Source organism: Triticum urartu, chromosome 6A (assembly GCF_056163025.1).
Source record: "Triticum urartu cultivar PI428250 chromosome 6A, HENAU_Tu73, whole genome shotgun sequence".
Lineage (NCBI taxonomy): Eukaryota > Viridiplantae > Streptophyta > Magnoliopsida > Poales > Poaceae > Triticum > Triticum urartu.
Genome location: NC_141878.1, coordinates 38,524,957 through 38,596,320, shown reverse-complemented (window position 1 = coordinate 38,596,320; position 71,364 = coordinate 38,524,957). Strand labels below are relative to the sequence as shown.

Genomic DNA, 71,364 nt, shown 5'->3' with positions numbered 1-71,364 from the left:
GTACATGCCTATCTCTCAGGAGTCAGCAACTACTCGAACAGCTGAGCCCTTCAACTTTGTTGGGACATATCCTCCGGCGAGGAACGCCAAGCAGCCTCCGGCGACACAATATCAAATGCTGGAGTGAAGGAGACAAACTCGACATGAACGCGAGCACATGAGTATTTACGGTGACGAACGCCCCGGCGACGAACGCCGCCCCTGGCCCTCGCACCCCCACTTCCATTACTCAGGTCAACTTATATAGGAGTACAAAGGAGATTATCCTCCAGCATGCATGGATAACCCAGCCACCGCTCTGGCCAATAAAGCCACGCACGCACGCACCACTAATTAACGCCTTGATTCTATCTCCTGAAATCCCTCCAGAATATATCAAGAGATAAGAGAAGGATGTTCCTATAAGCCTTCTCAGAGCTCAGCGATTCTGGGCCGTCGGATCGGTTCCCTTGATGCGTTTTCGTCCGTTGGATCGACATCTGGAAAAATCTGGGCCGTTGGATCTGGGATCGGCACTGCTGGAATGAATATTAATGGCAACAAAACGTAAATACCATGCCCTCACCAGGGCATTTTGGTCATTTCGCGTGGTGGGGGTATAAAAGGGTCGGCCGCTCCTGTGACGGAGACCTAGCCGCCTCCTCCCTCGCCCGCCCCGCCTCGCTCGCCGCCCTGCCCCGCCCCGCCGCCTCGCCCACCCCGCCCCGCCGTCGCGCTCGCCGTGGCCGTGGCCGATGACCACGACCCCGTCGTCCCGCCTCGCTCGTCCCGCTCGCAGTGGCCGATGCCCCGCGGCCTCGCCAGCCCCGCCCCGTCCGTCCCGCTCGCCGTGGCCGATGCCCTGCCGCCCCGTCCCGCCCCGCCGGTCCCGCGCCGTGGCCGATGACCGCGCCACCAGGGACCGCGGCCACGAGCTCGACGGGGGAGCAACGGGCTGCCCCGCCCGTCCCGCTCGCCGTGGCCTTCGCCGATGACCGCGGCCCCGCGCAGCACAGCGTCGAGCTCGTCTTGCTCCGCTGCGTCCTCTCCTCCTGCCGGATTCGCCGCTCACCGCCACCACCGCTCACCCGCGACCCTGCCTCGTGGTTAGGGTTTCGGGTGTTGGCTCCAACACCGGCGGCCATGGGGCTGCGCCTCCTCTCTGCCTCTGGTCGGTTCATCCCCTCCCCCTCCTTCCTCCTCCTCCTCCCCCTCTTCCTCTCTATCTCTTTCTAATCCCTCTCTTCTTTTGTAGCAGTAGAGGAGAGGAGAGGGGATTGAGCCTGCAGCTCCACATGTGCTTCAATTCGATTTGGAGTAGAGCAATTGATGTGCTCCTACAGCTGCTGTAGAAGATAGGATGGACGAGAGCACATCACACAATTCTCCACCTGTGATGAACACCGACCGACATCTCCGCTCTGTGGTCGACCATGGTGTTATGGCAAGTGGTGATCTGATGTCGTTGGTTTCGGTTTATCTTTGCTTAAGAAATGATCAATTTGGGTCTGAAGAATAGTTGTACTATTAGTGATAGACATGGAATGGGGGTCAATTTGGCCGGCATCTCTCTCTCTCTCTCCACTGCTGATCCCCTTTTTTGCAGCTCAGTATGCTAGGGAACGGATTCACAGTCACAATGGAGTACTGGGTGTGACATCCAGCTGCAGGTTGGTATTCTATCCCTCTGAGATGTAATCTTGTGTGCTGCAGTCTACCTTGAGGAGAGGGATTAGCAATTTTTGTTTTCTTCTTGTGGAGGAGATTCTCAGATTTAGTAGGTTCCAAAGAAGAGATTTTTCTTTGTCTTTCTTGATTTGTTTGTACCTTGCTGCCAAGGAAGGCCTTGGATCTAGCTAAATATTTACAGAGCACATGTTTGTTGCCTTGCTTGGCGTGTTGGCCGTATTCTGCTCTATGTCTGTGTATGCGTAGAGGTGCTAGCTAAGATACATCTGTATGCATATATGTGTGTGTTTTCTTTGCTTCGGCTGAAGATGTACTGATTTTGCCCCAAAAGAAGCCATGAATATTGCAATTTGCTTGATTCCCACTTGTGTTATTGTTAAGCATGGTTTCTTTTTTTTCAGGAGCCTATGTGATGTGTACCTATGTTGGTGACTTGCCTTTACAGAGATCCATTATGCCTTCCTCTTGATAAGCACGACAAGCTTTTACTTGTACCCTGAAACATGGAGCAGCTCGATGCGCTGGCCACGTGCGCCGAGGAGCCGGCTGCTAGCAAGGTGAGCCCCCTTTGCTTGGACCTGCCTATGCTAGATCTGTCCAAGATTTATGCGATTGGATCTGTCTTTGATATACGCCATGTGATTTGTAGTTGAATAATCCTTTTAGCCATGTCGATGCTTGCTATGTAGTCCACTGTGCATCAGATTGTTTAGATCCAATGAATAGCCGTTTTTACCCTGTCCATGCTTGCTATATGGTCTGCCATGTATCAGACTGTTTAGATTTTTTTGAGTGTCTGCTTGCCTTTGCTAATTGTAGTCAACCCATAGCACGGTTGATGTTTGTATGGCAAGAACGTGCCCTGCCTTCTTTAAACGCAGGTTTTCTGTTGTCTCATTCAGCTAGGCTTTTAGAGATTAAATGATAACATATATATTCATAGCAGGACGACAACTGTGCAAATCTGTTCTTTGGTAAATAGTCAGGAATATCTGATAACTGAGAACAATATACAAGGCGGCCAGGCCCGAGATCGCCTCCCTTTGCGTGCATATTGAAGAAGAGAACCACTTCTATCCCCACTGTTTGTACCATTGTTTGACCATAGTTTGACCATAGTTTGATCAGATTTGACCAAAATTCAAAAAAACTGAAATAATTATTTAATAACACTAATATTCTTGAATAATTATTTAGTAACACTAATACTTCTTAAATAAGTACTTTGACCATAGTTTGAGCAGATTTAATGAAAATTAAAAAAAACTGAAATTTGAGCATAACTTTTTTTCCTTTTGGAATTTGAGGATTCTACAAATTTGCAAAAAGGCCGTAGATGATTTTTCATATAAAAAACTTTTTAATCCGAGTTCATATGCAAAAGTTATGCCCATTTTACAAATTCCAGAGAGATTTTGTAAATAAAGTCGAAATTCATATTTGTAAATTTTCCCAAGAACTAGACCACATATCACATGGGAAACTTATTTTATTTTATTTTTTTGACATTTCCATCATTTTCTTTTGTTTTTTCTAAAACTGAAAAGGCGGTCCACGGGGGGGTGGGGGGAGAGTTTGAAAATGGGACCTTTAGTACCGGTTCGTGCCATGAACCGGTACTAATGCCTCAAAGCCCATTAGTCCCAGTTGGTGGCACCAACCGGGACTAAAGGTAACCGGGACTAAAGGTCTGACCTTTAGTACCGGTTGGTGCCACCAACCGGGACTAATGGGCATCGCACCCTTTAGTCCCGGTTCGTGGCACGAACCGGGACTAAAGGGCCCAGGTGAACCGGGATAAATGCACCCATTGGTCCCGGTTCTGGACTGAACCGGGACTGATGGGCTTACCCGGCCAGGACCAAAGCCCCCTTTTCTACTAGTGTGGTCGGACTGAGCGGAGGCATGGGATGGACGACGCCCGCAGCGGCCAGCATGCCAGATTGGTCCAAAGGCTTCCTTTTTTAGTTGCTCAACAATGAGGTTGTGGGAGATAAGGATGAATGAGAGAAGACCTTATCTGTAAATATGGAGAGAGGTGTGGATATCCTTTTGCAAAATTACCATAGTTTGCTTTCTATCCTTCCACTCAAGGCACATTGTCGGAAGGTGTGAAATAAATAAAGAAAAATACAAGAACCAGTCTAAGAGGGTGTTTGTTTCCAGGGACTTATTGGTCTAGGGACTTAAATAAGTCCCTATAAGTCCCATCTAAACCAAACAGAAGGGACTTATAGGGACTTAAAGTGGGCATTTGGGACTTATGAAATAAGACTCTCAAGGAGGGACTTATAGGGACTTATAGTTGTAATATGGTCTTATAGAGACTTATAAGTCCCAGGAACCAAAAAGATAGGGACTTTTTAGGGACTTGAGACTTATAAGTTGGGACTAAAAAAAATCCTAGGACTTACAAATAAGGCCTAAGACTTGAACTTTTGGTAGGCTAGAGATACCATTGTTCTCTTAACCATTCAATCACATGTTGGTTTCCAAGATGAAGAATGCTTCTAGTAAGTAGATAATGATGTGCGGTGGCTTGCAAAAATATATTGATTTTTCTTTCCCTTTAAATTTCGCCATTAGAAGTTGAAGACTTCCATACATCTGTGATCTTGGCTAGTGTAAGAGTTGAAGAACCATCCATACCTAGCGCATGTGTGGCTCTGTCTCTGAGCTCACCAACACGCTTCCTCATCGTCGTTGCTTCGTCCCCATCCATCACACGTCGGATCACGCTCACGATCTCTTCCTTGCAGACAAAGCCGTCGCCAGCAGGCCCGGCGGCGTTAACCCGGGCTGCCACCCCAGCGTGGACCTCCAGCATCGCGGCGTTCATCTTTTGCTCTGCGTAGAGCGGCCATGCGACCATCGGCACCCCATTGAGAATACTCTCGAGGCTCGAGTTCCATCCGCAGTGCGTGACGAAGCATCCTACGGCGGCGTGCGCGAGGATCGCCGTCTGCGGGGCCCATGACAGGAGAACACGCCCCACCCCCGACGTCCTCTCGACGAACCCCCTCGGCAGGAAGACGAGCTCGTCGCCGTCATCTTCTCCTTGCCCGGTCCCGAAGAAGGCGCCGTCCGCCGTGTCCTCGTGTGGCCTCTTTGCCCGGTCCCGAAGAAGGTGGATTGACGAAAGTTTCTAGCATGAAAAATCTCATGATCCCTTTGAGCCTGGGTGGCGGTCCATAAAAAAACAGGCAATCCTGGTCTGCCCAGGTGCCTAGACAGGCAATCCTAGAATAACCAGGTGCCTCAATCCACCCAGATGTGTGTTTAAGTTACCACCTTAAGTAAACCATTAATTAACAATCTCACATCTGTCATGAAATACTCTCAAAACCCAATCCACGTCTACGAGCATAGCATGTCACTATAAGCATAACGTAATAGTAACTCCCAAGGTTTGAATGCAGGGCAATAGGTTCCTACCTCATCAACTACTTCCCAATACCCAGAACTTAATTAGATCCTAATCATGCAATGTTTGAGGTTTGATCTAATGCAATAAAAACTGGGTATGAAAGAGGTATGATCAAAGTGTGAACTTGCCTGCAATGTTGATGAAGATGATTCGTACTCAAAAATCTTGATAGCTCTACTCGTCACACTCCGGTCAATCTATCGTAAGCAAGCAATAGTAACCACACATAAGCAATCACTCAAAAGATCAGAAAGAACGAAGAAGACGATTCGGAAAACATCAAACCAAGAAAATAACTCTTGCAACATAAAACAATTTCTAACAGTACCAAAATTATGTGAATTTGGCCTTATCAGACAGTTTAGGTCAAGAGCTTCGATTTGCAAAAAGAATCAACTCAAACGGAGCTACGAAACTAAATTTATGATCAAACGAAGTTTGAATTCAAATCTGATCTAATTCAAATTTTAAACTTTTCAAAAACATGTTTGAGTTGGATTACTGGATAGAGGGGATCATAACGAAGACGTGGGCGTTGGTTTCGTTGGATTTGGACTAACGAGTAAAAAGTTATAGTCCTTTGAAGTATAGGTACTATTCTGTAAATAAACTATTCACAAACGGGTCCCTAGCCGAAAATTAAAAGAAAAAGAAAAACTCTATCGAGCGAACGCTCGCTAAACAGATCTACAGAAAGAAAACGTTCACTAAAACTAACTAAACAGAAAACGTACGTTTAAGTAATAAACCAAAAAAAACAAACCTAGGGTTTTTTTCTTCTTCAGAAAACCGAACTAAAAGGAAACCGAGAAAACTGGGCGGCGGTTATACCGGTTCGATCGGTTTTTCGCCGAAAACCGGCGGCGACGGCGAACGGACTCCGGCGAGGTGCGGCGCGGCTCCGGCGTTGGGCGGCGACGGCAGCGGCGGGCGACGGCGCGGGGGACGGCTGCAGCTACGCAGTGCGGGGCGGAGTGCGGCGGTGAGCAGCAGGCGGCGGCGGCGAGGCGCGGCTGCGGAAGATCTCGCCGGCGGCGTCGGTTGTGGCGAGTCGAGGAGCGGCGGCGGCGAGGCGAGGGCGCGGCAGCGGCGGCACGAGGCGAGGAGGCGAGCGGCGGCGCGAGGCCTGGGGCCCGGCTATATATAGCCTCGGGGGGGGGGGGGGGCTCGGGACGAGTCCGGCGGCGGCACGGCTTCACCGGCGCCGTGTGGGACGAGGACTCCCGCGGGAGGCGGTTGCGGCTGGACTGGGCCGGCTGGCTGGGCTTCGGCCCAGTTGGCCCGGTCCGATGGAGAAAGTTTTTTTTAATAAAGATTTTTCGAAAGAACAAACTAAAAACAAAATAAACAGTATATATTATATAGGCATACAATATACCAAAATGTTCAGAAAAAGATTTTTCCTACAACGAGGACATTTTTCTAGCATTAAATAAAATACACACAAAATCAGATAATTCAAAGAGTGCTACTGATCTAATAAAATCCAACAAAATCATTTTAAAAAAAATACCAAAATGATTTTGAATTATTTTTTCTCCAATTTTCTATTGTAGGGAATCATGTTACCCTAATTTCCATATATTTTATTTTTGGAAAAGAATTATTTGAATAAAACTTAATTAACTCCAAATTGAAAATAAATTCAAAAAAACTTTGAATTTAATTCTTTGAACTCCCAACTCATATTTCATATAATTTGAAGAAGTCATTTTATCTTCGCTCGTGAAAATCATTGAGTTGCATAAAGTTGCAGAATTGGAAATATTTTCAACACCCCTGATCATTTAAATAAATGGAAGAAGTCATGTCATCTTCTCTCTAGGGTTTTGTGTTGAAAGAATTTGAATTCATGGAGATCAAAAAGCAAATATGAAAGTTTGGGAAAGTCCTTTTATTCCCTCTCTTTTAACTTTCAAAAAGTTTCGAATTCACTCACTTTCACACAATCAGTCAAACAATCAATCAAATCAATCTATTTATTATAACATTTCAAAATTTAGAATTTTAGGATGTTACAGCCCCACGATCCAGCTAGTGGACCTGGCCAATCTTGGTTAGTGACAGCTGGTACTGCGTTCACCGACGACGAGGACGCAAAGAGAACAAGTGGAAACATGGATGTCATGTCATATTGAAATGGAAGATGTGGACCTGAGGATGAGGTATTCATCATGTTTATTATGTTAGGGGCATGAGGATGAGGTTTTTAGTCATGCTCAATGGGTGAGGGCGTCTGGACTGTTTTCACCCGTTACAATGCACGGGCATTTTTGCTAGTCAAAAGAAAAGAAAATAACGCTTGGGGATAAAAAGAGGAACATCCGACGCGGCTTGCCTGCTCCCGCGCCTCTGCTCCCGTCCGTGCTCCTCCGAACGTTCCTTCTTTTATCCCGAAGCGTTATTTTCTTTTGAAGTAATAAAAAAAATCGGAAGTACCAGTCTTGTCCGGCGCTACCGGCGCTTCTTTATCTGGCGGCCGTCGCTGCTGCTCCCATCTTCCCCAGAGCAGCGGCGACCAATAGCGCTGGCGCGTCATTCTGTGTCGGAGGCTCAAGACGCCGGTGGTGCACGCGACGAGCCGACGATGATCTTGGCGGCTGCCAGGATCGGACGCATTATGAGCCTCTTGGTTGCTGCGCTTTCCGAGCCTCCGAGGGCTTCCCCCCGATGTCCATGTACTCGATTGGCTGCGCCTGATGCCATCCCATGGGAGCATGCCGGAAGCTATACTGCAAAGTTCAGAAACTACAGAGCCATTCTTCAAGTTCAGGTTCGTTCTCTTCACAACCATGTCCCTCATCAGTCACTAAAAGGAGGAGCGTCCGATGGGATGGCTCTGTAGTCGATGAGATGGGGGAGCACGGATGGGAGCAGAGGCGCGGGAGCAGGTAAGCCGTGTCCATCCTTCCTCACCCAGCTGTTGTTGCAGCCACCATCCCTGACGACAACGACTCTATTTGCCGTCGCTCGTTGGTCCCTCATCAGTCCCTCATCTCCCCTCCTTTCCTCGCCCACCCCCATCTCCCATCCCGTTTTTGGTTCCGTATCCTCCCGAGCTCGACGTGAGCGCGTTGGTGATGCGGAACTCCATGCCGGAATTGGCTGCGATGCAATGTCTCCTGCACAGGAACGGTGTATGGCGACACTAGATGGACTTGCGACACATGGAGGCAGCGTGATGAGGAAAGAGAGGAGGTTGGTTGCGGGATCTACACAGAGGTGGGGGTCGAGACCGTTTGTTTTGGTCATAGACGAGCTTTGTACGTACTAGTTGCTGGGGCGCGCCTCCTCTGCATGCCTGTGCGTACCAACCTAGCTATTGTAGTTGACAACGTGCTTGTAAGTACCTAGCTATCCTGGGCGTTGCCCTTTTCAATTGTTTTTTTCGTGGGTAGCACATGTGCACGCAACTATTTGCTGAACTTATATAACTTGCTGAACTTTGGAAAGCAGAGCAATCCAATAGCAGTGACAGTACCATCTTATTGATTGGGAAAATAAAATACAGCAGTAGAAATGCAATACTGGCAGTGCACATTCATAAAATACATTAGGTGAGAGCATCATACATATCGATAAGCTTATATGAACAGAGAAGTAGCAGTTTTGTAGCCTAAATGACTGATTACGAAGAAGAGAAGTGCTTCAAAAGCAAATGCACACTTAGCAGGTCAAGTCGACCTCGATGACCACCGTTTTTTTCACATCTGCTCCTGCTGCTACCTAGTCGTCAAGTCAACCTGAACGACCAGTGCATCGGCAAGCGTGTAGAGTGATGGTCCCTGACGGCATCGAGCTCGTGGAGGCTCAGACTGACGTTATAGCCCGCGCTGTGCGGAGGAAAGAACATGTAAATAAGTTAGATACTTGTTCATGGCTTGTAGATAGCTGCGAGAGTAAATGCTTCAAAGCACTCTTGTTCAGAAAGTGGATTCATTCTCTAATATAGGTAGACAGAGTACATATGAAGCTCCATATCTAAGTGGACAATTGTGTGACCATGACGGCAAAATGTATCTCGATAAGTTGGATGGTGAGGCTAGTACAATATAGGATTTCTCAGGTATGGCATTCATACAAGAATATTCAGAGTTCCAGTCAGGTCAGAGCTACACAGTGCACTGGGCTAGCTAAATTCAGAAACATGGCATCTTAGATGGTTCAATTGGTCAAAAGGTACAGATTTAAAATTAAGATTCAAGATCAAATTAGTTTTCATTTGTGGGACACTTTTCTCGTAATTTCAGCATAAAAGGTGAAATACTGTTCGACCCCATTTTTCAATAACCATCAGTACTGTTCCAAAATGAGGACATTTAAAAACTATTTTCTTTTCTTATCAGAAAGTCTGAAGTTACGTGTGGCTTACCGAGTCGAGCAAGATGTTGTAGGCCTTGTAGATCACTGGCGAGATAGCATCAAGAAAGTCCCTTAGCCGTGCCAATAGCAATCTTCATCCTTGTCGATTTTTATCCTTGTCATCCACGGAAGGGAGCAATTTATACCTGAAGGAAATATGACCTTTTAAGTCAGTTTCCTCTTCCACATTGACGAAGAGTTGTAACTTGCATGTACCAAGAAGCTAGTCGGATAATTAATTATGAAATCCAAAATATCTAGTATCCCATTTTACTAAATATCCAATATCTACATTCATATGATTTTAAAAATAGAAAGTGTTGACCCTTTGGAAGGGAGAGAACTCAACTATCCTCTTGACTTATAGAAAAGAAACTTCACATGACAAGAACATCTCATTGACAATGGATGAGATGACACTCATACGTGCTCGGATTTCTAAATTAACATTTTTTATCTTGTTGGTCTCAAGAACCACCAGATGTACTAATACCTGTAATGATCAATTGACAACAGAAAGCAGTAAAAAACTCACTTTTGAAGAGGTGTGTCTCAGGGCTCCCAATGCTCATGCACTTGTACACCAGCATCCTGTGTTCATCCTCGTAGCACTACTCAACCAATTTACCAGGTTCTTCTGCCTCAGTTGCCCAAGAAAGAAAACCTCAGCCTACAAGAACAAAACCATATAAGCTAACCATTCATCAGCCAGGCTTCGAAATGGATCTGGCAAGCACATGATCGTGCTGACGCGTGCAGAGCGCTCTGTTTCACACTCACCAGCCACTCTTTGTCACTACTGCAGTTAGCATATGCATAATGTATATGTACAGATCATTATAATCGAATATTATGGATGCCATAAATTCCTGAATTTCATCTGTTAAACAAGCAATATATGTGCCATCCATCAAGTTTTGCACAACAGCTAGTACCCTTCATTACCTCGTTTGTGGACTCTCTCTGAGTCACCCTATCAAGTTGCCCCCGCCTAGGCCCTAGTTTCTTTTCTGGTTTTCCTTTGCAACTACCCCTCTGGTTGGGAGTTCCCTCAGCAACCAACCAATGTAATTATGTAAAGCAAGATTTTATTTTATAAGGCAGTGGGAGCTTCTCTCAACTGTCATTCAAGGTTAAAAAATGGGCAAAGATATCTAACTATGTACACATTTGATTGTAACTTCATAGATTCTTAATGAGTTGGCAATCCCGACTCCTAAATTAAACTACAGTGCGAAACAGAAGAATGTTTCAAATTTATTCATAAGATAGAAAGGTAAGTGCATATAAGGAAATGTACCCCTGCTTTTGATAGCATCGTAATAAAACACGTGTGGATGAAACCATTAGTTCTTGAATCCCTGACCCAAATCCTCTAAATCAAAAAGGTCCACCATATGTTAAAATATTTAATACAAGTCTTAGAAGTCATTTTCGTAGAAAATTGCAACAGGCATTGAAGTGAATACAACGGGAGCACAAAAATACAGAACAATATTTACTTCATTTTAACCCACATTGAGGTGAATACAACCGGCGTTGAAGCGAATATTAACCATAATTTAGTAGACAAAACAGTGCAGTTCAACAAAGGAGGGTTAAACAAGCACTATCACTGTTGAAACCCATCATGTCATCCTTTCGTTTTTCAACTTTCAAGCATGGACTGCACAAATAAATCACTACTGTCCAAATTCAGCATTCATTGCACAAGCAAATTAAGGACATGGGGATAAAGGAGAAGATGTACCCTGTGCATGGTCATCTAAACCCTTAATGAAGTGCTAGCACGCATACCTAAAGAGCCAAGAAACCTGTGACCAACCGAAGTTGTGTCCGATGGCTCAGGTAGGAATCGACACCAAGATCAGTACGTGCAAAATAACACATAATTATACAGTATCAATCAGGACAAATACTGCAAAATCAAAGGTAACAACACAGAAGAATTGTATATATAATTGCAGGTGATGTGTATAGGATTCTTTGAGTGGCAAAGGTCTTGCTCATGTGGCAAATGTAATAACGGATGTGAGGCTTCCTTGTAGAGACGCCTCAAATCTGTGAGCTTCTTCCTATAGAGCCTCACTTTGTTCCCCATATGCATTGACCATCAGTAAAACGACGATGATACACCTAAACTTTACAAAGCTACAAAGAGATGGACATTAAGCATTGAGGACTGGACACAGTAGAATGTACGTCGTGGTAGTACCTGACCCTGTTCTCACATTCAGTGTGCACAATCTAATGCCAATAATAACCAAATCTAAATGAAAATGATGTGTAAGTTTTAGTAATGTGGCCCTCTATCTAGGATCACACTCATTTAACCCTGCCGCACCCCCTCCACGCAATGTAAGTACTCAGCCCCCCTCCCCCAATGTAACTTGGTTGACAAGACTTTAATAACTCTTTTAATACAAAGATTGTAGGAAAACTCTCCTACGGTCATTTACGGTTCAAAAAAAAGTTTTAGTAATGTGTGGTAGAACCCAACTGAGAGCAGTGGAGACAAGATCAAACTGTAGCTCACCATTACACAGAAGAAGAGGATAGTGCGTGCATTTTATTTAGCTTCAGATGCTGATTTTCCGTATTTTTCTGCTCTCAAAATAGGCACGTAAGATCTGAGCATCACAATGTTTCCCGCTAACTAAAAGGGCAGGTACATGATGAGAACAATTCACACCAATAAATTAGATGAAGCTCTGTGCCAGTTTCATTTGCAACATACATACGACCTATTTCTGGAACCATAATTAGTTCAAAACACTAAAAGGAACACTTATCAATTATTATCAAGCAAATGACTGGATAAGAAGTGAAAGGAAATTACCACTTTAAATTTGGCTTTCCATCACTATATTCATTCATCTTTTGCTGCTAGCCAAATCTGAATATATCCGATCAACAAAAGTAGACATGTAGTTAAATTCATAAAAAAAAGTAATTATTAGTTTCCAAAGGCACCAACAGGATACAAGAAAAAGACATGCCAAAACACTGCCAGTAAGCTATGAAGACTCCATCCAAAAGTACAGCTACGCCACTCAGCAAATGTAATCATGTTACAACAATTAGCTGCTTGCATAGGAAATAAGGATCATCTTGGAGTGGCCTCAAGGAGATATTAACTGCTTTCAACTTAGTAAATAATGTAAAACTAATCCATGTCGATGAAGCAACAAATAGGTACTGTTAGCTTTGTTACTTGACATGCAACTAACAAAAGTTAATTTTTCAGGCAGTGAAAAAATATTAACAGCAAAGAATGAATAAGAAAATTGTGTTATTGTGGTAATCAGCAGAGACCTAAAAAGTAGTTATCTAGCCAATTAGATAAAAGACATTGATTTGAGTATACCTGCACTCAGATCTTTCATAAACTATCGTTTGTTCTTGGTCTGCATCATATGAACCCAAAGTAAGTTTTCCCGTTTACTCTTGTCTTTTCAAGGAACATGGTTCTAGGAACATGACAAAGGAAGTGAATTGGTAAAATTTTCCCCAAAAACATTAGCCATGGAATGTACACAACAGGAGCATACCCGGCTGAATCTCAAGATGGTGTAGCCTAGCTGAATGGGGAGGTGATTCCTGACCTGTCTCCACTCACTGGTGAGGAAGGAAGCAAAAAATTAAAGAAGGGGAAGATAAAGAAAGTGGACAGCTAAAATCCAAGGAACAAATGCTCAGCAACCAACCAAAATACCCAAACAAAATTCCAAAGATGTAGCAGAGGCAAGAAGAAGCCAAAAGAGAAATAGGAGATGCAAAGAAGACAAAATCTAAGACAAAAAAATAGTGTGATCAGATCCACGGGTGTAGGCGCTCACCTCAACTAAAGCCACACTTGTAAACCTTGAAGTCTCACAAACCTGTAGAAACCAGGGACTGGCGGTGTGGACAGATGGGGAGGCTAATCAAACCGAGAGGAGGAGCTGATGAGAGTGAAGGGAATGAGAAAGGTCGGACATAGCTGGGACTGGAGGTGCAGCATCATGCAACCACCTGAAAACCATCAGATCTGATAAAGAACACATCTAGCTTGCAACAAAATCAGTGGAGGAAGGAAGGATTGGACCTTATCGGTGGAGATGATCTGGGTCTCGAGGTGTCCTGATAGCTGGAGAGAGAGAACTTGCCGGGCCACTCGCCGAGGAGCACGCCATCCGTTTTGGCGGTGGCGACTGAACCCTAGCCGGTCGCCTCTGTCGGCGGCGGAGGAAGGAGGTGGCGTCGCGAGGATGGAGGGACGGCGGCACCTTGCTCCAGCCGGAGGAGGGGAGTAGGCGGCGTGCACAAGAAGGAAGGGGATCAGACCACCGAGGGGAGGAGGAGACGTGCATGCGAAGGAGAAGGGGAGGATGAGGGCGTGGGGCTCGACACGGTGTTGACTGCATACGAGCATGAAACCTCGGGGAGGTGTTACCTGGGTTAGATAGATCCTGCGACAGTAAAATTCGACGTGGCATAGGCGAGCGAGCGCCCTTTGCGCGACTCGTAAAGGGTTCAACGCGGCGAGCAGCTGCCATGCACGAACATGGAGTTAACGCCCTTCCTAGTGCTCCATCCTACATGTGCTAAGCATGTCACATAAGCGAAAAATTAATATTTGTTTTTACATTTTTCACAATGGTCTTTTTATATCTTCAACCAACGTTATACATCATTGGTGATTTGGTGGGCCAAAGGCCATTTTAAAGCCCACCATAGAACCACTCTTCTTTAGTGTTCCCGAGACAGGAATTGTGGTGCATCCTCCACTCTCTCTTTCGCTTGTTTTTCGAAATCACTAATTAAGGAGCACTCTTTGTAAGGGTCACTCCCACCTCCCAGGTTGCGACAAGTGGCACACTGCATGTGCGTCACTTGTCACAACTTGGGAGTTTTTATCTTTTTCGTAGATTTGTTTATTCAAAATGTTTTATCTCTTAAACCGTATGTCCGAATCTCGAACCGCTTTCACCATTTGATTCCTCGCATCGAGATCTTCAAAATTAGATCCCTTGTTGATAGGTTTTGAAGAACTTTTTTCACAAAAAAAACCGGTGAAAAAAACCGAACCAGGAGCATGTTTTTTTCCTTTTCGAAAGAGGCACGACGGTGCCTCTCGCGGAAGCAAATCGATTGGGCTAATGCATTCTTGGAGAGCCTGGATTCACCACTACTATGTATGTAACGTTATTATGCGGATGCATAATTCTATGTTCGGATCACTAAGCCACCTCACATTGTCTATATTCTCAGGGAGTCCTTGTTTTTATTTCCTTTCTCTAGTAAAATTCTTCCTCTTTGAGTACTAGTACCTCTTAGATTTCTAGCTAGTATGCTGCTAGAACAATAACAACAGCAGCAACAGCACAACAATAACAACAACAGCAACAGCAGCCACCACCAATTAGCCTATCATGCATGCCCCTGTTTTGGTTCAATTTCTATCTTTGTATGTGCATGGTTCAACTTTAACTAAACTGAGCATTCATTTCCTTTTGGACGTTCAGTTTCTTCTATGAATGAATGAATACGCATCACCATTTTTTGCTTCAAGCAATATATAAATTATGGTAGTACCATTGGCTTGGCTGTGTATAGGTTACCAACATAGTTGAGTTATACTTTTTATTTATTTATACATATGTTTGTCTGTTTCTCATCCGTGAGAAATTTTTCTAAGCTTGCTCACTTGCCGAGCCATGCTTTACATCCGTTATGCATCTGCTAGTTGCTTCTCTTTCAGTGTGTATACACAACATTAACTCTTTAGAATCTGCATACTTTAACTCTTTAAAATGTGCATATATGTCACTTCTAGAGTTACTCTAGAATGAACAAGATAAACAAGTTAGATTCATTCTAGATAAAACATGTTACCCATGTTATGTAATGTTTATCTGGTGGGTTCTCACCTGGTTGATACCCATTTTTGCTTTGGTTCATGGATTCGTGGCTTCATGGCTTCATAGTATTATTTTTCTTTTGCAGGTGCAGATCCAACTGGAAAAGAATGGGTGAGGACTTCCTCTTCTTTGAGAAGCCCTCTCATGACGCTCCCGCGAGCGTCCGGGAGGATAACCTAGCACCGCCGCCTCTCCTCCCCTCCTCCTCTCTCCCTCCCTCGCCGCTGCCGAGGGGCACGAGTGGGCGAAGCCCGGTCGTCGCCGGCAGCGGCGGGGCCCCCTCATCTCCTCGCACGGGGATCTCGGCGCAGGCCGGATCTCGCATGCCGGGATGCGGCGCTCGATGCCGGGCGCGAAGGCGCAGCGGCGCTCCGGCGGGGGCCGACGACGGTGGCATGGCGGCTGCGTGATGGGCGGCAAGGCGATGGTGCAGGCCGGCAGGCGGGTTTCGGCAGTCGTTGCCTCCCAGCAGCACCACGGCGCCTCCTCTGGCGCTGCGGGTCGTGTGCGACCGGGTCCGGGGCGGCCCCTCTCGCAGTGGCTCTCTGGTGGGGGGGGGGAGCGTGACAGCGGTGGTGGTGGGCGCTCCCGTCCAGTCGGGCCCTTGCAGCTGGATGACGGAGCTTGGCGTGGGAAGACCTCCCTCATGGCCTCCCATGGCTGCGGCGGCGACAAATCTGCCATCTCATCCCTCTTCTTCGGCATCGGGTGGCGGTCGATGCTCTCCGGCGGGTCCGGACCTTCGGCTTCGGGGGCGAAACAGGTGGTTTCGGGGGGAGGTTGGTTGGGGGATGGGTTCGACATTGGCCATTGGCCGTTCCCCCACCTCCCCCTTCCCCCGGGCGGCGTCAGGTCGCGGTTCGTCTCGAAGCAGTGCCCACCGGCGATTCCAGGAGGCGGTTGGGGGCATGGATTTGGCCAAAGTCGTGTCCTTTGGGAGCTTTCGCGGTGGTCTGGTGGCAGGGCGGCGGTCCTGGCGGTGGGAGACGTGGTGGTCGTGGGCGGACTATGCAGCTCGGATGCGGGCGGGCATCTATGGCCGCTCGGGTGGCATAGCTGCGAATGGTTGTCGGACCGGGGAGGTGACGGAAGGGTTGAAGCACCGGAGTACATCACTTTCCCAGTCCGTGCACTGGCCGACGGTGACGGCGTCCGCGGACGACGTGTTCCTCCCTGTAGGCTCCGTCGCAGTGCTCCCTCTCCTTCCATCTAGCTCCGGGCGAAAGCTTGATCTTCGGATTGGACGGTGGAGATATTCCGTGGTCGTACCCTTCTTGGAGGCATCGTTTTGGAGTCCTCGGTCCGGCGTGGTCCGTCACACCTCTTCCCAGTTGATCGGTCATCCTGTGGGTGCGTGGTAGTCGTTGAGGTTGTGTGTCGGTGCTCGGTATCCTTGTATCTCGTCTTGGGTGTGTGTGGTGTACGTTTGTATCGGGGGCGTGGTTGTGGATGTTGGTTGCTTTATAATCTAAAGCGGGGGAAACCCTTTTTTGTAAAAGAACGGGTGAGCAGAAGGCTACTAGGAGGCGCAGCGGTCTACCCTATTCATCCCTTTCATTGTTCTTATTTTCTTTCTTTTCGGTTTAGAACATTGATGATCTGTGTGTGCGCTCTATCATAGCCTATAAAAATTTGTAAATCGATGATGATGTATGTAAACTTGTACGCTCCATGCCAACCTATATGCTCAAGTCTTGGCATCTTCAATTTTTACTGGTAATACAGACAACATTCTCCTCTATCGAATTTTTAAGATGTCCTAACAAAATGGCAGACAGGAGAATGCTGTTTCTGCATCGCCATAATTCATTTATTTTCATGGGAAATCACCATAATTCATTTATTTATTTTCATAGGAAATCACCATAATTTCATTACCACAGAAAACCTATCCAATTGAGCAAGATTGGTCCAAACTAGTCATTGCATAGTGGAGAAGCATTAGCATAATTAATAACCTTGCAGCCCCAAACTCTACTTCTATCTAATGTTTGTATAGTTCAAACCTAGCAAATTGTGGTGGTTGAAAACTGTGAGTAATCGCATGGCTTTGCAACAGCCAAAACACAATCGGCTGATAACACCTACTGATAAAAGCATAGAGGTATAAAACATGTCGACGTGTGCCATTCACATCAGAAAAAAATATGACAAGTACCTCACATGTGCGAATGACTCCTCTCCAGATGGTTATTATCCTTGCTATGGGGGTGGCAGGGCCAGGTGTAGGCGTGTAGAACTACAAGGTTTGAGAGGGGAGCTCAAGTCAAAAAATGCGCAAAGATATGCTGACATTACGATTATTGACTAATTTTCCTTGTTGTAGTTAAGCAAAGCAAATATAATATTTTCTTCCTCCTAAATTACAAAAATGGAGCAGCAAAATGCATATGAGAGCAAATACAAATCTTTGTACTCTATTTGCATGATTGATGTGAGTTGAGGTTTCATTGTTTATTGTTTTAAAATTATATCCAAAGTAAAACATCATCGTATGTTAAATCACCGTGAAGCATCTTTCAGTGGTACGGTGTACATTACAGACATCATTCTCTTCTACCAAATTATTAAGATGTCAAAAACAAAATGGCAGAGAGGAGAATGTTGTTATCCACATCACCAAAATTCATTTATTTATTTTCAAGGGAAATCACCATAAGTTCATGAACACACAAAACCTACCCAATTGAGCTAGATTGGTCCAAACTAGTCACTGCATAGTGGAGAAGCATTAGCATAATTAAAAACCTTGCAGCCCCAGAATTGTACTTCTATCTAATGTTTCCATAGTTTGAACCTAGCAAATTGTGCTGGTTGAAAATTGTGAGTAATTGCATGGCTTCGCAATAGACAAAACATAATCAGCTGACAACACCTACTGATAAAAGCATAGAAGTGTAAAACATGTCGACGCGTGCCATTCACATGAAAAATATTTTGACAAGTACCTCAGATCCGCTAACAACTTCTCTCCAGATTGTTATTATCCTTGCTGTGGGCGGTGGCAGGCCCAGGTGTGGATGTGTAGCACTACAAGGTCTGAGAGGGGAGCTAAAGTAAAAAATGTGCAAAGATATGCCGGCATTACGACAATTGACTAATTTTCCTTGTTGTAATTAAGGAAGTAAATATAATATTTTATTCCTCCAAAATTAAATAAATGGGACAGCAAACTGCATATGAGAACAATACAAATTTTTGTACACTATTGGCATTATTGCCATGAGTTGAGGTTTCATTGTGTATTATTTTAAACTTATATACAAAGTAAAACATCATCGTAAGTTAAATCACTGTAAAACATCTTTCACTGGTAGGTGTACATTAGAGACAACATTCTCTTCTACAAATTATTAAGATGTCATAAACAAAATGGCAGAGAGGAGAATGTTGTTTCCACATCACCATAATTCATTTATTTATTTTCATGGGAATCATCATATTTTCACGGGAAATCACCATCAATTGAGCTAGATTAGTCCAAACTAGTCCCTGCATACTGGAGAAACATTAGCAAATTGTGGTGTTGTAAATTGTGAGTAATTGCATGGCTTCGCAACAACCAAAACACAATCGGCTCATAACACCTACTAATAATAGCATAGAGGTATAAAACATGTCGACGTGTGCCATTCATATAAAAAATATGACAAGTACCTTAGATCTGCTAACAACTCCTTTCCATGGTTATTGTCCTTGCTGTGGACGGTGGTAGGCCCAAGTGTAGGCGTGTAGCACTACAAAGTCTGAGAGTGGAGCTAAAGTAAAAAATTGCACAAAGATATGCTAGCATTATGATTATTGACTAATTTTCCTTGTTGTAATTAAGCAAAGAAAATGAAATATTTAGTTCATACTAAATTACATAATTGGAACAACAAACTGCATTTGAGAACAAATACAAATGATTGTAAAGTATTGGCATGATTGGCATGAGTTGAGGTTTCATTGTGTATTGTTTAAACTTATATCCAAAGTAAAACATCATGGTAGGTGAAATCACTGTAAAACATCTTTCACTGGTACAGTGTACATTACAGACAACATTCTCCTCTACCAAATTATTAAGATGTCATAAAGAAAACGGCTGAGAGGAGAAAGTTGTTTCAACATCACCATAATGCATTTAGTTATTTTCATGGGAAATCACCATAATTTAATTAACACACAAAACCTATCCAATTGAGCTAGATTGGTCCAAACTACGCACTGCATAGTGGAGAAGCATTAGCGTAAATCATAACCTTGCAGCCCCAAACTCTACTTCTGTCTAATGTTTGTATAGTTCAAACCTAGCAAATTGTGCTGGTTGAAAACTGTGAGTAATTGCATGGCTTTGCAACAGCCAAAACACAATCGGCTGATAACACCTACTTTTTTTTGACCCAACACCGTAGAACAAAAAGTTCTACGGTAAATCAATTAAAATAAATAAGGTACAAAAATTTACAGATCATTGAGGGAAAAAAGAAAGAAGCTAGTAAGCTAACCAATGCCTGCTCGAGGAATGAAACCCATGTTTACATATTATGATCTATCCACTGGGCAAAACGAGATGCAAACTTTTGCTTGATCTTATGTCGAAGGAGCTTTAAGTCTTTTTTGAGGTGGTATCTCCAAGACTGAACCGAATGTGGAAGTGCTCTGAAAACTATATTGTTCCTCTGTATCCAAATATTCCAACAACCCAAAATGATGATTTCAACAGCAAATTGTTTTGGCAGGAGCTGAGAGGCCAAGGTGGTGTCCTCATAAACTGAAGTACCTCGTCTTCTATTTGGAATCAAAGACTTCCAACAATCTTGGGCAAAACTGCAATCCCATAATAAGTGCATGGCAGTCTCTTCTACTTGCTAGTTACAATTTGGGCAATGTGTATCATCAAGGTGCATGCCTTTTCTTAGAAGAAGGGCCCTGGTGTTGATTCTGTAGTGAGCCACCAGCCAGAAGAAAATTTTGTGCTTGAGTCTGCTGGAGCTATCCCAAATGAGGCTGAAAAAAGGATGTTCCTCATGCTTTTCCAGGAGCAAATTATAAATAAGGATTGCAGAAGGTCTGCCTGTAGCCCCAATGATGCTCCATTTATCATTAACATGTGGCTGTAAGATTGGAGCCAGCGTGGGAAGCTGATTGAACTCAGCAAATGCTTCAACAGAGAGAGGCAAGTGGAAATGATCAATCCAATTTTCCTCCTGAAAGAAACTTAGAACAGACTGTTCCTCATTGAGAGCAAAGGAGTGAAGATGTGGGAGCATAGATTGGAGACTCTGATCCATCCAACTGTTTGCCCAACAGAGAATAGATTGCCCAGACCCAATGGAGCATCTGCTAATTTGTTTGAATCTCTCTAGGAGGGCAATATGAGATCTCCACCAGAAAGAGCCTTCAACTTTTCCTCTTGGCGGTTCAGAATGGTAGTATTTCTCCCAGATCAAATTAATCCAAGGTATATCCTCCTTATTAAGAAATTTAAATAGGTTTTTCATAAGAAGAGCCTTATTATGCAGTGAGATATCTAGGATTCCAAGGCCCCCTTGCTTTTTTGGCCTACAAATCTTGGACCAAGCAATCAATGATGTTCCTCTATCCTCCATGCCAAACTTCCTCCAGAGGAAATTCCTCAAGTATTTTGTGATTTGCTGCAAGACTCCTACAGGGAGAGCTAGAGAGCTCATGAAGAAGATTGGCAGAGAAGCAAATACAGATTTGATAAGCAGAAGCCTTCCATCATAAGATAACATTGTGGAGCAGCCAGAAAGCCTTCTTTCAATTCTCTGCATCATTGAGCTGAAATCTTCAATTTTTGGTTTTGTTGTGCCAAGAGGAAGACCCAAATAAGTAAAGGGGAAATGACCTTGCTGACAACCCAAAACATGAAGCAGAGAGTTGATTTGTGTATCAGATACATTCAGGGGCACCATGAAAGATTTATCATAATTAACTCTCAGCCCAGTGAAAGCAGAATAATGTAATATGAGATTCTTGGCTTGCTCAATTTGTCTGACATCAGCTGGCAGGACTAGGATTGTATCATCAGCATATTGAATCACAGGAAAGTCAGGGCAAGCTTGGCTTACTATAGGAGGAGAAATTAGCTGATTATGCATGGCTTCATTGAGTATGGATTGCAGGAGATCGGCTGCCATCACAAAAAGCAAAGGAGAAACAAGGTCTCCTTGTCTGACCCCTTGATTACAGTGAAAAAATTTCCCAGGTACTCCATTGAGCAAGACAGAAGAAGTGCCTGAAGAAAGGAGCATGGAGATCCAGTTTATCCATCTTTCTCCAAAACCTCCAGCTTGTAGAATTGCAAGAATAGCTTTATGATTAAGTAGGTCAAAAGCTTTCTCAAAATCTAGCTTGAGGAGCACAATGGGCTGCTTGGATTGCTGACATTGATGTAAGTACTCATAGGCCCACCCTAAACAGTCATTGATGGTTCTGCTCTTAATAAAACCATATTGGTTGATGTGCACCAATTTGAGAATAACAGCCTGAAGTCTGTTGCCCAGCAACTTGGTAATGATCTTGATGGAGCAGTTAAGAAGGGAAATTGGTCTGAAGTCATTAGCCCTGACAAGATTGTCTTTCTTCGGAATGAGTGTGATGAAAGAAGCATTTATACTCTGCAGTGAAATATGTCCATGATAGAAATCATTAATCATCCTATAGAAATCTTCAGCAATGGTGCTCCAACAAGCTTTAATGAAGTCACCATTAAATCCATCAGGGCCAGGAGCCTTGTCAGAGGGAAGATCTTTGACCACAGAGTCAATTTCCTGTTTTGAGAAAGGAACTTCTAAATCCTCTAATCCCTCAATCATGTGGATAAGGTTAATCAGATTTAGAGGATCTGTGATCTCACTAGTCTGTCCCAATCTCTCCTTGAAAGCTGACCAAAGAACTGCAGCCTTTGCATGATGCTCTGTCATTTCTACACCCTGATCATTGAGAAGTGTCTGAATGAAGTTGTGTCTGTATTTAATTGTAGCCTTTGCCTGAAAGAACTTTGAGTTTTCATCTCCAAATTTAACCCATCTAATTGTTGCTCTTTGCCTCCAATAAATACTCTGAAAAGACAACAACTTGAGTAGATGCTCTTTCAACATATCCCTACCATTTTGTTCCACATCTGAGAGCATTCTAAATTCCTCAAAGTAATCCCACATCAATATAACACTATTGGTGGCCTGAATGCTGAGAGACAGATTGGAAATGCTTCTACTCCAAATTTTTAGACCTTTCCTTAGCCTTTTAAACTTTGAAGTGATGAGTGTTGCACTGTTACTGGCATGAATAGGTTGTTGCCAAATGGACTTTACTACCTCTTGAAAATCTGGAAGTTGAAGCCAATAATTCTCAAATCTAAAAATTTGAGCTTTAGGAATGCTAGTGCCAATTTGGACAACAAAGGGGCGGTGATCAGAAATAGGCTTTGCCAAGGGAAGAGCCAGGGTATTGGGGTAATGTGAGGACCAATTCTCAGAGGTGAACACCCAATCAATTTTTTCCAGAAGAGGGGATTGTTGCATGTTGCTCCAAGTAAAACTCCTCCCCTTCAAAGGGATTTCAACCAAAGCTAATTGACTGATTCCAACATTGAAATCCAACATATTATTTATATCTCTAGCTCCATCATTTCTATTGGAAGGGTATATAATATAATTAAAATCCCCTAAAATGATCCAATCAGTTTCAATAGGCATCTGAATGTTTATAAACCAGTCCAGGAAATTTTGTCTCACTTCAGCATCACATGGACCATAAATGTTTGTCAAGATCCAAGAATCCCCAGTGTGAACTGAAATAAACCTTATTGAAATGGAGAAATCATTTTTAAACAAGCATTCTCCCTGAAACATAGCATCATTCCAAGCCACAAGCAAACCCCCAGATGCCCCAACAGATGGGGAGAAGTCAAATTTATTTAGTCTTTTTGGGGCAAATTTTCTCAGATAAGAACTATCAAAAGTTTCTCTCTTGGTTTCTTGCAGACAAATGACTGAGCACTGTGATTCCTCAATTTTATTAGATAAAGCAAGCCACTTGTCACTAGAGTTAATACCTCTCACATTCTAGTTTAAAATATTCCAGGATCTATGCATTTCAGAACAAACAGGCACAAAGCAAGAACAGAGGCAGAACAGAAACCATTAAGAGGGGACATACACTCCATCCAGTGACAGTCCCACAATCTGACAATTCTCTAAGAAGTCAAGATAACAGAGAGAGAGTTCATTACAATAAAGTTTAGGGGAATTTCCAGTAGTCTGAGACTTAAACAACAGGTGCTAATCAGGACCAAAGGAAGGGCAACTACAAAGGTTCCCAACATTGCCATCAAAGTCTTCAATCTTTCCATGCTGGTGGCTTTCCCCCTTTTTTGGCTTTCTTCTGCAAAAGGTTATCTTTAGTACAGACCTTGGGATCCACCTTGCAATAAGAAGAGTTCAAATTCTTAATTATTTTTGAGTTGCAGACAGGAGGCTTAGCAGAACAGTCCATACAGCTACTATCATGACAGGTTTTCTTCCTATAGCCCTTATTTAACTTCTGCAATCTCTCACTCCTTCTTACCTCAGATTCCACAATGGGCACCCTTTCTTTTCTTTTGCCCTTGACAGCAACAGGACTGCAGAAGCTGGCCTCCTCATCCGCAGGGATAGGTTGCATTTCCTCCAAACTAGGAGCCTGCAACTAAGCACAAAAGGGGGCCATAGTTACAGGACAATTAGGTGGAATTGACAAAGTAAGATGCTGAGATGTCTGAAACCCTTCACAAATAATAGCCCACATAGGAGACAACAAGAACATCTTGGCCCACTCAAACTTATCAGGGGTCAAAAGGGCACAACAAATAAAGTCCACCCAGTCATAAGGTACCTGAACATCTATGTGGCCTGCAGAACCAGCAGAGAAATGCTTCTCCCAAGCAGAAAAGCAAGCCACAGCTTAGCTGCCAGAATTTGCAACAGAGTCATCATGGGGGTAATTAGCTAAATATCTCCCTTTGACATTAAACCCTGGTGGAGCTGAAGAATTTGAGGTATCTGAAGAGCATATAACAACCCTACTTGCAGAGTCAGGCTTGGAAGAGGTATCTGAAGAGTAATCCAGGATTTCAATTTCCTCATCTACAAAAGAGCTTTGATCATCTTCCCTGTTTTGGGCTGCCAAGATTTCAGCAGGAGAAGCTAATGGAATGACCGGGTCCTCTCCAGCAGCAAGATTTAGGTTGAAAAAAGATCCTTCTTCCTTCTCAAAGAACAGGTTGCCCTCCACCTGATTAACTTCCAAAGAAGTGATCACCTGAGCTTGATTAAGTGTAGGAGAAGGAGGCAGATCTTGATTTAAATCAAGACCAGCACTAACAGTTTGCTCCACAGGTGGCAAAATGTGGATGAAATCAAAAGGGGCAGCCATAATGGGCTGAGCTAGTGCAGGGTGATCCTGGGATTGAATAACATCTTGCTGCCCCACCTGCATGGGCCCAAGAGCCAAGTTGAGATCTGGGAGATCTACATGGGCCTGGCCCAATAAATTTAAAAGCACATTTCCCTCCAAGTCTGGCTGGGCATTGGCAGCCTGCATATCAATTTCTACCCCATTTGAGCCCACAGAAAGAGTCAGGTCGCTCTACATATCCATATCAGGGAGATTTACTTGCTGTTGGTCTTCCAATGGTTGAAATAAATCTGCCAGCTCCAAAAACTCACCCTCTTCAATCTCCTGATCAATGAGATCATCATCTTCAGCTGGCATTACCCAATGTCCCCAACCAGGGAGATCAACATCCTCATCTTCCAGCTCCTCCTCTGCAGCATGTATCTGCATTGCCTGTTGATGAAAATTTTGTGGATCACCCTCCATCACATCTTGAGCCTGGTGTTGCTAAATGGGCCCAATAAAGTGATTAAGTTGGTTGGGATGAAAGAAGTTGTTTGTTGGCTGTGGATGAGGATTTCCATCTACAGGTACAGGGTCTTCATCTGGAGGACCAACACCCAGCAGTTCCCGCTGAAGAATAACCACTGGTACAAACCAAGATTCAGCATTTGGATCATCTAATTCTCCAGCCACAATACTAGCAGGAACATCTCTTAAATTTTCAATCCTTATTTTAACCATGAGAGCAGCCCTAATACTTCTGGCCCTATCCCAGAGCAGTAATTTACCAAAACGTCTAACAGCATTAGCCAGCTCATGCATCTCACGCTTATCAAAGGGGAAGCCAACTAACAGAGTCCAAACATCTCTATCAAGTGCCAAGTTTCTCCGATTTAGACCTTGATTGTGCCTCTGAAATATGATATGCACATCACCATGTACGTGCGGACTTTGCAAAACCAGAGCATCACGATCAAAAGGTGTATTCAATCTGACGTAGGCCTGACCGAAAGGGCATTGGCAAATCTCTTGGAACCCTAGATGCTTGACTTGGGTAATGAACTCACCGATAATCTGCCGAACATCGGGGAAGTGAACCTGTTGATTAGGCATTGGCACAATGGTGGCGATTGCCCAATCCTCATGCCTCGGCGGAGCAGGGTCTAAGATAACCCTAACTCTCGCAGGTCTTCCCTCCACCTGGATTGCCTGGTGATGCGGTGGAAGAAAAGGGGTCGGGTCGAACGGGAAGTTGGCCATGGTGTGAGGAACCAGCTCTCCCCCTTGCTCTGAAGAATGCAGGAGCCTGCTTACTGTGAGCGGGGGCGGCGGTGGAAGAGGTGGAGAATGGGCAGGGAGCAACTCTGTGGCAGAAGGAATGGTAGGTGTGAGTCTGATAGGAGCTTGATTGCCGGGTGACACACAAGAAGACCTCGATTGTTGCCCCTGAAACGCACCATTACTGGGAGCAGCGGCGGCAGGAGCAGATACGAGGCAGTCAATTGATTTGACAACGCGAGGGAGCGGAAGGCTGATCGACAGTCACTGGCAACATGGCCCCATCTTTTACAATTATGGCATCGAATTTTATTCTTGCATCCCGATCGCTTGTGGCCCGAGAACAAGCAACGAACACAGAAGAGCTTGGGCTGGGCCGAGTCGCCAGAATGGGCCGGACGAGACCCATCAATAACCCTTTGGCCAGTTTGAATATGCTGATTTTCCGCCTCATTATTGCCCACAGCTGGAAATTGAAGACGATCAAAGACCGTAGTAACCGCTACCGTAGATTGAGCGGGGCATGATCTTTGGGACTGAACTGGAACTGAAGCCTGCTGGAAGAATCTCGGCATTCTAACTGCATCTGCAAAAGAATTCCCATTTCTAGATCTTGAAACTATAGTCCAACCATTATCTTGATCTGGATCATAAAGAGGTTGAAATTTCGGACCATTGGTGCCCCAAAGAAGAAACCCGAGATTGAATTCAGGCAGAGAGATGTTTCCTCCATTATAGATCGCAAAGCCAACATTGATCGAAGAAACAGAGAACTTGTAGAGATGATCACGAAGCTTGCAAACTTTGAAAAGCGAGGCACGGCCACCAAAACATGAGAGGATGATAGTACCTACCGATTCTTCAGTGAGCCTAATCTTTGATCTAGTGAATTCTGCCACCAGAAAGAATTCTCGTTGCTCTAGCTCCGCAGTGAAGTTGATCGGAAGATTTAGAGTGGATCGGATGCGATCCTCAAAGGCGTGCCCTCGTTCAAAACGGAGATCAGACAGAGACATGGCTGAACTCGAGGAGATGCGGCCAAAGTTATGGTGACCGCCACAGCCGGAGTGGCCTGCGGCGGGAGGGTTATGCGGTGACCGCCGTAGCCGGAGTGGCTAGCGGCGGGAGGGCTAGGCGGTGGCCGCCGTGGTCGGAGTGGCCAACGGCGGGGCTAGGAGTGTGGCGGGGCTCCTGATAACACCTACTGATAGAAGCATAGAGGTATAGAACATGTCTACGTGTGTCATTCATATCAAAAAAATTATCACAAGTACCTCAGATCTGCAAAAAACTCCCCTACAGATGGTTACAGTCCTTACTGTGGATGGTGACAGGACCAGGTGTAGGCGTGTAGCACTACAAGGTCTGAGAGGGGTGCTAAAGTCAAAAATGCGCAAAGCTATATTGGCATTACGACTATTGACTAATTTTCCTTGTTGTAATTAAGCAAAGCAAATACAATATTTAATTCCCTCTTAATTACATAAATGGGACAGGAAACTGCATATGAGAACAAATACAAATGTTTGTACACTATTGGCATGATTGCCGTGAGTTGAGGTTTCATTGTGTATTGTTTTAAACTTATATCCAAACTAAAACATCATTGTAAGTGAAATCACTGTAAACTTCTAATCAGTAGACTGACTACTGACCACTCAAATAAATAAGCTTTAGCTAAATGCTATGCGCCAAACTTGGGCATTTCGATATGTAAAATAAGTTGTCTAAATATATATGACACCATAGCTCAATCAACATTCACACCCTAGGCTTAAAATGTTTGATTGTACACAATAGATATTCTTCAAGTGCACACCGTTCATGCAACTGAAAAGCTAAAGTGTTTAACTTGACATACATATCTGAACTTTAGATATCCACCAGAATAAAAGATTGTGGGAGAAACCAGTCAAAAAAAAAAAGATTGTGGGAGAGGAACTTCATATATTGTACACGATGAATGCAAGTTGAATTTAGTTTAGGAAAGCATATGCAGATCGCCAGCGGCGGAGGTAGACGAAGATGTTAGGGGGCTAAAGAGACATGAATGCTTTGGGGGGGGGGGGGGGGCTATTTTCTTGTATTTAATATCCTAATTTTTTTCTTTAATGATTATATCAAGACTGGGGGGGGGGGGGGGGGGGGGTGCGGGGGGGTGGGGGGGGGGGGGGGGGCAATGATGCAAATAGCTCTGCCGTTGCAGATCGCGTATCCTGGCAAATGCAAGTAATGTATCAAAGACCAAAAAGAAAGAAGGTGGCCCTTTCATTAAACCTACCAGAAAAGAAGATGATCGTGGGAGAGGAACTTCTCATGTAAAGCTGAAGTGTTTTAGACTTAGTTTTCCAGTTGCATGAATCCTTGCTGGAAGAGATTGAACACGGACGCAGAGGCGACCGCATATGTGCGTGTGCGCGTAGCCGTGGCTGGCTAGCTACATGCATGGCGGGTCGTGTGGTCGTTGGAAGAGGTTGAACCTGGGCGTGCATGCAGGTAGTGGCTGGAGCGGTGTGCATGTGTGAGCTAATTAGTCAGTGCTGTTAGTGGCCGCGGGTGACGGACGGCGCGTGTGCTCGTGTGCGTGTGCACCTGGTATAAAATCCTCCTATTGTATACTGATGTAAAGCGCCGGGTATATGCCCAGTAAAGTAAGAGCATCTTCAGCCGTTCGCACTTTTAGGGCATCGAAATAAAGCTGTCTGAGGGCGAGCCGGCACTAGATTGGTCCCTGGTGGTGATCTAGCTCCCAGTCGTCGGCCCACAGGTCGCCGCGGGTTCGGCGACGTCCGTATAAAATATATGAAAACTCGGCGATTTTTGCACGAACTCAACGAAACTTCATTGAAATTTGTACAAAAAACACAAAACACATGCAAACTACGCCTTAACAACGCCAAACTATGCCTAGCTACCACCGCCGTCGCCGGCGACATGCCGAGAAGCATGTAGAAGCGGGTGTAGTCGCTGCCGCCACCGCCGTCGTCGTCGTCGCGCGACTGGCTTGGGCCGGCGCCGTCCCTGCTGCAGCACTGGCCCGGGTCGCCGAGGCGCGGAGGTGCGCTGGACGGCCCGGCCTCGCCCTACTCGTCGCTGTCGAGGACAATGACGCTGCCTTCCTCGCGACCGCGGCGCCGGGCCTGGAGCTCCGCGTACGCCCGGCGCTGGCGGCGTACCTGCTCCTGGACGTGGTCCTCCTTCGCCTACTTGAGGGCGGACTCGTCGTCGGGGGCCGCCATCTCGACGTGCTCCGGCTTCACTGGGAGCAGCCCCGGCTCCAGCTTCGGCCGGACCAGGCGGTAGGATCCGCGCGGGGAGGACCGGGCGGCCTCGTTGATGACGAGGGCGCCGCTGTGGGTGCAGCGCCCGAGCGGCGTCTCCTCCGACTCGGGTTTGACGGGGCGGAGTGCGGCTGGTGAGCCGAAGCCCGACGACGAGGACGATCTGCGGCGTCCAGGAGCTACCACGGCAGCGAGAGAAGGACGGCCGCTGTGGGTACTCGAGGTGCGGCACGTTGCCGATCTCGATGTGGTCGAGGACGGCCTCGAGGGTGCAGCCCGAAACGCCCCACCACTCGCACCGCCCGTCGGCGTTGTGGCGGCCCCGCGGGATGACGCCGTTGGTGGAGGCGATCTGCTCCTCACGGCGGTGCTGGAAGTACATCGTCAGCCACGCCACAAGATTCGGGGCCATGGCGGATGCGGGAATCGGAGGCGGCGCGCGGTGGGTCCGCGGCGAGCGCGGTGGCCAGGAGGACTCGACGCCGTGATGGTGACGTGTGGCGAGTCCGGCAGTGGTGGCGTTCGCCGACGGCGGCGGAGTGAAGCTCCGAGCCGTGTGTCAGCCTATGAAGGTGCACGGCGCGGTGCGACGGCACTGGAGCGGCATCTGAGTAGACCCGCGTTTGAGCGTGACGGCATCGACGACGTATGTCGCTAGAACACTAGGCGTGTGTTGCCAGCGAAGAAAGAGCTCGGTGTATGTTGCCGGAGACGAAGAAGTAGGCACGATGATGATTGACGTCAACGCGCCAGATCGAGTCCGCGGAAGTGACAGCGACAACGACGAGATCTGCAACAACTCCGGCAAGTCAAGATTAGAAGGAAAAATGTTAGTACTAATCTTGATGCATGTAGTTAGTTGGTTAGAGGATTTACTAGTCTGGTGCATGCGTTTTGACCCAGCGTGCGTGCGCCGCGGAGGCTGGCATGGGCGCTAGGTCCAGCAGCTTCAGAATCGGCCTTATCGGCGAGGAGCATGCATGCATGAGTTGTCAGCTGGATGAGGTTAGTTAGCTAGCTTAGTGCGTGGAGTTAGTGGCGTGTGTGGTGGCCGTGTGCGTGTGTGCGCCTCTGGGTATAAAACCCCCCACTATGTATTGATGTACTGCACGGGTGTGTTGCCAAGCCACGGTGACAGTATGAACCGAGCTGAGATATGTGGCCAGTAAAATAAGACTGTTCATGAGGCCGAGGCATCGTTCGTGCGGCGAGGCGTTTATGTGTCAGAAAATATTTGTGTCCTTTTTCGTTCACCTACGTCCGTGCGAGTGTGATAGTGAGATAGTCCGGAGTTTGTTCCAACACACAACATATTTCACTTTATTCTTTTACCCAGTTCACAAATTTATGATCAGCAAAGCTAATTAATCAGAGAAAAGGAAAACACCTTCTGCAAGGCATGAAGGTACAATTGTGTAAGCTTAGAAACAAATCAAAGAGTTGTACCTTAATGTCGCTTATTCGACCTCTATTGCACCCATGACAACATAAATCGGAGAGGGACAGAGGGGGGATGAAAGAACACACTGCTTTCACTGAGTGAGAGAGAGAGAGAGAGGAGGGGGGAAGAGAAAGACGCGTGGGGGGAGTGATAGAGAGGAGGATGAGGGAGAGAGATGAAGAGAAACAAGCAGCAAGCCCCAGTATTTATTTTTTCGAATGTTGGCAGATGCTCTGTCAAATTCATTGATTAGAAGGGAAGGCCAGTCACAGAGAGCACCCAAGAAGGGTACGAGAAGCAAAAGAAAAGAAAGTCAGCAAGTGCCGGAAAAGAGAAACAAGCCCCAGTATTCCATTGCCTAATCTGAAGCTTACTTAGAAAGTTTTGGCTAGAGGCATGAGGAAAATGGAGCCTAAAGGATGACAACGTGGTGGGTACACTTGTAGTTTAAATGTTCTTGCGTAAAAAATAGAGAGGTACTTAGCTGTCAGTTGTAAAGCGGTGGTAGTTGTCATATAGATACACTTTTATAGCCTAGGCAAGATGATTGTGGGAGAGGAACTTCCCAAGTTCACAAAGTGTTGTATGTGAGAGGGAGAGGGAGATGGGGGCAGGAGAGAGAGAGGGGGGGGGGGGGGGGGGGGGGCACAGCCCCCTCAGGAATCTACGTAGCTCAGCCCCTGCGTGCACCCCCATTTGTGAATCGTGGTTTCTTCTACATGGTGTAATAATATTCGGGTGGTTTTGTGATGATCCATATAAATTTAATATAGCCACGGTTCTCCGCAAATTAAACATAGATAGCAGCAACAGATGACTGAACTTAAGTTACTGAACTGAACTAGTATCAAAAGGTTGCATGATCTAGAGAACATAGATGAACTAAGCGCCTGATATGAGCTCAGCTTGGATCAACAACACAACTGAAATCATGTATGCTGGTTCTATTTTCAGTACAGCTAATCAAAAGAACAAGAATGGACAACACAAGGCAAAAAGGTATGGATGAACAGGAACATCAAGCAAACCTTACCTGAATCTGATTGATGCTCCCAATCCCAGATAACAAGCATGTAGGAAGACTACCAAACATGTTAGTGACTATATAGCTTCATTAGGGGCAATGTACTAGTGCAATGCTGACATACATCTTATATCTATGGAACAACCGAACAGAATTGCAGTTTCAGTGCACATCAAGATTGGTATTTGGACTATGTGTTTAATCATTTTATCCGGTGGCATCTGCTTCAATCATCGGATAGTGTGCATCCCTAGTTTGTTAATCTTGTTCTGCACGGCCTAACAGTTATCTGGTATGGTTGTGAAACAATATGAGGCTGAAGATTACCAAACATGGTTGTCCTTTTCCCAGCATGTTTGGTAATCTTTAGCCTCATATTGTTTTCTATGTAATCTTGTCCCTGCTAGCTAGTTCTTGGCATTAAACAAAAGATGAGGTTGCAATATTATTATTTTTAAAAAGAAGGATAACCCTCAGCCTTTGTATCGAGTGATGCATACATCCATCTTTATTGTGTTACTGAACAGAGTCTGACAAAAAAAATACAAGGATCAACCCAAAGCCACCTTCCCGGCGATCTATGTCGCTACACCTACAAGCTTGATGATGTGCTCTGAGCGCACCAATTCACACCATCTAATCTGCTGGCCTCACGAGGCTGCCCCGCGGTGAACCGAGAGCATGAACAGGTCTAGCCGACCCACAACACGCACCGCATGCGCATGCTCTTCGATCCGCCAACGTCATCTTTCGCCGTCCCATCTTCACGGGGATCATCACATTGACCTTGGTTCTGCCATTAATTGTGCATGATATCCCAGCATATTCTATTGAAACGCCTAGTGAGTCAGATTAGAGTAAGATACTTTTACGGCCCGTGTACATGTGCAAGAAATTTACACTTATCGTAGCTACATCTTATTTGTGGACGAACGAATAAAATCGAACATGACGAAATTGGGATTTTGGACTTGCTACTATGTGTTTTAATCAAGTTTGTGATGACATATATTTGTTCCGACCATAGGCTAGCAATCTATATCAGTGGCGTGCATCCCAGATTACAAATCCTGTTTCTTCTGCATGGCGTAACAGTACTCTAGTGTGTTTGTGATGGTAATCCTCCTGCATGCCAATTATCCGGGTCTGGGTGCATCGATCAGGCATAGTATGCTTGATGTCCCTGTTCATTCAGCATGTTTGGTAACCTTTTATGAAGGTCGCCCGAAAATGTGGATCGGGAGCGGTCCAAGTCGCTCCGGAAAAAGTGGATCTCCAGTCTGTTACGTCTGTCAGAATCAGATAACAGCGACGTTTTTACACGGGCTGTGATCAGGCCAGCAAACCGACCTACGTACCGCGCGCACACTATAAAACTATCCCATGGATCCACCGATATCGAAGCCAGTGCCAGCTCGCCACATCGTTCAAATCGCACACACGATGCCGTCGTCACCGCCGGCGGCGGTGGCGGCACCACGAAGCAGTCGATCCAAGAAAAAGACACGGACGTACCACGTGTCGGTGTTCTGATTCACGCCCGTCCCGCTGCCGGAGAGGGACTGGGCGGAGCTGCACCCGGACCTGATCTCCTGCATCCTCCACAAACTCGACCAGGCCGAGCTCCTGCTCAGCGGCGTTGCGGGCGTGTGCCGCTCCTAAAAATTTTCGTTTAGTTCTTCGATTCCACCCAACGACGCCATTAGGCTGCCCTCTGTCTTGCCGTCGCCATCGTCGCCGCGCGCCGTCCCGCGCCCCTCCGACGTCGTCCCGCGCCGCCCCAATGTCGTCACCGCCCCGCGCCACCCATGCCCCGACGTGGCCGCCTTCTGCCCCGACCTCGCCGTCACCGTCCTGTGCCGCGCTTCGTCGTCGCCGCCCAGTGAGCCCCCTCCCTTCCCCGCGCCACCGTCCCGTCCTGCTCTCTAGTTTTTTTTCATACACTTTTTTGTAATTCATTGATGTATGTATATATGGATGTTGTATGTATATGTATATATATGTAGATGCATGTATGATCCATGGATATGTATGCATTGATGTATGCTTTTTTTGTTTATAGAATTTTTTGTTAATTTATGTATATATATGTTCATATATATATGTGCATATTTAGAAAAAAATTATGTTGCAAAAGTTACATTTAAGGCTAGTTGATTTAGTGCATTTTAGGTTATTAGTTCTACTGTTACTGCATTTTATGATAGTAGATTCTAGGTTAGTGGATCGAAGAGGAAAAAGTAAAATGATGAAAAGGAACAAAAGAGGAAGAAGGAAGAAGGAAGAAGAAGAAAAAGAAAGAGAGGAAAAAGGAAAATAAGAAGAGGAAGAAGGAGAAGAAGAAGGAGAAGAAGAGGAGAGGAAGAAGTGGAGAAATAAATAAGAAGAGGAACTCTGTTCCTTTCTTCTTCTTCTTTTTTCTTCTTTTTTTCTTCGATCTTTTCCTCTATTCCTTTCTTCTTCTCCTTTTTTTTCTTTTTCTTCCTCTTCTTATTTTTTATCGGGTATGTCGTTGTCGATATACCCCCTCCCCGATAACTTCGACATGAGGGGGGGGTGTCGATAAATAATAGAACTAGTTAAACTAGTTTATTTTTAGTAAGTACTACTTTATTTTATTTATAGTAAATGCTTAGTAGTTGAATTAGTTAATTTAATAAAACTACTTTATTTTACTATAGAAGTAGTTTATTTTTATTAAGTACTACATTATTTTATTTATAGTAAGTGCTTAGTAGTTGAACTAGTTGATTTAATAAAACTATTTTATTTTACTATAGAAGTAGTTTATTTTTAGCAAGAAAATTAATAGAACTAGTTTATTTTTTCAGTTCAAGAAATTATTCCCGCATCGACGTCGACGATGCCTATCCCGCATCCTCGTCGTCGACTCGGCGGACGAGGCCGGCTTGATCAGAGGGGCCATGTCCGGGACTGGGCTTCGCTGGGCTGGTATTGGGAGATGCTACCTTCCGGGGGGCGTAGGTTGGTGAGGAGCCAGCCCATCGTTGACCCGATCCTTGTTTGGTGACGGTCGCGTGGGACAGTGACGGTGTCGAGGCTTCCGGACACCGCGAAGGTGGTACGTCACCGTGTCAGCGAGGAGGACGAGCACGTCCGTCGCTACATGGTTGCGTTGGAGGGCAGGTTCGACAATACCTGGCAGGTTCTTCAGGTATCTCACTGGAGCTATGATCCTGTGATGGTTCCTTCTCTTTGGGTGTCCACCGCCCACGCCGATACCCGTCGGACGCTACGGTTCTAGCTGTATTAGCGATGCTATATGTATGATAGTATTCGAGGTGTATTAGTGATAATATTCGACGATGTACGGACGCAAGAGATGATGTAGTTTTGCTTATAATTGAATGCATGCTAATTTGAATACTACTTTATTTTAGATTTGGTTTTTCTTATTAAATGCTCAAATTGGAAAACTACTACTACTTTGAATGCTAAAATTGGAGAGCACTATGCAAGAAGTATGCATTTGATTAATTGTACAAGTTTAATATTTGAATTATGAACATAGGAAATGTCGTACTCGGAAGACGAAAGTCTCCCGAGGGAGTACGACTGGTGCCACGACGACCGAGGTCTATGCGAAAGACCTCACCTAGATGAAGACCGGCGCTTCAGCATTAACCTCGAGAAGACCTTCGATGTTGAAACGGTACGCAACGACGACAATTTTTTTTTCCGTAAAGCACGACTTCAACTATTTCAACGTGTAATTTTCATCTTTTACAATTCGACTAGCTTATCCCATGCCATGCAAGACACTATGGCTTGGAGAGGATGGGTCTTGAAGACCATGAAAGGATGGAAACAAAAAAAATTCACCCAAGGACCCATCATGGTATGGATTTCGAAGTAAAACTGTACAATTCTGAGAGCGTAACCCATTTTGGTTGCAAAAAATGGGAAGCACTTTTGCAAGATGTATGGTTTTCATGAGGATATGCTTGTCACCATGAATTTTAGTGATCCTGAAATCGAGCAAGACAATATGGACATTTGGGTCCTTGTTGATATGCCTCCAATTCTACCACTATGTGAGTTTCTCAAACATAGTTATTAACTAATTTATATCGTTTATTTCAAAATAATTGACAGCTTATTTCCATTGACAGCTTATTTTCATTCTTGAAAGAATGTGCGGAAGATGGTAGACAAAACCCACTACACCGATGGCTTCAAATTAACTTATCAGGAGAAAAATCATTTGATTGCATTTTGTACTGATATTGAGAATTATAATATCTACAATTAAACTCCTCAATATTATGGTCAATACGTGCCACCAATGCACGTATTGAACCACAGTAACTACAATGAAGATACCCTGATAAGATTTTTTACTATTACGACATCCGTGCATCTTTTGCATACTTCTAAAATTAGTATATATCATTGCTAACTATGAAGTTATTACTATGTTTTTCAACAGAGAATCCCGATGGATTGTGTGCCTCATTTGATATATCAGAATGGTAGCCATGAACATATATCCAGGTCATCCTACGAATCTGAACTGTCCATACCGGATTTCTAAAAGAAGTGGAGACATACTAATCAAACAATGGAAAAAAATGTATGAACAGTCGTAAGGAGGTTCTTGGAAGCAAAAGGAAGCGAAGCACAAGAATTGGAGACAGGATGATCTCCATTCTCCATAATGGAGAGTCAGGGTCTATGTTATTTTATGCTATTTTACCTTAAAGAGGGTATTTAGGTCCTACCTAATACTGATGATTATGTGCTAAGAACAATTAAGTAGGGTTGGTTCAATGACTATGAGGATGATGATCGTATGATTTATTATTAATAACGAGTAGAAGATGTATGATGATGATCAGTAGGACTTGTTATTATGATGATGCATGATGTGAGCATGAAGAGTTATTATATATCAGTGGGTGAAATGAACATGAATTGGATTAAAGTGAAGGCAACATGCATGTGGTGCATGTCGAAAGTAGTACTAATCCAAACTTGATCAAGTTAGGATTAGTATTACTTTCGACATACACCACATATATGTTGCCTTTACTTCAATCTAACCCACGTTTAGGCATAGCAGTACTGTTGGTAAACCAAACACGGAGATAAGAGAGGACGCTTCTCTCTATTAGCTAGGTAACAACCTAAATTAACCCCCAAACCCCCTAAACCACCCTCTTAAAAAAAACACAGCTCCTGCTAGCTGCTGACGCGTGGATGCCTTTTGGTCTCGGTTGGTGCCACCAACCGAGACCAAAGGTCCTCCTGCCTGGGCTCGCCGCAGCGGCCACGTGGAGGCCCATCTGTCCCGGTTCGTGTAAGAATCGGACTAAAGGCCTGAAGCATCAGTAACGACTCTTTAGTTCTGGTTCGCCAACCGGGACAGATGGGCCTTACCAATCGGGACAAATGGCTCTTTTTCTACTAATGTCTATTTGTTTGTTCCTTATCCGTGAGGAATTTTTCTAAGCTTGCTCACTTGCCGAGCCATGCTTTACATCCTTTATGCATCTGCTAGTTGTTTCCCTTTCAGTGTGTATACACACAACATTAACTCTTTAGAATCTGCATACTTTAACTCTTTAAATTCGCATATACGTCTCTTGTAGATTCATTCTAGATAAAACATGTTACCCATGTTATGTAATGTTTACCGGGTGGATTCTCACCTGGTTGATACCCATTTTTGCTTTGGTTCACGGATTCGTGGATTCATATTATTTTTCTTTTGCAGGTAGGGATCCAACTGGAAAAGAATGGGTGAGCAGAAGGCTACTAGGAGGAGCAGCGGTTTACCCTATTCATCCCTTTAATTGTCCCTATTTTCTTTCTTTTCGATTTAGAACATTGATGATCTGTGTGTGTGCTCTATCACAGCCTATAAAAATTTGTAAATCGATGATGATGTATGTAAACTTGTGCGCTCCATGCCAACCTATATATGCTATGTGTATGTACATATGAACAATATGTATTACATGAACTGTAATGTGTACACCACAGTACAGCATGTGCATTTTTTTTAAAATCTTATAATTACTAGAAGTGGCTGGCAGAACTAAGTGGCGGGGAAACCGGCGGTGATCACTAGCGGCGGCGAGGGGAGGACGCACCGGGAAGGTCGCCCGAAAAAGTGGATCGGGAGCCGCCCGAGTCGCTCCGGAAAAAGTGGATCTCCAATCTGTTACGTACTCATAATCAGATAACAGCGACGTTTTTAGACGGGCTGTGATCAGGCCACATCGTTCACATCGCACACACGATGCCATCGTCACCGCCGCCGGCGGCGGCGGCACCACGAAGCCGTCGATCCAAGAAAAAGACACGGACGTACCACGTGTCGGTGTTCTGGTTCACGCCGGTCCCGCTGCCAGAGAGGGACTGGGCGGAGCTGCACCCGGACCTGATCTCCTGCATCCTCCACAAGCTGGACCAGGCAGAGCTCCTGCTCGGCGGCGTGGCGGGCGTGTGCCGCTCCTGGCGGCGGGCCGCCCGGGAAGAGCCGGAGTTGTGGCGCTGCATCGACCTGCGCGGCGGCCTGTGGTTCGTACCGCCGTTCCACCCCAAGTTCAGCCTCGAGGCCATGGTGCGGGCCGCCCTGCGGCTTAGCCAGGGCCAGTGCGAGGCCTTCCTGACCAACCTCGCCGACGACGATATCCTCCTCTTGCTCGCCAAGCAGTAAGATTTCTTCCTTCTTTTCTCTCCCTAATTAGTTAATTATATATCCCAAACCTTTCGAAAGTCTGTCCCCCCGTTGTTAGGTTTTTTTATAGTTTGGTTGGATTAACTAGGGAGAATACGATGCATCTGCATTTATTTCTCTTTGATTAATTGCATTCTTAATTATTTATTTGTCATATATTGCAGGGCACCTGCACTAAAGTGCCTCCATCTCCATAGGTGCTATGTCTCCGATGAAGGATTTGCGGCGGTGATTAAGATGTTACCTCTACTTGAGGAGCTCGAGATTTCGAAATGTCCGCAAATATATAGTAGGGAGGTATATGAACTTGTCGCTACAGCATGCCCACTGCTAAAGCACTTCAGACATGTCTCGGGAAAGAACTGCCATGCTGGTTATGCGATAACATTTGCGGCTCCAAGGATGCGCAAACTACGTTCCTTGGATGTTGTCGGTTGCACCTTCGGTAGGGAAGTTCTGCTATCTATCCTAGACAATTGCCATGACCTAGAGTACCTTAACATGTCAGTGTGCGACCCTATTGCCATTGATAACCCACCAGAAAATCTTGCCTGGATGAGCATGGATGACCTTTATTGGTACTGGAGCAACTATTACGATGACTATACTGGTTGTAACTGCTGCCATCCCTACAAGCCCAGATGTAACTACTGTCGTACCTGGTCATATCCGCATTACCAAGACGATCCCTATTATGATTACTGCTACTACCTTGGTGACGGTGATGATGTTGATGATGCCAATCTCGAAGAATATGAGAATATCCTTGACATCAAGAGCATGCGTAGGTACTTAAGCTAATGTAAGGGTGTATATATGTCAATAATGTTTCAATGCCCTCTCTCAAAGGCGCGTGCAAACTCGCTCAATAATATACTCCTGATTTTTTTTCTACATCTTTTGTTTCATTTCGCTCAAAACAAGTTTAAGTGCTTGTGAGGTGAATGTGCCAAATTGTGTTCTTTATTTTCTAATTCCTTTACCTTCTGACTGAGACATTTGTCATCTTCTCCCGGTGCAAAACCTTCCTACCCCTAGCACAAGCAGATTGTTAACTCAGCTTTACATCAAATTCTGAAATCACACACAACAAAGAGAGGCTCGTTTGGCTTGCTTAATTAACCAACATTTGGTAATGCTAAAACTGATGCACCACAAAATTCTCCATAGACCCGTTCAGTTTGCTGCCAATGACCCGTAAATGGCGCCACGTAGAAGTACAAAATGCCAATTCTCAACTTGTTACTTTTTAGGGCAAAACCAAACAGGTCAGAAAAAACTTACCCATGCCTGCCTATGTAGAGCTTGGCCAATGCCTTACCGTGGACAGCTGCCTTGGAATCTCTATAGCCCGTTAGAGCATGGTTAATAGTATAGCCAATTGATGGCTATATATGATGTTTCCATGTCATATATAGGCCCATTTTTGTACTTGCTCTTATAGCGCAATAGATAGCTCAACATTTTAGACGGGCCATGATCAGGCCAGCGAATCGACCTACATACTGCCAGCTTGCCACGTCGTTCACATCGCAACCAAAATGCCGACATCATCACTGCTGGGAGGGTGGCGGCACCACGAAGCCGTTAATCCAAGAAAAAAACACGGACGTTCCACGTGTCGGTGTTCAAGTTCATGCCCGTGTCATTGCCGGAAAGGGAATGGGAGGAGTTGCACCCGGACCTGATGTCCCGTGTCCTCCACAGGCTGGACCAGGCCGAGCTCCTACTCAGCGGCGCGGCCGGCGTGTGCCGCTCTTGGCAATGGGCCGCCCGGGAGGAGCCGGAGCCGTGGCGCCACATCAATCTGCACGGGCGTCTGTGGCTCGTCCCGCCGTTTCACCCCAAGTTGACCCTCGATGCCATGGTGTGGGCTGCCATGTAGCTCAGCGTGGGCCAGTGCGAGACCTTCCTGTCTGACCTCACCAACGATGATATCTTCCTCGTGGTTCCCAAGCAGTGGCGGAGCCAGGAATTTGCTACTAGGTATTCTTGTAAAAAAATTGCCAAAGCAATATAATAGAACAATAAATGTACAGTAAGATGGAAACATCAATGACTCAATGACTATACAGCGATAATAGTAGAAAAATATCATTGTGGTAAGAAAGATTACAAATGACAAAGGAAATTGCAATGTAATTTTACGATCCCCTTTTTGGAAGAGATTGATGACATCCTCATCTTTCACTTGCTTGAAGAATTCTCTCTCAACGAACGTAACCAAGCAATTCTTCCAATATTCATCACCCATTTTGTTTCTTAGCGTATTATTCACGTATTTCATTGAGGAAAATACCCTCTCAATGCTAGCAGTGGCTACCGGAAGAATGAGCACCAACTTAAGAAGTTTGTAAACAGTATAATATTGTTCACTTTTTTCTTGTCTCAACCATCAAAACTGAAAGCTCACATAGATTCTTCAAATTGCTAAACCTTTTATCCATATGCACACGAGAAATTTGCATGCTTAATTGCCATGGAAGTCTTGACAATTCATCATTTGTGAAATCCTTAGCATAAAACTTTCTAGAAAACCTAACCAACATCTATTTATCATAAGCAACAAATGAATCACGTGGACTGAGTGCTTAATGCAAGTAAACAATTCAGTGTTTACCTCATCAAATCTTGCATCCACTCTTGAAGTTTCGTATCAATGACACCCGCAAACATTTCAACCTTGAAGCGATGATAATTCTTTGTGCCATTAAAGAACCCTCTTTTTGGTCTCCCGGCAGGATAATAAGGCATGTCAACAACTTTGATCTTGTGCTTTACACAAAAAGAAGTGACATTATGAAGAAAATCATTCCACCCTTCATCTTCTCACAAGCATTGTAAGTGTAGCTTTGTGAGATCAACAATCTTCCTAGTATTAACAATATCTTCTTTCTTTTGCAAAGCTCTACTCAAGTCATCGGTGTATTCAAATATTTCTTGCATCAAGTGTGACATGAAAATAAATTCAATTGTCCGAAATGATGTCAACATAGTCATTGCTGCTACAGCCTCCGTGTCGTTATACTCTTTTGTAATATTGATGAGAACACACCTTATTGCGGGATGCATAGAGATAACATGGTTGATAGTCTTGTAGTGAGAGCCCCAAAGAGTATCATATGGCCTTCCAATACCCATTACTTGATTCAAACCTGTCCCGGTTTCTACTTCTTCCAACTCTAATGCAGCAATAAGTTCCTCAGCTTGAGCTATTCAAAGCATTCTCATCTTTTACAAGAATAACCTAGAACATTTAGCAAACATGCCAGCTGTTGAAAGAACCAATAAGAATCACCACTCTTATTTGCAACAAGAGTTAATTGTAGTTGATGGGCAAAACAATGGACATAATAGGCATAAGGAGACTCATCCATGATTAGTTTCTTCAGGCCATTAGCATTACCTTTCATGTTACTAGCCCCGTCATATCCTTGCCCACGGACCATTGCAAAGCTCAGATTGTATGTCATAAGCATGTCCTCAATTGTAGCTTTAAGTGTGAAAGAGGAAGTGTCTTCAACATGGCAAGACCAAGAACTCTCACAACTGTCCTTCCTTTCATATCCACATAATACAAGAAAACAACTTGCTGTTCATTCTGGTACACATCACTAGACTCGTCCGCAAGTACTGCAAAATGTTCACCATCAAGATCTTCAATGACTAGTTTAGTAGTCAGCTGGGCACAACTTTTGATCAACTCTTGTTGTATATCATGGCAAGTCATCTTACAGTTTTGCGGAGCATTCTTTAGAACCACCCCATCAACCTCTTCAAAGTTTCGTGCAAGCCAATTTAAAAGAAGTACGATTTCATTCCTTCTTCTCTTTTCCCTAATAATTAACTATTATCCTCAAACCCTCTATGTGTATTATTGAATTGCGGGAGAATACATGCAGTTTTATTTGAAGGGTAACGTCTCCTAACTAATTGCAGATTTTTTCTTTGGTACATCCATAGATAAGTTCACAAATTTGATGCAAATTAACGATGAGGATTCTTTTCTCGCAAATACGCAAAACTTGCGTATCATTTTATTGATAGAAGGAGAAGAATGAGTACAGTGGAGTACACATGACACGAACGCAGGCAGGCATGAACATGATGCTCGGAGCAAAGAGACAAGGGATGCTCGGCCCGAACAGAGGATACATCACAGTTAACCTACCAAACCCGAGCTAAGAGTGGTGATGCCAAACTAACAAGAATTTAAACAACGTTGAGCCAAAATCAAGGACACCGCGAGCAAGCAATAGTGCCTTCAAGAAGGAAGACGACACCGTGATGCTGTCACTATCTGGTACGGGGACCCGGACGTAGGGTTCCCCCTGACCCCAAAGAGGGGCGCAGCTAAAGGCCTTGGTAGCGCCTCCAAGATTAGAATTACCCTTTCAATCAAAAATATAGATTGTTCCGATCTATTGGTAGATGCATTGGAAGAATAGGGATTAGACTTAGCTGATCATGAATGTATAAGAATGCCCTTTTAAGTAACTTTAAATTCATGTAAATTTTTAAGTGGGTGTACGAAGCAAAGCTCCTAATTGCGTACCTAATTATTAGTAAAAGCATTATCTTATTTCATGCTACCTTTCAGGGCACCTTCTCTTAAAAATCTCCATCTTCGCGGTGGCAACCCCCTGCCCAAGGATGTGTGAAGCTGAACGTCGACGGATCTTTCTGTGAGGAATTGGGTGAGGCGGGCGCTGACAAGGTCCTGAGAGACACCAACGATGCCATCATCTTGTCAGTGTGTAGGAGTGTGCACAACTGCGCCGGACCTCTACAAGCGGAGCTTTTGGCTCGTTTGGAGGTCTGAATTTTGCTATGCAATGGTCACAGCTCCTGGTTGATGTGGTGATGGACTGCCTTGATGCGGTACAATCAATCTGGGCACGGACTGAGCACTGGTCACAGAACGCGATGATGATTAGCGAAGTCAAGGTAATTTTAGGTGAAAGGCGTAGCTCTATTGCTCGTATTAGCAGGCACCAAAATATTGTCAGTCATAGATTGGCTTCCTTTGGTCGTGTAGAAGCTAGGACATCAGTTGGCTTCGGTCTGGCTCTGTTAATGTACCACAAACCAAAACCATGGTTTTCAATTCCCAGTTTCAGAAAAATTTCAGCACCAACCGAAATCACCGAAATTCAGTGAATTTTAGTGATTTCATTTTGCATTTCAGCCAAATGAATGAAATATTTAGTTGAACTCAATTAAAGTTTTGACATTTTTTTAAAACTATATTTATTTATTTTTGAATTCTTCTGCAGTACTGAAATTGCTGAAATATTTTGGCCGAAACGTAATTATTTAAGTGTAAATTCAGTGAATTTCATCAAAACCTCACTGAAAGTGAAAACCATGGCAACAACTATGTTCAGAGGATCTCCATCCAGCTTAATAAATGAAATCGCTTTTAAGCACACAAAAAAAGAAAAGAAGAAGAGTGCATCCCCGCGTGGTTCTGACTGTGTGAAACACAGCAAGCAGAGACACCTATTCCAGTTTTGTCAACAAGGACAAATTTTGCTCTACACGCAGGAGGTCTTTGACGGAATTCAAATCCAAGCACCTATTCAACTCGCGGCCGGGCTTGACCACAAAAGCATCAATATGCACCAAATCAATGATCGCCCTGATTGCATGGCAAATATGGCTGGAACGAAATGCATACACATTCAAAGGAAAATTGCCAGTGTGAGCCACACCACCGAGGCCTGCCGCTGCGACATGGAACAAAGGAGGATTGCAGGGGCAAAATGTATAGAGCACCCTTTTGGGAACATGCCGTGAGGAGCTGCGCACAAGATCGTTAGCCAGCTTAGGAATGGTACTAGGCTGGCTATAATTTTTGCCTCTCTTCCACTCCCCTGATCACTTGATCAACATTGTTTTGTCGCCCTCTATCTGCTAAATCGATGAAATGCCAGCTATAGCTGGATCTTCCAAAAAAAAAAACCTGTTAGCAGCGGTATCTTCTTCTCTTAAGGCAAGCACAAAAACAAATGCTCGCAGGTAAGCAGATGCTCCTGAAGCACAAACACAATGCTCTCAGGTAAACAACGCACAAACAAAATTGGGCTGGAAGAAAACGCATGACAAACTGGGTCTGCTCGTAAACCTCACTACTGGGGCAGCGCACGACCTCGCACAATGCACCACAGTGCTCGTCGCGACGCAAGGCAGCAGCGAGATGCCGTTAAAGCATACAAAGAGTTCAAATCTAACAACAACAACTACTACTACTACTACTATCACCATTGGTAAATTATTCTCATCCATCCAGCAACACGCACAGGCATGGCATGCATGCATAGGTACACTTGTTCCCCACCACCTCCCTCCTCCCCAGCCGCCGCCGGCGCGTGCCGCCGGGCAAGGCCCGCGTGGTGCCGGCGGCGGTGGATTTCTCTCTGGCGGCGGGCGGCTCCTCGGCGCTCTGGATCTGCGTGTGGCGGCGGCTGCATGGGGAAAGCTCCTCGGTTCATGGCTGCACGGGGCAACGATGCAGCTCCACTTCCTGCATGGGCGTCCTGCTGCGGCGACTTGATGGTCGGGCGGCACAACTCTCTCGCGACCGTAAGACTGCCCTCTGCTGGATGGGCGCCTTCGTGCGACGCCGGCTTGTCTCTTCTTGTGGCTTGGCTCCGGCTTGCTGCAGGGCGTGGAGGCAACGAGGTCGCGGGCTCCAGCGACTCTGGATCATGGTCTGTTCATGACCGATCCGGCGTGGTTGTTCAATTCAGATCTGGACGGCTTGGTGGTGGTGATCCAGATTCGATCGGTCGAGTGGGATGACTGCAGACTGTGTTGTAGTGACCTCTTGCGGCTCCACGGTGATGGTGGTCACCGAGGGATCTTCGGGAGGGTTAATCTCTCTATGTCCAATGGTTGACTTCGGTGGTGAGATGCAAACTATAGACGTCGGTTTGACGCAGAGTAATGGTTGTGCAGTGGCGGCGGTCATCGTATGTAGCTGCTGGGATTACGGAAAAGTGGCGGCGACAACACTTGAGTGACTTCGAAGGTGGTGCTGTGAGCACCCGGTCGCGAGATCCGGGGTAAAAGCCTAGGTTGACCTGAGCTGGTTATACCTGGCAATGGCGATGTTTTTTTTACGTCATTATCTTGTTGAAGGCATTGCTCGGATATGCTTGATCTGATTCTTCAGGGTGAAAACCTAGATTCAGGTCTTGGTGGTTGGATCCGGTGACGGCAACACTTGAGTGTTGCTCCCTTTTTGAAGGCGATACTGTTGAAGAACCTCGTCGTCTGTGTGATGTCATGAGATGGTTGGTGCGGATATGGTCGTTGATATAGTTTGCCGATCGTGGATCTGGTCGCTTCGGGTTTTTCTTTTACTCGCCTACACATAGCTTTGGTCTTATATGACTTTGCTATCTGGCGTGTTTTTTGGTGCGCGTGTGTTGGTGTTGGCTGTGTGCATCCTAGCTATGCAGAGGCCGGGTGTGTGCCTTTTGGGTTTGTATCCTCTTGATGCTCCTCTTTAAGCTAATAAAATTCACCCTTTATCGAAAAGATGACTTGTTCCTAGTTAAGAGGCTTCCACTCATCAACCATCTTCGGCTGCTGTTACTTCTCCTTGAGCTTCATCACAGGCTGATGCTGTGCTCCTTTGGGCAAAGGATGGCCCTGGCCCTGGCCGCGACCGTGATATTTCCACTGCAAAACACGCAGTACAAATTCAAAAGAGAGACCAGCGGCAGGAATCAATGATACGAGGTGTTTCCTAACAAGCAGGAGCTATGAATGGCCAAAGATGGATGGTCAGACCGGCTGCTCCTTGAGGTGCTGTCCTCGATCTGATGATTGTTAGGGAAGAACTCGTTAAACCGATGGATGAGCTTGGGTTGTCCTTCTAACACGGCCTTTATTGAGCTGGCTGCAAAATCAATTCTGCAAAACTAACAGGATTCAACTTCGGTCGATCACAACACAAAAACAGGAAGAAACGGTAAATTGTTGTTAATGCTACTGCTTATGTATGACATACGTCCAGTTCTTGAAATTGCGTAGGAACCAGAGGAACAGCTCGAGCTTGACAGGTTGGTCCGCCAAGCTGTCCTTCACATAGCTGACGTATTGCATCCAGTTACCACTAGACAACACAGAACGTCGGTCTTGGGTAGTAACCAGCCTGTGGCAATGCAGTGGTTCCGTAGGCTCGTATGACAAGCTCCTCTCAGTCACCCTACACAACCAAGGTCCAAGGGGATCAAACGGGGAACACCATGAAGAATAGAAGGAAAATAAAAGCAGACTGGTAACAGCTTGTAATCATCAGAAGAGGTCTGCTTCGGTACACCGCCCCCCCCCCCCCCCCCCCCCCCCCGCTTAACGTATAAGGGCATTTTAGGCATACGGTGCTTAACGTATCCCGCGCCATATGCGGCGTGGCCATACAGGTAGAGCCGAGCGCACGGCTCGATCTGATACGGCCGCTCGCAACTACCCTCTCCCCTTCGCGCAAAAAAAAAACACGACCTGCGCTGATCACGCGGCCCATTGCAACGTCGCCCCGCCCCGCCGATCGCCGCCCTTACCCGCCGATCGCCGCCCTTACCCGCCGATAGCCGCCTTTCCCCGCCGATCTAGACGTGATCACGCTGCCAATTCCAACGTCTTCCCGTTCGGCCGATCGCCGCCTTCTCCCCGTCTTCACCCGGGATCTGGCCGGCGCGGACAGATCTTGGAGTCGCCCGCCGTACGTGATGTCGCCTCCGTGCAGGTCGTCACGGTGACGTGGCCTACGTGGACGCCGTTGCCGCCCGCAACTCCGTGATCAACCTCTCCGGGAACGTCCTCGCCGTCCGCAGCCACGCCAGGCCGGCCGAAGTGCACGTGCATGCCATGTAAGCCGTCTAGTTCGTCAAAAATTGAATCTGTAAATAATTATGTGCAATCACTTGTTAGATAAGAATTTCTCATCTGTATGATCATAGTACATTTAATTTGATTTAAAATTGATAGATCAATTTTTTATTATAATATTGCAGTGTTGGTTGAGAGATCATTTAATGGATAAAGAAACTGGATTTACGGATCTGTTTTTGGACACGAGTTGGGATGATAGCGATAGTGTTGATCGTACGAATGGTAATGATAGTAAAGATGATGATGATGGCAGCGACAATGAATCCTGGTCGTCGTACGATAATTTACCTGAAGAGGATTTTGAAAAGAAGGAGGAGGGTGCTTGTAGTGAAAACGTAAGTGTCATGTACATTCTTTTCGTCGGATGAAGAACCATATGGTACTTACACGTGCATATGATTTTTTTATGTGCAGGAGGATATTGACGTTCAGAACGAGGAAAATCATGGTGTTGAATCTTTCGGGGATAACATAAGCCAGGTTCGGTCCAAAATTTAAGATGTCATTGAATAATAAAAAAATGGTTATGACAACTTACACTTGCTTATGTGGAATATTTTAGGCTAACTTTGATGATTGGAGTGGTGAAGATGGATATGAGCATGAGGATGGAGCTAATATGGACATTGAGGAAGCTGAAATCCAGCAACGTGCGCTGGAGACACAGTTGAAGGTTATGGGTATGCCATTTGCATCACAATGGGAGGCTCACATGTTCTATAATAACTACGCCAAAGACCGTGGATTCAGTATCAGAAAAGATAAGGTGAAACGAGGAAAAGGACTTTCAACCACTGTTCGGTATAGGAGATACGTTTGCTCGAGGGCAGGAAAACGTCTCAGTAAATTTTTAAACCCGGAGGGCCGTACACGCAGGTTAAGACCAGAGACTCGTTGCGAGTGTGGCGCACATTTAGTCGTGAAGTTGGACAAAGGACGTGGAGTTCGGTTCGTGGCAGCTTCTATGGATGATCACAACCATTTGTTGGCTAGACCAGATGAGGTGGTATTTCTGCGGTCACATCGAGTGATGGGAGATCACCAAATAGCTGAGATCTTGGCGATGGAAGGAGCTGGGATCAGAAAGCATATCATCGTTGACAACTTCATTAGCAGGTATGGCTCGTATGATAAGTGTGGGTTTCTGAGACGAGACGTGTACAATCTATGTTGCCGAGAAAAAATGAAGCTGATTGCGAAGGGTGATGCTAACACGGCAATCGGGATTATGAGGAGCAGAAAGGAGAAGGATCCAGAGTTTTTCTTTGAGTACGTGCTCGATAAGGAGGGCCGTTTGAAGAGCATGTTCTAGTGTGATGCACAGTCGCGGCGGGACTATCAATTGTATGGAGATGTGACGGTGTTCGACAGCATGTATAAGATGAACAGATATGGTATGCTGTTCATCCCCTTTGTTGGTGTAAACAATCACCGTTGCACCACAGTTTTTGGTTGTGCCATTGTGTCTGACGAGACCGAAGCGACGTACGTGTGGCTGCTTCAGACATTCCTGAAGGCCAATTGTCAGAAAAAGCCAGGGTCAATCATCACAGATGGAGACGCTGCAATGATACGAGCTATTCGGTTGGTTTTGGTTGATGTGTTGCACCGTCTCTGCTCATGGCACGTGGAAAAAAACATGCAGAAGCACCTTAATTACAAATCACTAAGTGAGTTCAGGGCACTCTTGTACTACTCCACCTCTCCAGCCAACTTTGAGGCGAGATGGCACGCTTTCGTCCGTAAATGGAAGACTGATAAAACAGAAGAGTGGCTGAGTAGGATGTACATGAAGAGGAGTCTGTGGGCAGCATCATATCTGTCAGATGGTTTTTTTCTGGGTATGCGCAGTAATCAAAGGAGTGAAAGTCTTAACTCTTGTCTTCACCTGCACTTGGACGGCGGTATGACTATTGTTGACCTAGTTGTGCATTATGAGAATTGCATAGTCCGACTACGTGAGAACGAGGCGCATGATGACTGTGTTTCAAATCAGTCATTGCCACCATCAGTCACAGAATATAAGGATATTGAGAAGCATGCCGCCGAAGTATTCACTCATTCCAATTTTTATATTCTTCAACAAGATCTGAAGAAGATGGGAGAACTTGAGATTTTTGAGACGCTAGTGGGAGTTGACTGCCACACCTTCATCGTGACATGGAGAAATAACCGGAAATTTTAGTTCAGCGTGAATTATCGAGCTGAAAACTCTGAGAATACGATAGACTGCAATTGTGAACGAATGCTTCAGAAAGGATTGCCTTGCAAACACATTCTGTATGTGTTGGTTCATCTTTAAAAATCTAAAATACCTAAGTGTTGCATCCTTAAGAGGATGTCGAAAGTTGCGAGAGGTGGGCTGCCTGCACAGCGAAAGAGCGACTTGTTTGGCTGGGGTTGGACAGGGGCAGAGCAGCGTGCTCGCTATAGTCAACTTAGTATAATAGGAGCTGAAGCTTTTCATGTTGCTTCAAATGATCCATTCGTCTATGATGAGTTGATGCAGTGTCTGTAGAATATAATAGCGAAGAAAAAGGTCCCTGATGATGATGCTGTTGGTAGTACAAGAAATGTGCATGAGGATCCACGTCAGCCGGAACAACATGTTAATGTCATAGGTGATCCCGTGAAAGTTTCCACGAAGGGCGCCCCTAAACAGAGCAGGACAGGGCGGGCAAAGAAAGATCCAAATGTTACAAAGAATGGAAGACCAAAATCATTTTCTGAGAAAAAACCCGGTCCTCTTTGTGGCATTTGTAAGAAAGAGGGCCATAGACGGCAAACGTGCCCTGAGAATGAAAAGTAAGTTTTTCATTTTTTCAAATATTTTTTGGTTTTGTCTTCACAATTGTCTGATTATTTGTTTACAATTTGTTATGTAGGAACCGGGCATAAAGATGAAGTACTCATAATCAGTTGAAGGCACTGGCAATTTCAATTTATTTGTTTAAGAATAAGAGACATGGCACTTTGAGTTTATTCTTTAAACCACCTTGTTTGATGAAAGTCGTTAGCACTTTCAGTTTATTTGTTTAAGAATAATAGACATGGCACTTTGAGTTAATGTTTATGCCACCTTGTTCAATGTTATGAGACATGCGATTTATATTATTATGTGTGAAACATATTATATTTGTATGAATGTGTTACTGCTGTAATGACATAGTAAACTTATGAAGATCTTTAAACTGTAATGTATGTGACAATTGTTTTGTAAAAAAAAAGCCCCAGCCGTGGCCGGGCGCGCGCGCGGATGGTAAACTACTACGCCTTCTGGCGAGGCCTTTCGGCCGCCGAGCGGGGAGGCCACGGCGCACAGCAGGGCATCATGTTCTGTAGCGAGCTTGTGAGAAGGCGAAGACGCGGGTATGTAAACCGGTCGGCGCGTCTCTCCGCGGGCGAGGTGGGACTAAACCTACTCGGCACAAAGCGCCAGCGTCCGTATCCGCACACGAAAAGGATCGGCCCACGCGCCCGACGCGCGTCGTTTATGGGCCGACAGATCGCCATATTCCCCCTCGGGATCGTTGCATGTGTGCCGCTGGCTGGGCGGGACGAGACGTGTGCCACCCGGTGCGCAGCTGGTCGGTCGGCCGGCTGCTGGGCCAGCAGACCCACCCCGTGGCGCAGGACGAATGGCGCCAGCCCGCACTACCTGCACTGCGCGGGCCCGCCACTGGCTCGGCTGTCGGCCACCGCACGGGCTGGAATATTCGTCAGACCGATTGCCGCTGCTGCCACCAGAATCGACGTGAGAAATTGTGCAGCTTTTATCCACATCGCACCAACTCAGGACGGCGGGCATATTTTTTAATAAAAAAATGACCGCCGCGAGTAGGAACAACAACAACAGTACATGTAATATCGCAGAGGCAAATTGATACATTTTAGGACAGAAAAAATATTACTTTCCCACACGCATTTAAATTTTTAGTGTCTCACGAAAGCAATAAATAAAACGTGAAAAATTATCGAAAACTATCCCAGTGCCATGTCGCATTACAATCGATCACAGTATCCAACAACGGTAGGGAAACCTTCTATGGGACTAAAACCCTACCAATGCTAATACCTACTCCTTCTCCATGATTTTAACAATTTTCATCTTCACTTTCTCTAATCTGTTGACCTCAGAAAAAATGATTTCCGCGACAATACGCGGCCTTGACTCATTAATCTCTTGCTGGTCAAATTCATGTGTCCAGCGATCTCCGTCCCAGTATTTTATGCACCACATCACAAAAAGTCCACAAGACACTCTGCAATAAACATGTGTGTGATCAGCTTAGGATATAACATGCACTTTCTTGTATTCATTTAACTTACCCATCATGTTGTCTCGGCATTTTATACTCATTAATTGGCCACGATGAGACATCTGGAAATTTTTTTGATTCAAGAGTAGAGTTGGTCTCCATAATATCTTTAGAAATTTCAACTCTCTGAAACAAATTAACAAACCAGAATTTAATGTATGACTCAATAATGTTTTGAATGGGAGTGTGACAATTATAGCGTACCAGGGTGGCAATCATATTGCGAATTCTTTTGCTTATTGCGCCTTTAGAATTTGAGTCAAGAACATGAAACTCCTCCTTGACGGTGTGCATCACTATGGTTATCCAATGATTATTATTAACGTGCATAGGAAAATACGCCTATATAGTAAGCAAATGATGTTAGTGCAATTAAATAATAATGACTAACAAAAACAAATAAATATGAAAGGAATACCTTGTCCCGTCTGAAATACTCATCCATTACTCTTGCGAGGACTTTTGCTTTCTTTGTAACATGTTCAGAATCCAAATCATTAATTGACTTGGTCTTTCCCCTAGCCCTACCCAACATAAATTTGGGGAACCACGTTGTTGATATGAAACGATCAAAGAAATCACGGTGTTGTAAGTGTTTACAATATGCATTGATTATGTGCATACATAAACAAAAAATGAGGTCAACTTGTGAAGTATAAATGAGAGTTTTGTTAAAACCAAACTCATACTTACAGCGCCATTCAACCATTTAAAAGTCAGGACATCGTGAAGCATAGCTGGCGTGCATATGTCCCCATCTGGTGGCGGCATATCGACCACGGTTCGGTGTGCATGCTTCTTTGTCGATGCGAGAGTCTCAACAAAAACTCTGGCTGCCTCTATGTGATCCGGAGTCATATTAAGGGAACTTGCTAGAATTGAATGTGGTGACGATGCAAACAGATCTAAAACAATGCAGCTACATTCGTTAAAAATAATAAAAAATTTACATAACGCGTGAACGAATTATAAAGTAGTACTTGACTTACTTTTTTTTAACACGTTTGTTCCGGGTAATGAGAAGGTCGTACGGGGATAGACAATATTTCGACGGATTTCGTTTGCGTTTACCTTCATTGTCCTCGCTGCCTTCACCATTACCTATGTTGCTCTTTGCGGGGAAACTCTCAGACATGTCTTCAGACTTTGTTGGTGACAAACCACCCATACACTCACCAGAAATATCAGCATTCTGCGGGGTTCGGGACATATACGAAAAGTCTTTTGTACGTACAGTTGATGACGAACATGGAGACTTTCCATTATCCTCTATAATGAAAGGATCAGTAGCGTCACCTTTACCCGGTGTCGTCGCCGGAGCACCCGTGTCATCAACGGGCACGTAGGAATCATTGAAACCCGTGAAAGATGTTACTACCTCCACGTCGGTAGGTGAATCAATATCTGGCCAATATTTTGATGACTTGTACTTGCCATTCTCCATCCCAACTTCTTCACCTACATTATCAAATTCTTCATTGGTGTCCCTCTTATTGGGTTTGTACAGCACACCTTCCGTGTTCAACTTTTCCATTACCATCTACAAACACAAATGAAACATGATAAGTACTTGAACAACTAAAACATGTTTAATATAAATTTTATATTACCTGTGCACATCTTTCGGGTATATTGAGAACCTCCTTGTGAAGCAGCTTTATGTATGTCATCACACGGTCCATACTGTTAGTCGTGTTCGATGAAACCCCTGACGTGCTTGGCTTTCTACTCCTGCCACCACCTTTCTGTTTAGGTTTCTTCGTTTCTTCATCTGGGACAGTCCCTTCACGTGCTATCTTAGCACGTCTGTACTCTTTGCTAACGCAGTTTTCAAGCTGTACAACAAAAAAAATAAAAAAAATAACAACTATAGTTAATTACTATGTGCAACCAATAAGAACTATACTCATTGACTTACATTGCCGGTGCCACGCCCGTGCATGTTGTCATAGTCGTCTCTCTTTTTCCCTTCCGTTTCTGGCTAGTTAACCATTAGTGGGTATTCACGAGACAAAGGATCAAATGTATCCACACCTATTGGCTCAACTTTTTCCCAGTATATATACTGCATGATAGTAAACACAACTAGTCAGACACATATATCACATTAAATTATATATACATACAACTATTATGAAATGACTTGTACCTGAAGAAGAGCCAAGTTCCCGATAGGCCACTTGAATTTTTCAAGATCTTCGACCGATTTTTTAATAGCATCCATGCACACCTCCAACGTGAAATTGTTCCAATTGTATGACTTGATAGCGTTCACATCCTCCACCATTTTGTAATAACGATAAGAAACAAACTTGGTGGATTGTGGTGCTAAGACTGTACCCATAAGAACCAGTACGGCCCTTCTCACAAAATCATCATCATATGACTGAGTATCAACAATATTTTTTATCAACTCATCGATGAGGATTAGGCCTGTTCTTTTGTCTAGAAACCGATTCGGAACAATTTTTTTGGCATCTAGTTGTACTGTTGCTATCATGCTACTGACATCATCACCCTCGTTACGTATCCCAAATATGTCGTAAACATCTTCATTAAGCACACTGAGGCCGTCAGTATTTGGCCGAATAATAAATCGCTTTCTAGTACTGTTATACGTTGTAATCATAAATTCCAATAAATTTTTCCTCATTTTCATGGAAGGAATTCTCAACATACAGTCCAATTTTGTGCCACGTAGCATCATGCGCTGTCTGGCTGTGAATTTTCCCACCAATTCGCACCACTTCTCAACCGAGCAGTACACATCTCCTAATTCTTGCATTCTAAATAAGATGCCAGTTAGCTAACTAGTTACGAGATTCAAAAAAGATTACGTACGGTTCAATACCATACCTTCCGGCGTCTCGTCGAGCACCGGCAGCCACCGTTGCCAAACCCCACCCGGTGTGGGTTAGTCCTGGCAGCCGCGCGCCCTCTGCCCACACGAGCGCGCTGGCCGACGGCCCGTCCTAGGGTTTAGGGTGCCGGCGCATTTGCCGAGACGGCATGGCCGGGCCTGAGATCCAAGTCGCGCGCGCAGATGACAGAAGGGAGTTTGGACGGCCACGGCGGTGCGACCGTCGGATCGGGGACGGGTGAGGAGGTGCGTGGAGGCGGCGGGGCTAGGCGGTCCTGGGGCGAGGTAATGGCAGCTTTGTTTCCATGCCATGCACGCACGTACGGCGTCATAGACGTGGTCACGACAGAGTGGGCCACTTGGCCCGTCCCGTAAAACTACCGCCGGTTGGCCCACGATGCATTTATTAAAAACATGCATTGTAGTTCAATACCACATCGCTAAGCCGGCGCACCGTATGAATTTCCTATGGCTTTCTCCATGAAACGCACCGAAAACACTGACCGGATGTGACGCAACGTGCGTTTGGTGTCCGACGTCATTCAAATCTTGCGTGGGGCCCTAAGATGGGCATGCCCACTGCCTCCCAAAATTTGGTGACGTTTCGTGCAGGCCACCTCGTACCACCAATCCAACCGACACTGATCGGATGTGAACGATGTCAGCCCCGTACTGTGTTCTCTTTTCGGACTCAGCCGGTGGACCCCAAACTTTTTGCACACGCACTCATCGACAGGTCCATCATGCTGCAAGTTTTCATAATTTTCCGACACCGTATGAATTTCCTATGGTTTCCTCCGTGAAACGCACCAAAAACACTGACCGGGCGTGACACAACGTGCGTTTGGTGTCCGACGTCGTTCAAATCTTGCGTGGGGCCCTAAGATGGGCATGCCCACTGCCTCCCAAAATTTGGTGACGTTTCGTGCATGCCACCTCGTACCACTAATCCAACCGGCACTGATCGGATATGGTCGATGTCAGCCCCGTACTGCGTTCTCTTTTCGGACTCAGCCAGTGGACCCCAAACTTTTTGCACACGCACTCATCGACAGGTCCATCATGCGTGCAAGTTTTCAGAATTTTCCGACACCGTATGAATTTCCTATGGTTTCCTCCATGAAACGCACCTAAAACACTGACCGGGCGTGACGCAACGTGCGTTTGGTGTCCGACGTTGTTCAAATCTTGCGTGGGGCCCTAAGATGGGCATGCCCACTGCCTCCCAAAATTTGGTGACGTTTCGTGCATGCCACCTCGTACCACCAATCCAACCGGCACTGATCGGATATGGCCGATGTCAGCCCCGTACTGCGTTCTCTTTTCGGACTCAGCCGGTGGACCCCAAACTTTTTGCACACGCACTCATCGACAGGTCCATCATGCGTGCAACTTTTCATAATTTTCCGACACCGTATGAATTTCCTATGGTTTCCTCCGTGAAACGCACCGAAAACACTGACCGGGCGTGACGCAACGTGCGTTTGGTGTCCGACGTCGTTCAAATCTTGCGTGGGGCCCTAAGATGGGCATGCCCACTGCCTCCGAAAATTTGGTGACGTTTCGTGCATGCCACCTCGTACCACCAATCCAACCGGCACTGATCGGATATGGCCGATGTCAGCCCCGTACTGCGTTCTCTTTTCGGACTCAGCCGGTGGACCCCAAACTTTTTGCACATGCACTCATCGACAGGTCCATCATGCGTGCAAGTTTTCATAATTTTCCGACACCGTATGAATTTCCTATGGTTTCCTCCATGAAACGCATCGAAAACACTGACCGGGCATGACGCAACGTGCGTTTGGTGTCCGACGTCGTTCAAATCTTGCGTGGGGCCCTAAGATGGGCATGCCCACTGCCTCCCAAAATTTGGTGATGTTTCGTGCATGCCACCTCGTACCACCAATCCAACCGGCACTGATCTGATATGGCCGATGTCAGCCCCGTACTGCGTTCTCTTTTCGGACTCAGCCGGTGGACCCCAAACTTTTTGCACACGCACTCATCGACAGGTCCATCATGCGCGCAAGTCTTCATAATTTTCCGACACCGTATGAATTTCCTATGGTTTCCTCCGTGAAACGCACCGAAAACACTGACCGGGCGTGACGCAACGTGCGTTTGGTGTCCGACGTCGTTCAAATCTTGCGTGGGGCCCTAAGATGGGCATGCCCACTGCCTCCCAAAATTTGGTGACGTTTCATGCATGCCACCTCGTACCACCAATCCAACCGGCACTGATCTGATATGGCCGATGTCAGCCCCGTACTGCGTTCTCTTTTCGGACTCAGCCGGTGGACCCCAAACTTTTTGCACACGCACTCATCGACAGGTCCATCATGCGTGCAAGATTTCATAATTTTCCGACACGAATTTCCTATGTTTTCTCCATGAAACGCACCGAAAACACTGACCGGGCGTGACGCAACGTGCGTTTGGTGTCCGACGTCATTCAAATCTTGCGTGGGGCCCTAAGATGGGCATGCCCACTGCCTCCCAAAATTTGGTGACGTTTCGTGCATGCCACCTCGTACCACCAATCCAACCGGCACTGATCGGATATGAACGATGTCAGCCCCGTACTGCGTTCTCTTTTCGGACTCAGCCGGTGGACCCCAAACTTTTTGCACACGCACTCATCGACAGGTCCATCATGCGTGCAAGTTTTCATAATTTTCCGACACCGTATGAATTTCCTATGGTTTTCTCCGTGAAACGCACCGAAAACACTGACCGGGCGTGACACAACGTGCGTTTGGTGTCCGACGTCGTTCAAATCTTGCGTGGGGCCCTAAGATGGGCATGCCCACTGCCTCCCAAAATTTGGTGACGTTTCGTGCATGCCACCTCGTACCACCAATCCAACCGGCACTGATCGGATATGAACGATGTCAGCCCCGTACTGCGTTCTCTTTTGACTCAGCCGGTGGACCCCAAACTTTTTGGACACGCACCCATCGCCAGGTCCATCGTGCGTGCAAGTTTTCATAATTTTCCGGCACCGTATGAATTTCCTATGGTTTTCTTCGTGAAACGCACCGAAAACACTGGCCGGGCGTGACGCAACGTGCGTATGGTGTCAGAATTCGTTCAACTTTTGCGTGGGGCCCTAAGTCGGTCGTGGCGTCCCTCGACGAGCGAGGTGGGACTAAAAAAGCGCCCCTGCCACCTCCCCCGCGCCATGACTCATAAAAGAATAAAAAAATAGTGATGCAAAAAAAACAGCCTAACCGTGGTTGCAGGCCGCAACTGCGCGTAATCAGTGACAGTGCATGATGGCGCGCGTGGGCCGGCCCATTGACTGCGCGCGGTGCGGGGGCAGGGTCGGCGGGGGTGAGTACTAAAGTTTAGTCTCACCTCGCCCGCCGAACGACGCCGCGACCGCCTTATATACCTGCCTCCCACCTCCCATTTGAAGTCCTCTGACTCCCGCCCCGACCCGCCACTGCCCTGATTGACTGTGCTGCAGGCCGTAGCCGCGGCTAGATCGGGCCGGACCGATTACGCGCAGTTGTGGCCTGCAAGCACAGGAGGCAATTTTTTTATCATTGTTTTTTTTCTTTTTATACAATTTTCTTATAATTTTTTGGTGATAACACCACATACCACACCCCGGACGTGAAGCAATATGTTTTTAGTGTGCATGCATGATAAGTTCTCCAGAGACCGTTCGAGTATGAGTGAAAGCCTCATGCATGCGTAACCGAGCATTGATTTTCCTTGTAACGTTGAAATGCATGTTTCCGTTTATTTTTTGAAGTTGCAACATACGGTTTTTTTCAGATAAGCCATTTCGAGTTCATTCATAATTCAAACTACCTTACATAGCACTAAACATAAACGAGCACTGCTCTTACATAACTTAGACCGAAATTTGAAAAAAAAACCCTAAAAGTAGACTACTCCTCGTCGCTGGCGCCGGTGAGGTCGACGACCGGCGCCATACCGCCGGCCCCTCCTTCGCCGCCGTCGTCGCCACCGTCGTCGTCGTCGTCGTCGTCGTCGTCGCTGAAATCCCACCAGTTGTCCTCCCGCGCCTGCTGCTCCTGCACCGCCGCTATGGCCGCCAGCCGCTCTCGTTCCTCACGAGTGGCTGCCGCCGCCTCCTCTGCTGACTGGGCCAGCACCGCAAGTAGCCCTGGCGTGTCGTCGGGGTCTCCGTCTTGCGCGAGGGCGGCCTGCGCCGGCGGGATCTCGACCAGCGCCGAGTCAGGGGGCGCCTGCTGTGCCGGGGCAGTGGGGGCGGCTGGAGGTGGGCCGTGGCGACGTCGACCACGGGAAGAGCCGGCCTCGCCGGTAATGTCTCCGACGGCGCCGCCGGCCGCCGCGTCCCTGAACGCGCCGAGGACGACGTCGAAGTTCTTCCCCCGCCAGAACCTGCGCCGGGCCCTGCGGTTGTAGCGGCCGCCAGGGAACGCGCGGAGCTGCTGCCTCGTCGGCGGCGGGCCCATGGTGGGGATGCCGTCCGCCCCGATCCGCCACGGCCGCGGCACTTTGGCTGCCGGCGGCACCATCAGGCCGTACCGGGCCAGATCCTCCGTGTCGCCGACGGTGAGGCTCAGCGGCCAAACACCGGTCGGCCACGCGCCCTCGTCGGAGTCACTAGAAGACATCGCCGGCGAGGAGAGGGAGATGGGCGGGCGAGGAGAGGAAGAGAGATGGGCGGGGCGAGGGAGATGGCACGGCCTGCTCAGGGCTGGCGCTGCCTTTTATAGACGGCGGGGGGAGGGGTGGTGGGCGGCCGAGCCGTCGGTGGCGCGCGCCCCGAGGGAGAGGCGGGCGGTTGGCGGCACGCACGGCAGCGGTGGCGTGTGAAAGCGAGGCAGCGGCGGCGTGTGAAGGCGCGACGCGGCAGCCGAGGCATCGCTGGCGTGGGAAGGCGGCGCGACGCGGCAGGCGAGGCATTGGTGGCGTTGGAAGGCGCGGGGACGGCACGCGCGGCAGTCGAAGCGCTGGTGGCGTCTGAAGGCGGGCGGGCGGTCGCCGCAGCGGCGGCAACCGACCGGTCGCGTCAGCTGCCGGCGGCGGAAGGGGCCCGGTCGCCGCACGCGCGGCAATGGAGGGCACGGACTACCACGCCAGAAGGCTGGCGCCAGGAGATCGGCCGCGAGCAGTCAGCGCCGCAATTAGTGCGCCGCTAACTGCATGACCGCGCCACGACCACACGTACGCCCCCACCGACTGCATTTGACTTTGTGGGCCCATCGATGCTAACGGCTCGGCTCGGCTCGCGTCCTCACGGCTGCCATGCGGCTCGGCTCGTGCGGCAGCCCCGTATACACAGGCGCGCGGGGGGTATCGGCGTGGACGCGCGGTGGGGCGGGGGGGGGGGGATTTTTTACATAAGACGATCATGCCCCTGACAGCGAAGGGGTATCGACAGATCTCAGCCCTTGATGTGTTTAAGGAGGGTGTACCGAAGCATACGCCTCATCAGAATTCACGAGAATAAAAATATATCAGCTTGCGCAAGAAAATTGGAAGAAAGAATACCCAGAAAACCACAATTCTAATGTGCATTATGCTTCTTTGTATAACGATATCTAGAAAAAACTGTGCTTGCTGCTTGCTTACTCTCTACAACAAGGTACATATCTAGAGATACGATATATCACGAACATTGACTTTTGAGAGAACTAGACATTATCAGTTGGGCTTGCTAATGTTTTTGATTCACATATCTTCCTACTCATGGCAGAAGTACGCCTGAGTTTAGTTTGCCAGTATGTTCCAGTTGTTCATTATCAAAAACGAAAGAATAATTTAAGAGCCCAATGCACATTAAGGGCGCAGTGTTTCCAAGAGCTTATGTTGCATGTATGAAAGATTGTGTGTGGCATTAGATGGCAGGTTGTGCTGCATGTAATTATATGTCAAAATTCACCAGATGTTACCACTTATTTGACAGGCACTATCTAACAAAGGTCTAAATTTTCATAGTCGACTATGGCCAAATACGTGCTCTACATGCCACTGTAAAAAATAAACATTGCAGCAGGAGTTAAGTATTTACCCATTGCTTTCCATGTGGCTTTTGCTGTTGGCGACCTGGGCGTTACGAACATCTCTCTTCCTCTTGATGTTCCAGAGAGGCTTTTGAACTGCATTATTCATTGTTTCCACATCACGTCCACTCTGCTCATCCTCGTCCCCATCCTCATCATGCTCATCGCTTTTACTCTGCCCATCATCATCGTCACTTCGATTCTGCTGATTAGCATTCTCATGACTTCCACTCTGTTTGTCACCATCCTCATCACTTCCACTCTGTTCGTCACCATCCTCATCACTTCCATTCTGCTCATCATCATCCGCATCAGTAACACTATGGGCATCATCCTAATTAACAAATAGATTAATTAGTTAAAGCCCACAAAAACAAAAGCCATAAGAGACTAACAAAATGCGAGTTATTTACTCAAAACCACCACACTTGGGGCTAGGGTAACCGGTCGGTACCACATTTAAGCCATGTCACAAAAAAAAACAACTGTGGGACTAATTGGTACCGCGGAGCACTGACTGGCCGTTTTAGCCGCAGAAACAGTGAAACCGACAGGTCGGGCCCACCTGTCGGGTCGACGTGGCGCGGGCTGACGGACGCCGTTAGACGGAGGGGGACGGCCGTTTCCGCGTCCGTGTATTAGGTCATGCCCCTTCCGTTTCGTCCTCCAATCCCCGATTCAGTTCCCCCCCCCCTCCCGCGCGTTCCTCCCGCTCTGCTCATGGCGACCAGCTCCGGCGGCGGCTATGGCGGAGAAGGTCTCGACGGCTCCGGCGGCGGTGGTCGTTCTTCCGGTGGCCGCCGCCCGCAATGCGACCCGTTGGCAAGTTGGGCCCCAACCCCGATGGCGATTCGCACTCGATGGCGGATTGGGGAAAAGCTGTCCTGCCGCCACCGTCGCAGCATGCGGAGGAGGCAGAGAAGGATGTTGCGGACGCGGATAAGGCGTCGGCGGCGGCTGATTCGTTGGGGGAGGAAGTACCCCCCGGGCATCCATCTCCACCCAGGTAAATCTCAGTGCAAAAACCTAGGGTTAGGGTTCTAGCAATACTGCTTAGTTAGAGTACTCACTTAGTTAGGATGCCTAGGGTTACTTCTAGCAATACTGCTTCGTTGGGGGAGGAAGCTCCTATGCCTAGATGAAGTTTTTTCTTTGTTTTTTTCCTGAATTACTAAATGTATCATAGTTTATTCCGCATTTGTTGGCTCTTGTGGCATAGATCTTATTGTTGTTACTTTGTTTTATATGTGAATATGTCATAGTTTTTATTGTGGCACTCAAAATGTCATGGTCATGAATTTGATTTGTGTTCTGTAGGCTTGAAAATGTTACTGAAAATGTCATGGTCATTAATATGTTTTAATATGTTTTGTGTTCTGTAGGCCTGAGGAGCCATGGTCCATTATATTTTTAGTTTCCTTCTAAAGATGCTGCCAAAAAATATGCCCTTGTGAAGATGTATGAGAGAGACATCACTTATGGCAGTTTGCTTAATGTGATGGTCAGAAATGGATATGGAAGTGATGACAGTATTTGCTACTTGAGGAAGTATTGCACAGGGCTGCAAGGGATTACTTTCGTCAGAAACAACACTGAAGTGGATGTGATGATCAAGCAGTTTAAAAGCAGTCAGACACTGTGTTTGTATGTTAAAGATGGGAAATTAGATATAAAGCAAGCACCAGTTAACAAAAGTGCAGAAGATGAAGAAGTGGACCCAGATGAAACAATTGAAGATTTAACAGTGGACCCACCAGTTGTATTTGCTGTTAATGAGTCAGGTGTTGTGCACAAAACAAACACTGATCATGTTGGCTCATCATATTTTGTTGGAACACAAGAAAGTGTGAACTATATGCCAATAAAATCAGTTCCTCCACCATGCCAGTTACTGCTTGGGACACAAGATCACCCAATTGAGCCATAGATGGTAGATGCAGATGAGGAAAATAATGCATTGCAGCAGGTTAACACTCAAGTTAGTGTTAATTATGCAGATTTCTAGTTTGATACAGATGAGGAGGAGCATGCAGGAAATGAGGACACATCTGATGAAGATGATGACTCAGTATTTGATGAAGACTTTGTAGCTCATGAAGACCTCCCAGATGCAGATTCAGATTCCATGGACTATGAAGAAGAAGATAATGTAGCGAGAGAAGAAGAACAGAGGAGGAAAGTGGACAGTGATCTGAAAGACACAATTGCTGACATTAAGAGGAAGAGAGCTCAATACATGAGCAGTACACACTGTGGAGGAGACACAGACCCTGAAGATTTATATGACATAGACTTGGAGGAAGAGGATGATGACTGTCAAGAGATAGCAGTTCCTGAGCCTGTTGAGAAGAAGATAAAGAGGCCTGGGCCTACTAGCAGGTCCCACTCTAGTGCTAACAGAAGCATGAATGAGGACTGGTATCCATCTTCGGAAGAGGATGATACAGGCTTTCAAGCTGATGATGATGGCAATGAACCTATGTCTTTTATAATCCTCTCTGGTAGAAAGAGCAGAGCTAAGAAAAGACCACCTAGGGTCTGGTATGATGAGGGCAGGCTGCATCCAGAGCAGCAATTCCAGCTTAGGCTTTGTTTCAGAGATGTGTACCAATTTAGAGAGGCTCTTGTGAATTTGCATGTGAAACAACTTAGAAGATACAAATATCACAGAAACTGCAGTGATAGGGTAATAGTGTGTTGTGATGGAGAAGGCTGTCAGTTCCACATGGTTGCTATCGGCGTTCTGGGAACGGGGGTCCCCAGACTTGCCTGCCTACGGCCTGCGGCGTGGCTCAGGTGGGGGCCCAGCGCGACCCATCTTCATCAACGCAAGCTCAAGACCCTCGCGAGGGGCCAAGCCTCGCGGGGCGGACGACAGGAAGCTTCCTCATCAGGAAGGCCCGCGAGGAGGCGGAGAGATCAATGCAAGGGTACCTCGTGAGGATCCCATGACGCAAGCCATGACGATCAAGGCCAGGCGGGCGCCGGCCTGTGCAGGGTCCTTGTTTCCTCTTTGGTGCAAAGGAAGCAAGCACAGGCCAAGGTATCAGGCAAAGGTTACCATTCCGGTGCAACTAGACCAAGACCAGCCGGACGGCCGGACGGAGGTCACCGTGGAGCCCAAGACGGCGTCATCACCAGTGCTTTTGGCAGTCGAAGACCACCTTTGGTCAGGATAACTTGTACTATATGTTCCCCTTCAAAATGGCCAAATGTTGGCGCCCTTCCCGCTCAATTATTCGGGGAGAGGCCCAGGGCCTCTATAAATAGAGCTAGCCTCCACAAAGAAAAAGAGGAGTAGAAAGAGAGGAAGGAAAGAGGGCAGAAGAGAGAAGAAGAACCTAGCAGAGACTAAGTAGAACACCGCATCAGCTCAAGAACACCCCCCGCGAGGCTGTTCTTCCCTTGTACTGTCCTTCATCAGCCCCAGAGGCAATCCACCACACCACACACTGGAGTAGGGTATTACACCACAACGCTCGCCCGAACCAATATAGACCTCGTGTCTCCTGTGTTGTTCATCATTTTCATCTTAGTTCGCACGAGAGGATCAGACGTAGATCGATAGGGGAGAGATCTCCGCGCGCACCCCAGTGTTCGAACCACAAGGGTCTGCCGGAACCCGAAATTCGACATTTGGCGCGCCATGTAGGGGTGCGCCGGAATCTTTCTTCCGCTGTTCGTGTGTGATCTTCCGTCGTGTCCATGGCTGACGCTCGTCGGGCTCGCGCCGAGCGCCACCCAGACGGCGCCCGTCGGCGGCCCCCCACGTCGTTCCCGTCGCCCGCCGCCAACGCCGCCACCGGCCCGGTGCGGAACGAGCTGAAGGAAATATGCCCTAGAGGCAATTATAAAGTTATTATTTATTTCCTTATATCATGATAAATGTTTATTATTCATGCTAGAATTGTATTAACCGGAAACATAATACATGTGTGAATACATAGACAAACAAATTGTCATAGTATGCCTCTACTTGACTAGCTCTTTGATCAAAGATGGTTATGTTTCCTAACCATAGACATGAGTTGTCATTTGATTAACGGGGTCACATCATTGGGATAATGATGTGATTGACTTGACCCATTCCGTTAGCTTAACACACGATCGTTTAGTATTCTGCTATTGCTTTCTTCATGACTTATACATGTTTCTATGACTATGTGATTATGCAACTCCCGTTTACCGGAGGAACACTTTGTGTGCTACCAAATGTCACAACGTAACTGAGTGATTATAAAGGTGCTCTACAGGTGTCTCCGAAGGTACTTGTTGGGTTGGCATATTTCGAGATTAGGATTTGTCACTCCGAATATCGGAGAGGTATCTCTGGGCCTTCTCGGTAATGCACATCACTTAAGCCTTGCAAGCATTGCAACTAATGAGTTAGTTGTGGGATGATGTATTACGGAACGAGTAAAGAGATTTGCCGGTAACGAGATTGAAGTAGGTATTGAGATACCGACGATCGAATCTCGGGCAAGTAACATACCGATGACAAAGGGAACAACATATGTTGTTATGCAGTTTGACCGATAAAGATCTTCGTAGAATATGTGGGAGCCAATATGAGCATCCAGGTTCCGCTATTGCTTATTGACCAGAGACGTGTCTCGGTCATGTCTACATAGTTTTCGAACCCGTAGGGTCCGCACGCTTAAAGTTCGATGACGGTTATATTATGAGTTTATGTGTTTTGATGTACCGAAGGAGTTCGGAGTCCCGGATGAGATCGGGGACATGACGAGGAGTCTCGAAATGGCCGAGACATAAAAATCGATATATTGGACGACTATGTTCGGACATCGGGAAGGTTTCGAGTGATTCATGTATTTTTCAGGAGTACCGGGGAGTTACGGGAATTCATATTGGGCCTTAATGGGCCATACGGGATAGGAGAGGAAGGCCTCAAAGGGTGGCCGCACTCCTCCCCATGGATGGTCCGAATTGGACTAGGGAGGGGGGGCGCCCCCTTCCTTCCTTGTCCTTTTCCCTTCCCTTTCCTTACCTCCTACTCCTACTACTTGGAAGGGCTCCTAGTTCAACTAGGAAAGGGGGAATCCTACTCCCGGTGTGAGTAGGACTCGCCTAGGGCGCGCCATAGAGAGGGCCGGCCCTCCCCCTCCTCCACTCCTTTATATACAGGGGCAGGGGGCACCCCAAAGAGAAAACAATTGATCGTTTGATCTTTTAGCCGTGTGCGGTGCCCCCCTCCACCATAGTCCACCTCGATATTACTGTAGCGGTGCTTAGGCGAAGCCCTGCATCGGCAGAACATCAACATCGTCACCACGCCGTCGTGCTGATGAAACTCTCTCTCAACACTCGGCTGGATCGGAGTTCGAGGGACGTCATCGGGCTGAACGTGTGCTGAACTCAAAGGTGCCGTACGTTCGGTACTTGATCGGTCGGATCGTGATGACGTATGACTACATCAACCGCGTTGTGCTAACGCTTCCGCTTTCGGTCTACGAGGGTACGTAGACAACACTCTCCCCTCTCGTTGCTATGCATCACCATGATCTTGCGTGTGCATATGATTTTTTTTGAAATTACTACGTTCCCCAACACGAGCAGCAGGCCTCATCCCAGCATCCTTCGGTGCGGCGGGATGGCCGCACCGCCACCTTGTTGCTGACTCTAGCTGGCTCGTCGTCCCACGCCCGTCACGCACCCATGGATGCGCACGCCTCACTGCTCTTGGCGCGGGAGCTCCTGCACTATCGCCCCGTCGACGACCTCTACGAGGACTGGCTCGCCCGCATCACCGAGCTCGTCAGTGCCATAGGGGGCTCCCCCTTGCGGTCCCTCTCGTTGCCTCGCCCTCCGTCCCGTGCAGGGGGCGAGGATCAGGAGGCGCCTTCGCCGCCTCCTCGCCAAGAAGGTGCCTTGACTCCAAGGCGCGCAGCCCCAGGGCGGGACCCTTCATGTCTGGCGCCTGCGCAGCGAGAAGGGAGCTGCCAAGATATCCCACGTCCCCGGGAAGGTGCTGGCGCGCTCCCAGCGCCGGCACGCCAAGATCGCGCCCTAGCGCCTCCACGACGAGACCCCGCGCTGCTCCCAGTGGCAGCGCGTGGTGACCCGCAAGAACAAGTCCAGCACCAGCAAAGGGCGCCGGTGGCCACGGCGGGCTGCCTCGCCTTCACCCCCGAGCTGCGCGGCGTCACATGGCCAGGCAAGTTCAAGCCAGACCTCCCTCCCCGCTACGATGGCACAGCGGACCCCACAGAGTTCCTGCTGCTCTACGAGCTGGGCATCGTAGCCGCCAACGGAGACGAAAAGGTCATGGCGAATTGTTCCCCATGGCGCTAAAGGACGGCGCCCGCACCTGGCTCCTGAACCTGGCTCCCGGCATGATCTCCTCCTGGAGCGAGATGCGCACCCGCTTCATTGCCAACTTCCAGGGCACTCGCGACCGGCCCCCGGCCGTGAGCGACCTGCGCCGCATCAAGCAAGAGCCGGGAGAAACCCTGCAGAAGTACATCCAGCACTTCAACTACGCTCGCCTCAAGATCCCCAAGGTAACTGAAGAAGCTATCGTCTCAGCCTTCTCCGACGGCGTGCACGATGTCAAGATGAAGGAAGAGCTAGCAATCCATGAAGACCTGTGCACATCCCTGGAGCTGTTCAACTTGGCGACCCAGTGCGCCAGGGCTGAGGAAGGGCACCTCTCCCTCCTCGAGCTCCCGGCAGCCGACCCGGAAGAAAAGAAGCTCAAGGCCAAAGACGTGAAGCGCAAGGGGGCTGCCGTGCTAGCAGCGGAACCGGACACCAAGCGAGGCAGGGATCATCCTGAGTCATCCAAGGGCGGACGGTACTGCGTGTACCATGACCTCCACACCCACAACACCAACGAATGTCAAGAGCTCAGAGCCGTGCGAGATGGGCGAATCGGCCGACGCTCAGAGCGCAATGACAGGGGCTATGGCCGAGGAGGAGGAAGAGGTGGCGGACGATGGGAAGACCGTGGCCTTCGCCAGGGATGGCATGACCGCCCTCGCGAGGACCGCTGGCAGGACCAGCCTCGCGAGGGAGGCTGGAGGGACCAGCCTCGTGAGGGCCACCCGCACGGTAACGCAGGCCTCCCTCCTCTGCCGCCTCCACCAAGGAAGAACGAAGACGCACACCAAGACGATGGGGCAGGGGGCTTCCAAGAGCCGCGTGCAATTGCTTGCATCTTGGGTGGCGCCCAGGCCCCAGCCTCACAGCGCATCTTCAAGCAGTTTGCTCGCGAGGTGAATGCAGTCCTTCCCAAGCTTGAGGCCACGCGCCCTCTCAGGTGGTCTTCATGCGCGATCACGTTCAGTTCCGCAGACCAGCTCAAGTGTGCGGCAACGGCCGGAGTCCTCCCGATGCTTTGCTCCCCACTCATCAGCAACGTGCAGGTCACCAGGACCCTCATCGATGGCGGGGCAGGACTCAACATCCTGTCCATCGAGACATTCGACAATCTCCAAGTGTCGTACGACCAGCTTCAGCCGACCAAGCCTTTCTCAGGAGTCACCGATGGTTCCACCGTTCCAATTGGGCAGGTTCGCCTTCCGGTCACCTTCGGGCAACGCAACAACTACCGCACCGAGCTCATCGACTTCGACGTCGCTCACATCCGCCTGCCGTACAACGCCATCCTCGGGTACCCAGCCCTAGCCAAGTTTATGGCAGTGACTCACCATGGTTACAATGTCCTCAAGATGCCAGGAAGCAATGGAGTCATCACCGTACCCTTTGAAGAAAGGGACGCAGTGTGCTCGCTTGAGCATGCGTTCCAAGCCGCAGCAATCAAAGACCCAGATCACGGGAGCGGGAGGCCTCCCGAGGCGACCCTCAAGAAGAAGAAGACCTCACCTGGCCCGAGCCACAAGGAGGCAGGCACCTCCGGAGGTATTGCGTCAGGATTCGCGCCCGATCAGGGAGCGCCGCCCTCTCACGCATAGGAAGGCGCGCCCGGCGCCCTCCTCAGGCAGGGCTCAAGGGCTCTCTCTTGGAGAGCCACCGACCTTACCAAGGTCGCGGGGGAGGCGCTCGGGCACCACTTGGAGGGGTGCTTTCAAGCACGCTTCCCTTAGGAAGGTACAAGTCAAAGGAGACCAAACCCTCAGGAGTTCATCGCAAGGAACACCCAAGAGCTACAAGAGTCCAGAGTCATGCACGGCAGCCGCGGCTTACCTGCCGTGGCCCCACATCCAAGCGAGGATGAAGGACTACGCGTCTACGTCGACGTACCAGGGCTCAACCGAGCTGCGTCCCAGAGGCGCCTATGGACTTCGGCCGTAGGGCGCCGCGAGGGACCACCTCACAGCTACGTTCGCATGCCCTTCGGCCTGCCAAGCACGGTCGCTGCACATCAGCACCTGTTGAGGAGCATTCTGGAGGCTCAGGAGGTCAGGCATATCGCGGTCCCGGTGAAGGTGGCGATGGTCCCCGAAGACCTGCACGTGCCACCGGAGCCTCCCGAGGCCCCTGGGCCTGGGGGCTCATGAGGGCCGACGTCTTCACCACACATCGCTTACTTCCTCAGTATCACTTCATCTTCAACAGCACCAGGTGACATCTTTCAGAGTTCTACTTTCAGCTGGGAGCGCCCACAGGGCTGCACCATTTCCAGGCCACGTGGGTCCGTCCCCGCGGCACGTATCCATTTTGGTTATGCTCTTTACTTACCTTGTTTGGGGCGCCCAGCAGGCTGCATCATCCCCATGCCGCTCGGGCCCGACCCAGCGGCGGTTGCTTTTACCTGCGCTTGCTTGAAATTGGATTTCCTATGTGCTTAACATACCTGACCTAATCACCTGCTCGATCGACGCCTATCTGAAGAGCCGCTCGCTCTGACACGGCGCGTGCGCACGGGTCCGTCCCTGCAGCATTGTTAAATCTGAGTGGGCGAGCTCTGGCCGCAGCAGCCCTGCACGGCGCCACCTCACCAGGCCCTCAGTGCCCTGACCGCTCCCTCGGAGTGACCATAGGTTAGCCGGCGACCGTAATGACAGGCCTTGTTTCTCCTCATGATTGGTGTGCAGGACCTACTCCAGGAGCAACGTTGGGGGCATCGTGAGCTCTCTCTCCCACTCTTCGGCACGGACCGCTTGCACGTTAAAGGGGGGTACCTGAGCATCTCGACTCATGGGCTCCTACTGGCTCTCCAGCCCTCACCCCTTGGCCTTGACCCACGACATCGCGACCTATCATACCAGCGGCGGCTGAGCTCGCTCGAGGGCCAAGACCTGAGGACGTAGAGCGTTAAGGAAAGTGCGGGGGAGTGGGAAGAAGCTCGCGAGGGCCTAACCCAGTAGTACCTAGGCCACCGCCTCTCAGGCTGGGCGCCTCTCCGAGGAACTACGTCAGACGCACAAGATAAGTCGCGCCCTCTCAAGAGCTAGACCAACGCAGCGCTAAATCCCCGCCCCGTGCAACTCTGTCACGGCGACGCTACCTTTCTTTCTCGCCCAGCAAGGATTGCTTGAGCGCTAAAGGGTACCTCCCGAGCATCTCGACTCTGGGGCTCTTACCGGACCTCGAGCCGCTCACCTCCTGGCCTTGACCACAGCATCGCGACCTGGCATACCATCGACGGCTGAAGCGTGCCTGGGGACTGGGACCTGTCAGCGTAGAGCGCCAAGTCCTCGTGAGGATAGAAAGGGGGAGCTTAGCCGGAACAGAACGGACACCTCACGCCAATTCATATTAAGGATATAGTATTTACAAAAGGCACGTCAGACTCCTTACATGCCCCCGCGGGGTGTTGCTTTAATTCCTCGCAGGGAACAAAAGGTGCTAACCCTAAGGGACACTACTTGCTAGCACCTCCCCAAGAGACGCCATCATCAACAGTGGGCTGCCCAGTGACGGCGCCAATCCCATCCAGATCAGTGGCGTCGGCGGCCCGATGCAGCTGCCCCACTCCGAGCGCGGTGCGAGCTCGGAGGCTCGTAGCTAGCGTCGCTCGTCTCCGGGGTCGCGAGGAGTTCGGGGGAGCCGCTAAAGCCCTCAGTCCCTCCGCTGCTGCCTGAGGAGCTGCAGGAGGACCAACGTGTAACGCCCTCGATGCGGCTATATCTCCCACGTGTCGAGGCACGACTTAGAGGCATAACCGCATTGAAAGCAATGTCGCAAGTCGGGAAATCATTACACATCCCATGTACATAAATAATATAAAGGGGAGGAACATAGTTGGCTTACACTCGCCACGTCACATCAAAGTACATAAATAACATCCATCATACAAATCACTCATGGCCCGACTACGGTGCCAAAATAGAAAAGACCCCCAACATGCGACAAGGCCCTGAATCGATAACCCCAACTAGGCACCACTACTGATCATCCGGAAAAGACACGTAGTATCGCTGAGAGTCCTCGTCGAACTCCCACTTGAGCTCGTAATCGTCAATTGGAGCAGAAACACCTGGACCTGCATCTGGAGTTGTAGTATCTGTGAGCCACAAGGACTCAGCAATCTCACACCCACGCGATCAAGACTATTTAAGCTTATAGTAAGCACCGTGATTTGGCTTTCGAGATCGGACATCATGTTTACCTCCGTGTCTCTCCTATGAAAGGTACTCGTCGCTTCGGTATCAAAGGGAAGCTTTCCCCCAGATATCTCGGGCCTTTCAAGATTGCTAGCAAGAGAGGCGACCTCGCCTATCAGCTCGAGCTTCCTTCAAACATTGCCAACGTTCATGATGTGTTCCATGTATCCCAACTCCGAAAGTGCTTCAAGACGCCTGAACGCACCGTCAACTTCGAGGACATTGAGCTCCAAGAAGATCTCTCCTATCGTGAGCACCCAGTTGCCATTC

The 71,364-nt window shown here is 47.3% G+C and overlaps 3 protein-coding genes, 2 long non-coding RNA genes and 2 pseudogenes across 11 annotated transcripts in view; 5 read left to right on the top strand and 2 right to left on the bottom strand.

Moving 5' to 3' along the window:
• Positions 1–886, top strand: part of LOC147963623 (uncharacterized) — a 3,870-nt gene extending 2,984 nt beyond the window's left edge. The window contains exon 2 of the mRNA XM_087529641.1: positions 635–886. Coding sequence (XP_087385767.1) covers positions 635–886 — 252 coding nt within the window. The remainder of the gene's footprint in view (positions 1–634) is intronic.
• A 7,625-nt stretch (positions 887–8,511) lies between these two features.
• Positions 8,512–13,922, bottom strand: LOC147963622 (uncharacterized). Of its 7 annotated transcripts, none has more exons than XR_015609344.1 (8): positions 13,545–13,921; positions 13,297–13,471; positions 13,009–13,075; positions 12,825–12,864; positions 12,297–12,353; positions 9,993–12,061; positions 9,468–9,603; positions 8,512–8,928 (listed from the first exon to the last, which is right to left on the bottom strand). It is a non-coding gene; the product is annotated as an uncharacterized LOC147963622 (long non-coding RNA). The 7 variants fall into 7 exon arrangements; XR_015609341.1 differs by having other exon boundaries at positions 12,825–12,927; positions 13,545–13,920; XR_015609339.1 differs by having other exon boundaries at positions 9,993–10,127; positions 11,208–12,353; positions 12,825–12,927; positions 13,545–13,876.
• A 19,269-nt stretch (positions 13,923–33,191) lies between these two features.
• Positions 33,192–35,803, top strand: LOC147963621 (uncharacterized). Its single transcript, XR_015608073.1, has 4 exons — positions 33,192–33,653; positions 34,603–34,946; positions 35,304–35,444; positions 35,531–35,803. It is a non-coding gene; the product is annotated as an uncharacterized LOC147963621 (long non-coding RNA).
• Positions 35,804–38,016: 2,213 nt separating this feature from the next.
• On the top strand, positions 38,017–39,449 carry LOC147963620 (F-box protein SKIP19-like). Its single transcript, XM_087527786.1, has 2 exons — positions 38,017–38,452; positions 38,642–39,449. Exons 1-2 carry the CDS (start codon positions 38,037–38,039, stop codon positions 39,276–39,278), a joined length of 1,053 nt encoding a protein of 350 aa, XP_087383912.1. The 5' UTR covers positions 38,017–38,036; the 3' UTR covers positions 39,279–39,449.
• An 8,548-nt stretch (positions 39,450–47,997) lies between these two features.
• LOC147963619 (protein FAR1-RELATED SEQUENCE 5-like) lies at positions 47,998–48,918 on the top strand (annotated as a pseudogene).
• Positions 48,919–48,945: 27 nt separating this feature from the next.
• LOC147963618 (protein FAR1-RELATED SEQUENCE 5-like) lies at positions 48,946–50,187 on the top strand (annotated as a pseudogene).
• A 1,266-nt stretch (positions 50,188–51,453) lies between these two features.
• Positions 51,454–52,555, bottom strand: LOC147963617 (uncharacterized). Its single transcript, XM_087526944.1, has 5 exons — positions 52,392–52,555; positions 52,116–52,314; positions 51,902–52,039; positions 51,708–51,823; positions 51,454–51,640 (listed from the first exon to the last, which is right to left on the bottom strand). Exons 1-5 carry the CDS (start codon positions 52,553–52,555, stop codon positions 51,454–51,456), a joined length of 804 nt encoding a protein of 267 aa, XP_087383070.1.
• Between the last annotated feature and the right edge of the window lie 18,809 nt (positions 52,556–71,364).

Bases quoted from the DNA above. Each gene is read 5' to 3' on its own strand.
- LOC147963620 (XM_087527786.1), top strand. From the start codon at position 38,037: ATGCCATCGTCACCGCCGCCGGCGGCGGCGGCACCACGAAGCCGTCGA. The intron at 38,453-38,641 runs GTAAGATTTCTT...CATATATTGCAG, and splicing joins CTCCTCTTGCTCGCCAAGCA to GGCACCTGCACTAAAGTGCC.
- LOC147963617 (XM_087526944.1), bottom strand. From the start codon at position 52,555: ATGACTCCGGATCACATAGAGGCAGCCAGAGTTTTTGTTGAGACTCTC. The intron at 52,315-52,391 runs TGTAAGTATGAG...TTTATGTATGCA, and splicing joins TTTAAATGGTTGAATGGCGC to CATAATCAATGCATATTGTA. The intron at 51,824-51,901 runs GTACGCTATAAT...AATTTGTTTCAG, and splicing joins GCAATATGATTGCCACCCTG to AGAGTTGAAATTTCTAAAGA.